Below are 60,948 nucleotides of genomic sequence, written 5' to 3'. Positions count from 1 at the left end.
ATTAGAATTGTAATCCTATTAGGTTAAGGATTTAACCTATCCTATTACTATAAATAACGGCACAATGGGGTGATACAATACACACCTCAGAATTATTTATCTCTCTTCTCTCTCTCTTGCCGCCGGCCCTCTCCCTCTCTAGTCCTAAATACAGTTCAGTGAATTAGGCCTACAACAAAATGATATATATATATTTTTTAATAAACGATGTTTTCTACACTAAGGGGGAGGGGGTGAGCTTAACCTCACAATGGGCTAGCAATAATGTAATTCAATTAGTTGTTTATTAAATATTATTTTCTCTATTCTTAATGTAATAAAATGTATATGGAAATTAAAAGACCGATTTTATTATGTGGATTTAGCTGCTTTGATTCATTTATGAGGAATTTCAAGTTTGAATATTATGCATTTGCTTCAAATATTTGACTTTCTTTTTGCCATAAAAAATTATTTAAGCAATTAAAGCATATAAATACATTTAAAGCGTGTAAGTCGAACATAACACACCATGATTCAAAAAAATATCTTATGCATGTGCGTGAGCATGTGCATGAAGACTAGTTTGAAATAATATGAAAGATTTTATACAAAGCAACTTTTTTTTTCCCCTAAGTGCTTTCTGTGGGAATTACTTTACCGACACTTGAAATAACTATTTCATGAATTACCTTTGCAATTTCTCCTCACAAAAACGCTAGAGGTTTTGTATAACTGAACTAACCATTTTAGAATTTTACGTTTAACATTCTAAAAAACTTGTGACTAAGTTGGTTTAGAATCTTCATTTCTGCAGTCAAGTTCCTAATTTCGATTCCCGCCTCTCAAAATTGCTTCTGAAGGAAAAAAAAATGTATAATTTTAAGATCCGACCTAAATGTTTTTTTAGTCTTTTTTTCAGTTTAATTAGAACAATATTTGAAAAGGACATTTAAAATGCGGGAAGAAAAGAATAAACAGATGGCTGGCAGATGGCGGTAGTTCCAATATCAGGTAAGCATGAGGAGTAGAATTGAGGACAGAACCGAAGCCACTCCTTCCTCTTTTATATTTCTTCCCTCTTTAAATTGGAATGAATAAATTAAAACTGTCTGACAAAAACAAAGTTTGCTCTCTCTTTCTCTCCCTGCCTTCCAATTCCACCTCAATTATTTGTAAGTTTTTTAATTCTCAATCTCATAGCTTTCTGTCTCAAAGAATTGAAGAGATACGTATAGATATATATTATGAAGATTGTTCAGTTGCTGAAATTGCTTGCATTTTGTTGAGAGTCTGAATCTCACGTTGGAAAAAGAACGGACCTTGCATGTATTTATAAGTAATTGTAGAAATTCTTGCATTTGTTTTAGTTGAAATTCTTGCATTTGATGAAGCTGGTTTAATTATATTCTAGTTTTTTCTTAAGAGTTTTTATTCAAATTTGAAGAATAAAGTTGTTTGGATTTTTGAAGAAATTTACAGAAATTGTGGTGCTTGATGATTTGAGTGGTAAGCAGGTTAATATGAGTAGAGGAGAGTCTGAAAACAGAAGAAGATTTAGAAAAGCCAACAGTCTATATGGAGAAGATAGGATTCTTGAAGCCACTCCTCCTAGTCCTTCACTCAACAAACCCCAGATAGATATCTCCGAGGTATATATAACCCCGAAAATTTTTAATTTTTTAATTTTTATACAAGCGATGTTGGGAAGAGAGAGAATCAAGCTCAAGACCTCAGCTGCAAGAGTTGAATGTTTTTAACCAACTCTTGGAACTATGGAAAATCCCAGTTCATAATTTTAGTTTTATTCACTAAGTAGCAAAAAACCATCTGCATTGCTTCTGATCTCTCTCTCTCTCTCTCTACAAATTTCATGTGAAGTCTTCTGCAATAGCGAGAGAACTCCATATGGCACGCAGGGAAATTGGTCGGTTCAAAGAAAACAGAGAGGATGCAGACGCCTTAAGAGCACAAGCGCAATCTGAGATGCTTGATGCCATGAAGAGAGCTAAAGATCTCTCTTCTGTAATTGAGGAATCAAACTCCAAGACAAAATCACATACACGAGAGATTGAAGTGCTAAAGAAACCGCGAAGGCCTGTAGGCAGGCGTGAAGATAAGGTATTGGCTACTGGGGATGTGGACAATAAAAAATATACAGAAGTGATGAGAGAATTGGAACTTGTGAGACGGGAACTAAGCATGCTCAAGCTTGATATGGCATCGGTTTTAGAAGAGAAATCGCGGGCAGAGAAGCAAACAGAGGCTGCAAATGCTAATATGTTGTTTTATACAAGCTCAGTGGAAGCAATCAGGAACGAGATTGAGGAAGCAAATGAAGAGCAAGTGCTAGTTGAGTTGGCCCGGATTGAAGCTGCAAGAGAATTTGGAGATATAGAAGCTGAGAGAGAAAAGGAAGCCATTCAATTCTCGTTTGCAGTAGACGAGACCAGGAAGAAGATGAAAGATATTGTTGAAGAGGCTGATTACTCGAAAGAGCTTGAAACCAAATTAGCTGTCACAAACTCTGATGTGGATGTGTTACGGAATGAACTAAAGCTAGTTAAAGAAATGGACAAAAGGATTCAAAGGATTGACAGCTTAACTCTTTCAGAACCCAGTTTTCGGAAAGAGGACTTGGAAGGCTCGGCGCTGTTACAGTCAGTTACCGAAGAACTTGAGAAGGCAAAGACAGAATTGGCTGCAGTAAAAGAAGAAGGTTTTCAGTACATGGCCTCCATGGATATTATAAGAAATGAGCTCAAGCATTTAACAGACAAGACAGCTCGGTTAAGGAAGACAGAAGAGAAATCGGATTTAAGCGTTCAAAATCTCAACTCAAAGCTTCTCAGAGCAAAAGCCAAGTTGGAAGCTGTATCTGCATCTGAAGAGAAAGCAAAATCAATTGTGTCCAATCTCTCTCTCACTCTTGACAAGCTCAAGACCGAAGCAGAAGCTGCAAAGAAAGAAAAGGAGCTTGTCTGCGAAGAGACTGCAAGCATCAAGTCCGAAATTCTGAAAATGGAATATGAGATAGAATCAGCTGAGGAAAAACTACAGGCTGCAATGCAAGAGCTCGAAACAGTCAAATCATCCGAAGCTGTAGCGCTTGATAACCTCAAAAGTCTCATTGAGAAAACCATAAGAGCTAGAGCTTTTGAGTCACAGAGTAGTTCTTCAATTACCATATCCAAGTTTGAACACGAGTACCTGACTGGACGTGCAGTCGCAGCCGAAGAAATTGCTGATAAAAAGGTAGCAGCAGCTCAGGCATGGGTTGAAGCTCTAAAGGCCAGTGAGAAGGAAATACTGATACGGATAGACTTAACTCTGAGGGATCTCAATGAGAAGAGAGTGGACGAAGAGCAAGAAGTACAGAATTGGGGACATAAACGGGAGAGAATTGCAGTATCTGGAAGCCGGCAACAAGCCACGCCTAGAAAGTCTATCAGAAGTAATGGATACCAGACTCCATACAGGCGGGTTAGGCATAGAAAACCTGCTTCTCCCGTAGCGCGGAACAATTTCCCCATTCAGAAGAAAAAGCATGTAATGCCTAACCTGACCAAGTTATTCAGTGGTAAGAAAACTGCCAAAGATGAGCGAGCTTTTTGAAGTTTACTGCATCTTAATTTGGCAAAGTGAATCCAGTCCACCACATAAATAAATCGCACTGCCGTATTTTTTTGCCATGGGAGCTTGTAGCTTTGCCTTTTCTCAAATAAGTGCTGCTCCTTAAGCTTTTGAAACCAAAAAACATGGAACTCTGGTCAAGTGTGTGATAGCTTTGGGCTGAGCGTGTGGAACATTCATGTCTGTGATTGTATTTTGGAATGTTTTTGTATCAATAAATAGAACAGAGAGCTGTTTGTATTGTATCTCAATTTGAAACATGTTTTTTGGTATACATTTTAGTTCCTTTTCATAAGAGCGAAAATTTTTCGAGTCCAGTGGTTGTCTAAAATGGTATCGCAGCTTTCGATTGCAGGGTGGTTCGAAACGTCCAATCCCCATTCCCTGACTTGTTCTTAGCTTTGCATGGTGCAAGATGTGATTGTAACTTCATGCTAAATTTGGGTTGTACAAGTCTTCATTGTGTTCTTCTCAGTTAGGAGGCAAAGATATATCGATTCAACGGATTAATTACACTAACACTCCCTGACTTTTATTTGTTTTTCCAAAACCCCTCAGATTTAAAACATTACACTAACATCCTTTATGTTTTAATTCACTTTCACATATACCCCTTTAGGCAAAAAAATGTCTATAAAAGGACAAACGTATCCTTGTAATTAATTACTTAACCAAATAGAAAACTTTTATAAATAACTAAAAAGGAAATCATGTTGTAAAATTCTGAGAATGAATGTCTACTATAGTGTATTTGTTATTATGTGAAGTTTTCAAAAAGACTACAGTAGTTTGTTATTATGTGAAGTTTTCAAAAAGAGCAATCACTTCACTTTTTGTTTTGTCACGGATGTGGCTCTATATAAAGAGCAATTTGTGTGTGATTACAACACACATCAAAGAAAAGAAGTGAAAACAATAATATTAGTATCCTCCCTTTCTCTTTTTCCTGCAATGTTTTTGTATTATAGCAATCTTTTTATGATATAGTTACGAAACTAAACAGTGTGATATCTTGCACCTGTTTCTCTCCTATTTCTAATAAAGATTATCTCCCTAACTTTTGTTTATTTATAACAAATCAAATAAAAAATTACACAAAACATTAAAAAAAAAAAACATGAACAGGAAACGAAATTAAAGTCGTCTTCTACGCCCGCATCCCTTCCTCTCCCCACCTCTGTTTTGAGGGTTTTTTTTCCCCTACTAAATTCACCACCAATTAATCAAAAATCCAAATCAAAGCCCAACAAAAATAATCAAATTCACAAGTTTTATCTGAGAAAGAAAAAAAAAAAAAACATGAACAAATGATGGAAAAGGGTGGAATGAATGCGGGTGGGGCATAATAGAATGAAAAAGAGAGGAATCTTTGTTCTTCATTTAATTAATTTAAATTATATTCTTAGAATAAATATTACTTATCATTATAAAAGATGATTTCAACCTAGGTGTCAGATGTTAATAGATGGAACTCCAGATCAGCAAGTGTACCCGTCACTTTCGACGCCCGCATCCCTTCCTCTCTCCACCTATCTTTTAAGTTTTTTTTTTTTGTTTTTTTTTTCTCAACTAACAAGAATCTTATGTAGAAGAGACCGTTACACGAGGTGGTATAGAAATTGTGAATTATGTGTGTTAAAAAGTTAATATCTTAAAAATTAAATAAAAACACGTGGTGTATCATTCGTATTCTCATCACAACTAAAATTTTCTCCAATTCAAAGGCTTCTATCCAATCTATTCCTATTTGGATTTGGATTGGATACCAAAACCCTAGAATCAACAAATCCAAAAGGAGACTACCTTCGGAAAGTTTGAAGGAGAAATCAAAATTATCCATAAATTACTTGAAATCCACCATGGAAGATGAAGCTCGACTGGAAGGGTAACCGTGGAACTGGAAGGATGCTTACAACGCGAACGCTTCCCTTTTCTTTTTATTACCCCTCTCGATCTTCATCTTGGGTGAACAATTCCAAAGCTTTGGAAAGAAGAGATGATGATGTCGACAAGAATATTTCCTAGTAAGTATGAAATTAAGATAAATAGAGCGAAAGAGATGATGATGACGGTGAGAAAATTTCTAAACGAAAGACATGACGATGTCGTTAATGGCGTTGCAAAATATGGATGGAGGTGGTAGCGGAGAAATGGCCATGCTCTCCGTTTTCGTGAAGAAAATCGTTTTTTTTTTTTTTTTTCCCCTACTCCGTTTAACCTCTCGATACAACTTAAAGCTATTAAACAATATCTTATTTATTCTCATATAAGAATTCTTATAATTGAAAATAGATTGAACAATTTGTTTGTCCACTTGAAGTCGAGAAAACGCATTCAGAAATAATGGAGGGATTCTATCAATTTTTTTCATTTTTTTCTTAATGGGTAATTTAAATTTACATTTATTTTATTTTTCTTATTTATTGATAAGATGTTTTTATTTTGTTAAGTAATTAATTATAAGGGTAAACTTGTCTTTTTGTAGACGAATTTTAGACCAAAGGGATATTTGTGAAAGTGAATTAAAATCTTAAGGGGTGTTTGTGTAATGTTCCAAACCTGAAAGGGTTTTGTGAAAACCCAAAAAAATCTCAGGGGGTGTTAGTGTCATTAACCCATAATACAACTTTAACTCACAAGGTAAGAACAAAAATAAAGTTTATCCTAATTACAAGGAAACAATCAGGAAACAAATCCCATTAATTACACCGAGAATGCCAACTCACTCCAACACTCCTTCTCAAGTTGGTGTATAAATGTCGCTAATGTCCCACTTGTCGAGTGAGTTGTAGAATGATTGACTATAAACTATCTTCTGATTCCACAAATTGAAATTGAATGATATTTGCATCTAAATTTTACTTAATGAATGCCTATCCACTTCAGCATGTTTGATTCAATCATGCTAAAACGAATTATGAGAAATATGAATGGCAGGCTTGTTTCACAAATAAGTTTGTTGCAGACATTGGTCGATACTGAAGTTTCATGAGTAACATGCGGAGCCACAATAACTCACACAACCCATTCACCATACCTTTGTACTCCGCTTCTGCACTTGACAAAGCCACCGCTTTCTGTTTCTTACTTTGCCAAGTTACTAAGTTGCCTCCCAAGAACATAAAGTACATAGAAGTACATCATCTATCAATAATAATTCTTACCCAATCCGTATCAGTATAACCATCTACCTTTAAGTGTCCATTCTTCGAAAACATGATACCTCTACCTGGTGCCAATTTCAAGTAGTGAAGAATCCAATTAGCCCTACCATGTCAGCTCACTCGAAGAGTGCATAAATTGGCAGATAACTCACCGCATATGTGATGTCTGGTCTATTATGAGATAAGTAGACTAGTCATCCAAACAGCCTCTGGTGACGATCTTTATTGGTTAGAACCTGATCAAAATACATAGGCAGGTGGTGATTTTGGATGATGAGGGTATCCACAAGTGCAACCAAGCATCCTTGTTTCTACTAACAAGTATGGAATATATTTCCTTTGAGATAGGAATATGTTGTGTGTTAACGCTCAAAATTTGTAGGTTAACAAATTAAAATATTAAACCCTTGGTGGGCTTGGGATATGGACTAAAATGAAATGGACTTAAAGATTTAAGTGATTCCCTCTTCAAAATTTGGTTACATCCATTGTGTTGCTCATATTATATTGATTTCAAGGCTAAAAATAACACTCGGCTAATACTTGAACTATCTCATTTCAATCATTTGACCTTGATATAGGAGGTTTTCACCCTTTTATATAGGCCCTCAATGAACTTAGAAGACTCATATTTACCCATCAGCTAGACATTTGGCGGGGCAAAGTGACATATGTTTAGTAGATATTGCTCGCTTTTCAAAGTGATGCGGGTTAGGAGTCTCAATCGGCCTTGGTTATCCAATCATATATCTTCGAGCGCCGTTTCGACCACCTTTACACTCTCATCCTAGGTCTTTGCTACTGATTGTGTGTTGCTACATGGTATGATTGATGTTTAGGTAAACATGTCCTTGGAAACTTATGTCATAAAGCTGTCAGCCTGCCCATGTGCCTTTGGCAGTTGGAAAACTCTTCATATACCCTGGTTGGCCTCAACTTATAAGCGGTCGGCTTTAATGCACGAGATCATCGTGTTTTAAGCCCTTGACCTTGGGCTTTTCGATTTCCCTTAGGCTTCGACTTTTCCTTGGGCTTTTCATGGTTTCTTTCTTGTCATGCACCATTATTTGGACCAAAAAGCGCCTAACATTAACAAGTCCCTCAACTCCTTGGTCAAGGGTTCATTCTTGAACATGGAGTTGCAATGATCGGTTGACACTTCAAGTGGTGCTCGGCAGGAGAAAGTGTCTCGAGTGTACTTGACTTATTGTTCTGTCAATCGCTCGGTTATGTTCTGTTTATGCCCATTCTGGAGTAGCGATCAGGTGTCAGGAGACGTTTGGGTGCTCGAGGTCTGTGGTTGGCTAGTGGAGTAATCGAGGTGCCTCCGTATTAATGCATTACAAGCAAGTGTAGCTTCACGCACCACAACGTCTCTTCATGTCCTTTCTGTTTCAAAATTAAATCAACAGAGATGCCACGTGTCATGGTTTTGGCGGTTCTGCACCTCTTTTCCAACGACTGTGATTAGTTTCTCGGGGCTCTATAAACCAATCTCTAGAAACCCATCTTCATTCTTCATTTTCCTTGAAGTGAAATTTTGCTGAATTTTCTATGCCTCATTCTTCATTTTCCTTGAAGTGAAATTCCACCCAAAGATCCTCAACATTCTTCATTGATTTCCCTCAGGTTGTCCCATATATTGGTACTTTCCTTGGTTACGATGTAATGTAACTTAATTGCAATTTAAAACAGTTTTCCTGAACTTTGTGTTGTTAGTCTCGCTAGCGTAGACTAGTGTTGGCAAGAATCACCATTCATCAAACCCACCAATGATCAAGCCTGGGTAGGTTGCCTTTGTAGACTAACTAGGTTCACGCCCTTCCCGAGCGTGCACCTCCCAACCCTAACATTTACAATGTTGAGAGGCCTAAGATTACGAACACTCAGTAAGGAATGAGAGCATTGCCTTTGACGTTATAGTAACAGCTGTCGACGTTGTAGATGACCTTCTAGTCGCGCTTATAAAGAGGTAAAGGTGTCAAATTGTTGATATTTATAGATCAAGATGATTACAAAGAGGCAAAGTTAAAAAATAATTACAACACTGAGTAGAAGACGATGGAGGAAATATATACTTGCAAGGGCCACACACTTTGTGTGAAAACAAATGTATATATAAATATTTTTTTTTTTAATGAGAGTAGTGACGTATTTCTACGGGATAGAAGTTTAGGAGAAAGAGAGAGCAAACAACAACAACAACAACAACATAGTCTTTTCCCACCAAATAGGGTTGACTATATGAATCCTAGAATGCTAGTGTGCTCGGTTTTGTGCCCAGTATTTTCCCACCAAATAGGGTTGACTTCATGTATTTTCTTAATGTCTCTCTTTCAAAGTCTTCCTAGGTCTTCTATTTCCCCTTTTGCCCTAAGTCTCCCGTCTCATAATTGCATTTACTAACTAAAGCATATATAGGTCTTTAGTTCACATGTCCAAACTACCTTAACAATTTTCTCTCGTCTTATCTTTAATTACAGCCACTCTTATTTTACCTAAGATATCCTCATTCCAATCTTATCATTTCTCGTATGCCCACACATCCAACAAATCATTCTCATCTTCGTACACTCATTTTTTGCATGTTTTGATTTTTGACTGACCAACATTATGTGTCATAAAGTATTGCTAGCCTTACTACCGTTGTATAAAAAATTTCCTAGAGCTTTAGTAACACATGACGGTGACACACCCCGACCGAGATCAGGGCGTGCTGGCCATCACGCGGAGGTGACGTAACCATGTGCACAGTGCGGAAGCTAACAAAATAATAGAAATAGTACGAATAAATAAAAACTAGCATACATAAGGTAATAGAAATAAGTGCTAGCGTAAGTGAGACACAAGTTCAGAGCATAACGCCTAAGCAGTCCATACGAAAACGACGCAATAACAGTACACCCGAAGGTGGCCCTACACTGGTGATCGTCTGTCAGAAATGCCAGGAAAGCCCTCTGGGAAATCACCAAACCTGCTAGACCACTAGAACCTGGAGGGGCGCAAAACAAAAGCGTGAGTGGGCAAAAACAAAGCTTTTCGAAAACCATTTAACAAAATAAGTTCTAACCCTTCGCCGTAAAACCTGTATACTTCCCAGAAGATAAACATATGTACACACACACATATATATATATATATATATATATATACCAGTCATGCTCAAGAATATGCCATGTCGGAACCTCAGAATGAAATGCAAGTGCTCAGGTATAAATCACATCAATAACATATAGTCTGGCAGCCGGAGTCACCTAACGTGACCTGTACGGCTGCATCTAGAGCTCAAATCTCAAACTCAATAACTAAACCTGCCCATGAGTCGGAACCACCTAAAGTGGTCCGTACGACAGGCCTGGGTGTAATACATGTAAACGCTCTAGTGCTACGATCACGTGAAGGCTGTGTGAATAATCGCGGGTCACCTACGAGTCGGAACCACCTAAAGTGGTCTGTACGACAGGACTGTGCACCTAACTTGGATCCAAGCTGAGCGTGTGGTGCGGGAGGTGAACAACACGTGAAGGACTGTGCCCTACTCTGGGCGGGAGCGCTAACACCGGGGGTGCAGGTTATGAGCTCTCTAAGCATCTTGAATCATTACTGAATGTAAACATAAATAACACTTACCTGTCACTTACCTGTGCATCCACAGCACCCAACATGCATAAGTATATATATACAACTAACAATGTAACTAACAATGCATAAATAACGATAATTTAATGCATGGCATATGGCAAATGACAATTCAAATCAATTTTTGGGAAAATATAAGTATATAGGTATATACGGAAAACCAAAAACCCACTCACTGGTAAGTGGAAGGGTCGTAACCCCCTGCCTCGAGTGACCACGCTCGTCCTCGGGATACGTCTCACCTATATGCGAAATAACTACAAAAACGTTAATTTTAAATCACATAACCAACCTTTAGAAATAACTTCTCATACATTGCTCAAATAGGGTGTATGAATACAGCAACGTGATCTACTCAACCTCAGGAACATCCCCATATTTTTAAAATAATTTTTCACCGCCGCACGCACCCCCACGCGTCGGCCAAGGCACGGCCACACGCGCCGGCCACGCTAACGGCGTCAACTGACGCCGTAGGGAATATTCGGTCAGATTTAACAAATTCTGTCAACGGTATCAGGAATATTCTGTCAGACTTGACGGAATATTCCGTCGTCTTCTCCGGCGAGCCTTCGGCGCCGGAAAATCGGGAAAAATTCAAACTTCAATATCTTCTTCGTTTTTCATCCAAATTTCACAAAATTGGTACCAAAATGAAGCTTAGAACTAGAGGAACACAATCATACTACTTTCAAGGGTTAAAAACCATGAAATCTCACCTGAAAATTCAACCCAACTCCGGCCAACTTCGAAACTAGTGTTCCCGACGTCCCAATCCTTCAAACGAACCACCCCGAGCCTCCTAGGGACCTCACCAAGCTACCTACAAGCTTGAAATTCCCTAAAACGTGAGAAATCACGTGTGCATGAACAGTACTCGAAATCGGACATTGTGGATTCGACGTGAAAACGATGGTGTTCTTACCTGAAAATGGTATAGTTAGACTCCTACAAGCCTCACGAACTTGAATATGGCCTTGGATTCCACGATCTGTGAAGGTTTGATAGGGTTATGGGTGTGTCTGTACGTGTTAAAGGAAATGGAAGGGGAATGGGGCTCGGGACAGGTGCAGGAAACAGGAGGAAAAGGCTGTGGTGTGTGGGAAGGTGTGTGTGGCTCCAAACATGCCAACCAAAACTCAAAAACAACCAATAAACGTAAAGGAATGAACTAGGGGCAAAACTGTCTTTTCACACGTACGCTTTAACATTCCTGGGACGGGCTGTCACAGACGGTCCCACAACACACCGGATGCACTCTTCCACTTCATTCATCCATCTTGTATTCTATGATTGAGATCCCCATCCAATTCTCTGTTCTTTTGCAAGATAACGAGAGCAATGGAAGAAAAATGTGGGAGAGAGAGGCAAATGAGAGAAAAAAATAAGGTTACCTAGTTATGGTGGTGAAAAAAAGTAGTAAAACTATTTTGCGCGTGATTTCCTACTTTCTCCATGATTTTATTTAGAAAAACTAATAAAAAGGACTTCAAAACTTTGAATTTTTACCAAAAGTCATCTAATAACTTTATTCAATGATAATGTCATATCTCATCTTTTAAAAATGACAATGTTATACCTCATCTTACGAATTTGTTCCAATGTCGGACATCTGTCAGTTTTTCTGTTAATTTCTTTGTTAAATGCTGATGTGGTTAGAGACGGGGCCCACTCACTAATCCAACTGGATTAAAAAAAATTAAATATATATTTTTTAATAATTAAATATTAAAAAAATTAAAATTAAAATTATTTTTTATATAAAATTGTGGGATCCACCTCTACAAACCCTTCCCAACTCGTCCCCCCAACCTTCCTCCACCACTCTTTCTCTCTCCTCTTTCTCTAGGCAACTTGCAATCTGCATCTCCAAAATTCCAAAATCCAAAATCCAAAATCCCATTACAAATCTCAAAACCCAAAATCCCATAAAACCTCCCGAAGCTCATAGAGCCCCAATTGGTATCCCTTTCCTCCTCCCTTTCTATCATCGTCACCGCTGCCTCACTGGCCTTGGCATCACTGTCCCTGGCGGAGGAGTTGGCCATATTCGACTTCGACCTCATCCTTCCCATCCAGATGGTGCAGGGATTAGAGAGAGAGAGAGAGAGAGAGAGAGAGAGAGAGAGAGAGAGAGAGAGAGAGAGAGAGAGAGAGAGAACGAGTGTCTCTGATTTGGGGCTAGGGACTAGAGAGAGAGGGAGTGTCTCTGATTTAGGGGTGGGCTCAGGTAAGCAGAAGGGGGTGGGGAGAAGGGGTGTGTCTGATTTAGGAATGGGCTCAGGTGGGGAGAAAGGGGTGGGGAAGACGAACTGAGGTTTTTTTATTTATTTTAACTTTTCTGCTCATGTTGAGGGCCGATTTTGGCTCTAGTGTCATCCTTGGCGCCTCCTTCGTCACCCACGATGGGTTGTGCGCCACCAACAACGCTGTCATGGTTGACGCCGCTGCACATGAACATGGACCAGCTTGGTTCTAAAGGATGCGAACGAGTAGGGTGTTGTACATGAACATGGACCAACTCGAGGAGTTACGGGTGAAGCCATCGTCGGCCTCCTTGGCATCGAAGAGGGTGATTGACAGGTGAGGGCAGCAATGGGGAAGTGGGTTCTGGTTTTGGTGGTGAAGGAAGGTTGGGGAGACGGGTAGGGAAGGGTTTGTAGAGGTGGATCCCACAATTATATATAAAAAAATAATTTTATTTTTAATTTTTTAATATTTAATTATTTTTTAATCCGGTTGGATTAATGAGTGGGCCCCGCCTATAGTCACGTCAGCATTTAACAGAAAATTTGACGGAGGTCTGACATTGAAACAAATTCGTAAGTTGAGATATGACATTGTCATTTTTAAAAGATGAAGTATGATAGTGTCGTTCGACTCATAATTGAGATAGTTTTGTGTAATTTACCAATAAAAAATATAACAAAAGCGTATGCAGTTTTGTAAACTCATAAATATACTGCACCAACCCACGCCATATGATTTTTGTTTTTATTGCATGATATTATAACCAATTCTATGCCTTTTCTAGGCTCCAAGTTACATAATAACACCACATTTCTGGCATCCCAAAGAGTTGGCTGGAATTTCTTAAAAGAAATTTCTATTGAAAAGATTTTTCTGAATTTCTCCACCTCTGTACTTTAACTGATATGCCCCCCATTCCCATTTCCTAGCACTTGGCGAATAACAAATGGACCTTCCAAGAACTCCATATCCCAAACCTCTTAATCTTATGTGTGAGCCGAGGGCCTTCCAGACTTGCTCACCCTCCCTAAAAGCTTTCTTTTTGACACTTCTGTTATAAGATCAGCCTACTTTTTGCTTTCTTGCTATATATATAATTCCGTTTAGAGCATAATTCTTCTAGGCATTGGTGCATATGTGTTATGTTTGAGGTCTAATCGATGTGGCACGTGTAATTTTTGCTATGATTGACGAGAAGGATGTTGTAACTTGGAATGTAATGATTTTTGGGTACTATCGAATCAAGAACATTCCTGCACATTTCACTGCTTCGACGGGGGACGTAACTAACCAAGCATAAAAAAGGTGGTTTTTTAATGGGGATTTAAGAAATAGTCAATGTTCAATTTAAGAAATAATAATAGTATGAGTGTATAGTTTAAGAGATGGTGATAATACCAGTGTTTAGTTATTGAAATAATTAATGTATAGTTTTAAAAAAAATAGTGACAATACTAATGTTCAGTTTAAGAAATATATGTGTTTAGTTTAAGAAATAATGATAGTACAATGTTTAATTTAAGAAATGGTGATAGTATCTGTATTTAGTTACAACAATAGTTAGTGTTCAGGTTTAAAAATAATCATTATTCAATTATAGAAATAATCAATGTTTACTTCTAAAAATAATTATATGACATGACACAAACTTAAAATTTTGTCCAAACTAAAATTAAATCACAATTTTGGATATTACAATAAGCAAACTTCATTTTTTATTTTGAAATATTATTACTTAATTTGTTCTAAAAAAATCGAAAGCATAAAACAAAAAATAGGAAGTACATTGTTTATTGAGTGATAGAAGAGTGACATGAGAGAATGAGGTGAGGTGAAAGGATAGGGAGGAGAGGGATGAGAGAAAGTTTATGTGAAAGGGTGAGGAGTGGAGAAAGAAAGTTGATGGGGATAGGTGAAAGAGAAGAAAGAGAGAGAAATAAAGTTTTTTTTTATTTTATTTTTTATTTTTAACAAACGATATTATCTATATAATGATGTGATTCAAATTAAAGAGAAATAGAGTTAAGAATAGGGAAGGTGAAAATTGGTGCAGTGAAGGAGAAAGAGTGTGATGGGGCTTTTTGTCATTTCCACTAAAATTTAAGTCATTTTTATTAAAGTTTAAGTTCTCTTCATTGGCTACTTAGTACTAAGGTTTAGTGATGTTCTTCTTCATTTGAAAGGTTTTAGGTTCGATTCTCGCCAAAAGCGAATTTGAACCACATATTGCTAACCCTTTCTAAGACTTGGCTTACTCCCTTAATTACTTAGTTTAGATAATATCGTTTGTTATTAAAAAAAAATTCTTTTCGTTAAAGTTTAAAGTATTTTTATTAAATAGAGTTAATAGATAATTTTTTTGTGTGAATAAAATGTTGGGAGATTAACTTTTGATTAAAACTCCTTTTGCTTATTTAGGTTATTTTGTTTTTTAATTTTGTTGAGATGAACCACTCTAGAGAGTAGACAAAATTAGGAAGTTTCCCACCCGGAATAAGTCAACAGTGCCACAGCCACTGTCGCTATCGCGGCCGCATTTCATTCCACGAATAAATTCTGAAACCAGAAACAGTCGGTATTGTATCGAAGCTCTTGGTTAAGTTTGGTACAATGCCTTGGTGGGATATTGGATTGCTTTCTCGTCTCAAAAACTTGAGTGGCGTCGTCTTTCAGGTCAGTGGGTTTCTCTTCTTTCTGCGTATTTTACTAGATTTAAGCTTGTAATATCCGATGCATATTTCGGAAGCAAGTGGGCAAATTCCAGGTGGTTTTTGGCCCTTTTTGTTGTAATTCACTGTCGTTTTGGATGATTTCTTGTTTTGCCTCAAGTTACTGTGTGATGCTTCAGTTTATGCAATTATATATGTACGTATGTATGTATGTATCTGCGGTGATGGGTTTGTGCCATCTTTGTACCATATAGCTGTTAATAGATGCAAAAGAAAAAAGGTTGATTTTGGAGACAAAAGTTGAAGAAATTTAGAATCTTGAGAGTTTTGGATATTAGAAACTTGATTTTTTCCTAAAATTGTAGAATCTTGAATTGTTCTTGTTCATGAGAATCATTACTGCTTGACATGAAATCGGGTTTAAGCCTAGATATGAGACAGTCATGGATACTTATTGTTGGCTGATAGAACGATTTAGTCTATTAGAGTTATCATCTAAACCCAACAGAAAAGGAGAAGAAAACAAGGAAATGATTGTATAGTCGGACTAGTTTTACTAGGATCTCTTCCTCACCTCTCCCGTTATCTTCTTCGAAGTCAAAAAGTCTAGATTCACTAACCAAAATCATTGAGGGGCTGTTTGGTATTCAGTTTGAAAGTGATTTATAATTTTCAAAAATGAAGAACGCAACTAAATACTTAGTAGTAGTACTCATTCGTTTCAAAAACAAAATAAAATTGAATCCAAGAAGCATACCAAACAGGCTCTTACTTTTTCACTCCTCCATCTCATTTGTGGGGCTAGATTTACTAAATGTTGTACGTTCGGTTTTTTTATGTAAGGTTGGTGTGTTGGATTTTTGAAGCCTGGGAAGCTGCTTCGTAAATGTTGTTGTGAACTGCATCCTCATTCCTTATGTTCTTTGTGTATGCTTGAGAAGATTGTTTTTGCCGTGTCTTCTGACTCCTTCAGCTGTTCAAAGGAACTTCTTATCAATCAATTTTTTGTTCTGTTTCCCTTCACCCTTTGGAGCAGTACTTTTTGTGCCTCTGATATTGCACACTAGATTCCAGCAAGATAACATGTTGGTATACTGTTTGGTGTGCCCTGTGTTGGCACCATCAGTTAGTGATTGGAATTTTAGTCGAAGATAAATTTTTTAGAAGCTTAGGATCTAAAGATACTGATATATGGACCATAGATTTATTACTTTGTATAGTTTTATTGTTTGGGTCAACATAGATTATTGGTTTTCCTAAAGTGCATCCACCAGTAGATAAAATGTTGGGTGATTCGGTTGAACCAAAGAGTGTGAGCTTGTACTATCATATCTCTCGTCACACACAAACGAAGTCACACATGACACATGATTCAAACATTTACGTTCTTAATAAATGAATCCATATTTAGGTTTCATAATGTTTGTCTAGGTGATAGAGGGATATTGTAGGAAGGTGTACAGTTAATATGTAGTTAGGGTTACTGGCAATTTTGCTCTGCTGATTCCATAAAAGCTTCAGGCCTAGAATCTACAAAGTTTAAATCCAGTTAATGGTATACATACAACTGGCGTGGAGTAATAAACCCAAAATTATGAATTTGTGATTAAGTCTAATGAATCTGGTGCCCTTCGTGAATTTAACCCCTGAAGATTGATTTTTTTTTTTTTTTTTTTTTTTTTTTGGGGTTATCTAGGGTGTGTCAAGCAAGAAGCCGGAGATTTCTGCGGTTAATACTGATTTGTTCACACCCATTCACTTACCATTGATGGAACACAGGGAGGATGAGGTATTTCTTTTCTTTTGTTGAATTCATGGAGAAATGAGCACGGTCTCTATCTTAGGCTAATATAATTAGAGTTTTGTCCATTAATATGTAAAGGCTAAATTATACTTTTGGTCCATGTAGTACAATCCTAGTTTCATTTTTATTCCTGTAGTTTCAATTTGAACAATAGTTAGTGATGTTTGTGACATATTCCGAAGTACCAAGTTCTGTCAACTTGGTTTTTGGTCATATGGAAGAGTAAAGGTGTAATTTAACAATATGTTTCAGCCATTCCTTCCCTTTTAAAATTTCAAAAAAAATCCTAAATTTCTAAATTTTCCTTTCAAAAATACCCAATTTCTAGATGAAATCCCCTTTGCTTGCTCTGAACATCATCAGCAATAGCAGAGAGCTAAAAATCAGAGAATTAGATTTTCACCCTTCTACCTATCTAGCATGTGCCATTTCGGCCAACCGATTTGACAGAAAAGTATTCTTGTTTGTATCAATGCTCCCTGAACCTATTCTTGAGTTACAGTTTGGTCTCTCAGCTCAAATAATAGGCCCCGTAGTCCTTCAACATCACTGTGTTCTAATTTGGTGTCACAAGTAATATTTATATGAACGTTGATGTACCAAATGATATGCTGGGACCTCATCACTTATGCAGACAGATGTAAATAGCATGCCCTGACACAGACATAGGGGGTCTCATACATCTAAATGTTCAAACACAAGGGCATGCTCATTTTTATCTGTACTTTTTGAATTAATGCAGATCTGTATGGCTGGTAAAAAGCCATAGCATAGTTGTTAGCCAAACTTCTTCTTTACTTACCTTTGTAACAGAAAGAAAATAACTAAATATTTCTCTGTGAACATCCAAATGGTTGACCAAAATGATTAGATACAAGTGTTGCGATCTAAGGTGTCCAATACAGAAATCTTTTTATGAAAAAAAAAATTCTTCAAATCATAAGGTAGTACTTTTCTTGTCACACATGAAAAGTTGAACCAAACAATAATCGGACATAAATTGTATCTAACGCTGAATATAACTTTTCCTTCATATGTCTGGTATTGGTTATTGATCTAATAATTTCTTAAGCATTTATAAGATGCAATATCAGCAAAAGCAGCCCATACTATTTAACGAGACAAGCATCTAGTGCATATATTTCTGTCTCTGGATTCTGACAGACCTTGCCGGATGGTCATGCTTACATAGAGATTGCTTGTCATGATTGCGGGTTACAATTGCATTTTGTTGAAGAATTTACCAACTTATGCAACACAGCTCACTCAATGGTTATTCATAATGTTTTGGCTATTTCCTATGGCTGTTATTCCAAATTACCATTCACCTTTATTGCACGCATACTCACCTTCTTGATTTGTCCTCTCTTCCGTATCAGTGTCCTTTTCTTTGTGTTTATTGTGGGTCCTATAATTATTTTCTTTTACTTGCCTTTTATTGTAGCTTATTACAATTTTTTCTTGCAATGCTGTTATTTTGTGAAAACATGTCTATACTGGACGTATCTAGTACTACTATTACTATTTGGTTAACTGATAAAGTATTTGGTAGTTCTTTTATATAAAATGTGATAAAAAGTATTTTCTTGGAATTGTCTTTCTTTTTTCATGGCCATCGATGTCTTTTTGTTATGCCGACACACTGTAAGGAGTACACATCTGATGTCTATTTTCATGAGCAGAACAAAATGCAGGAAGTTCAGCTTGGTTCACATACCATAAGGTCCCATGGAGTGACACTTGCACGGACACACATGCATGATTGGGTGATACTGATGCTTCTTGGGTTGATAGTTGTCATCCTTAATGTGATTCATCCATTTTATCGCTTCGTAGGAAAAGACATGATGGCTGATCTTAAATATCCCTTGATAAGTAACACAGTACCTGTTTGGGCTGTCCCTGTAAGTTGTTACCATTCTGTTCTAATCCAATGAGACCATGTTTACAAATACATTACTTGAATTCTGAATAGATGTGATTTGTAACGCCTCCCTCTCTCGGCTCCTCTCCTTGGATGCTTAGATGTATGCAGTTGCACTGCCCATAGCAATTTTTGTTGTTGTCTATTTCCGCAGGAGAGATGTCTATGACCTTCACCATGCCATACTAGGTGATCAGTTTTTCGACTATTGATTTTACAAAGAATATTTAAATAGATACCACATTTACTGAAGAAATATAATAAAATGACAGGACCTGACAGTTAAAAGTTGTTACTGCAGGTCTATTGTTCTCTGTCCTGATAACAGGGGTTCTTACAGATGCTATAAAAGATGCAGTTGGTCGACCCCGACCAGACTTCTTTTGGCGCTGTTTTCCAGATGGGAAGGATGTACGGCATTCTTGATTCACAGTTGTTTTGGATTGTAATTCGAGGGCAGTGTTCTTTTAGATTATTCATACATGATTCCATTGGAAGTCGAAGTTAATAACTAGTTTTTCCTCAGGTGTATGATAAATGGGGAAATGTTGTATGCGATGGTGTGAAGAGTGTTATAAAGGAGGGGCACAAGAGTTTTCCAAGTGGCCATACTTCATGTAAGCAGCACTGCAGTGTCTGGTATTCACTGAATATAATTTACATGCAAACAACTTCGTTGGTAATGTCATACAAGCACTATATTTACCTCAATCTCTTGCAGACTTTTTAACATCGAGGAAATTTGGATTCAATATGCAGGGTCCTTTGCTGGTCTTGGATTTCTCTCTCTGTATTTGTCAGGAAAAATACAAGTATTTGATCGCAAAGGCCATGTTGCAAAACTTTGCATTGTTATTTTTCCACTACTTGTTGCATCACTTGTCGGAATTTCTCGAGTTGATGACTACTGGCACCACTGGCAAGATGTATTTGCTGGAGGTCTTCTAGGTTTGTGTCATAATGAATGGTAACTAAGCGACTTGCTGAAGCTGACTTGTAAGTAACAATCAGGGAATCATTTTTGCAGGGCTTACGGTTGCTACATTTTGCTATTTGCAGTTCTTTCCACCCCCATATCATGCCCAAGGTATGGTACCAAGCAAATTCTATATAGGTGTTTTTGTCACGGGGAAATATTTTGTAGAGATGTTGCTTTTTTGGTGTTGTGACATTAAGTTACATTTTCGCAGAATCATATTTGTGGCGTTTCTTCTTTGTTGACTAACTTGGTTTATTGTAATTGCAATGGTCTGGTCCTACTTTTTCTTTGCTTATCAATGACGGTGCTCCTTTTGTGTCCTCTACGACTCGTGAAATATTTTGCACATAATCTCTCTCTGGCATTTGTTTTGATGCGCGCGCTCTTGTGCTAGTGGACGTTTGTTAAAGAATACAGTGGGTGACGTAATGTGTGTAATTTGGAATCAACAGTCCAATTTCTTCATGCTAAATTTCTAATTTGGCTTGATGTTTTAAGAGAATTTCCATCAGTATCTACCAAATTAACATAGATCTTGTTTCACTAAATTAGTGTTTTGCTCTTCGTTGGTCGGACATGCCTGTCTGCTTTGTCTTGAAGCAGTGCATGCCTGTCTGTTATGTATTGAAGCAGTGCTAATTAACATAGGCCTTCTTTCCAATTGTTTTAGTAATTTTTCAAGGTGTGTTTTTATAGCATCTGATTTTCTATACATCCATTTGTAGGTTGGGGCCCGTATGCTTACTTCCAGGTGTTGGAGGAGTCACGTTCAGGGACACAGGTTACCAGCACAGTAAATGCGAGCAATGTGCAGGTCATAGATTCTCGGGTTGGGAATCAGGTAGACGAAACAAGCATCCATGGATGTATGGGGTTAACATTAGCACGTGATTCTGGTTCGGCATTGGAAGATTTAGAATCTGGAAGGAGATAGTTTTGTGCATTTGTTGATTCTTCCTCCAAGCTCTTCAAAAGTGTGTTTTGAATGCAAAGGTTACTCGGACGTTTGGAGCTTATTCCTGCCGGTGTACATATTTGTAGAGAAATGCCACAATTCAAACTGACAGGAACACTGCCCTTGCTTCCAAGCTTGTTTTTACGAATCTTGACGGATTCTGTTTATATTCTATATCCCCAGTTAAAGCTCCACCTGCGCATGCATGATGAATGGATTAAAAGTTTTTTGTTCAACAGAAGTTATCTATCTGAAAATTGCATCTAATGATAAGGAAAAAGCATACAAGCTTCTTACCGGCTTGAGAGTTTCGAATCGTCCTTGTTTTCTGCTCGTTGAAGGAAAAAAGTTTTTGCTTCAATGAGAAAATTAACAAAGAATAATGTAATACAGTAAAACTTCTCTAAGCGAAACCAACCTTCATCTAGTCAAAAAATTTTTGCCTCAACTTGGGGCATTTATATATCAGAATAAACTTCATATTGTAATAAGTTATAAATTTTTTAGGTTCAATCTTGAGAAACTTGCCTTCACATAGCGATAATTGTTAGGGTTAAGGGGAAGCTACAAATCTTCTGTACCTGTTATTTGTTAAAAAAAAAAAAAAAAAAAAAAAAGAAGAAGAAGAAGAAGAAGAAAAGGAAAAACGCAGTTCTAATATTTTTACACATATCCAAACACTTAACCTTCTAATCTAATGCTGTCAACTTTAAAAGAAAGAAAGAGAAAGTGGTGTGATGAGGAGATGCAATAGCTCGGCGGTGAGGACGAAAGGGGGTGTCGGCAGGGGCGGATGGAAATAGGGGCCGAGATAGTCCCAGGATCATTTGAGTTCGGAAAATATGCATACGAAGGACTTTCAAGAATCCTCCGAATGTTTGATACGAACCCTTTTTGTGTTTACTAAATGTTTGATGCAATGCATGCTAGGTATGTCTGGACATGTTGCGTCGACAAATTTTCTCTATATCTCATCATATTGCTTGATATCTGTTAACATGTGCACAGCAAGCCCACTAAGTGAATAAACTGATTTTTTTTATTGCGCTCTTCGAGATTTATTTCTATCTAAAAAACTTGTATTTAACACTGGGATCCCTAAACATTTATATCCTGGGTCCGCCATTAGGTTCTAGCGACGAAGTCCTATGGCTGACGTGGTTGGGTTGGGTGGAGAGGTATCCTGGCTTTTTTGGTTTTTTTTTTTTTTAATTTTTTTTTTTAATTTTACTTAAGTAATAATAAACATGTTTTGTTTATAAAGTGATAATCCAATAAAAAATAAATACGTTCATCAACACTTAATTGATAATCTAATTTAGTTTAGAAATATAATTTCTCTAGCAATTATCCTCTCTTTATATATTGAAGGTAACCAGTAAAGAAAATTAAAAATTGTTCATAGACGGCTTGTTATCTTCAGTGTTTTCACATTCTATTTTCTATTAAAAGTTTGTGTATGCCCTCCATATTTTAAAGTGCAAGTAAAATATTCTAATTTGGGAGTCAATGTCACTAGCCAAACAAAAGCTGTTACTCATGAAATTATAGGACTCTTTGAATCTCAATTTCTATTTAAAACAAAAGTAATGCTATTCATATCATGTTTTTGTATCACATTTTTATACCATCTTAGGTAACATTTGAGGTGAACAACCATTTAATCAGATTTTTAAATTTAGTTAATTATTTAATGAACTAATAATAATAAAAAACTAGTTAATTAAATGATGATTGTGGTATACGAGGAGTCATTCTCGTTTCTTTCCTTGGGTTTTGTAAATTTTTCAAATGATGTGGTTGTTCACATTAGATGCCATCTAAGATGGTATAGAAATGTGGTATAAAAACATGATATAAATAACATTACTCTTAAAACAATCTAAGTTTTATTCTTCTTGAAGCACTAAAAGAATATGGGTCGGGGAAGGCTGGAGATGGAACTCATAGCCAATGAACGAGCTCGAAAAATAACATTTCAGAAGAGAAGGGAATTATGAAGAAGGCCTACGAGTTTTCAACTCTCTTCGAACTAGATGTGTGCATGACCATATGTGGCCCGAAACAGACTGCGGGTCAGCCCCCTGAACTCCACACATGGCCAGAAAACCGGAATGAGGTCAATCGCATAATGAATAAGTAAAAGGCAAGCACCATGAGCAAACCAGCCAAGAAAAAGTTTCGCTTATCTGACCTATTGATGGACCGAAAGACAAAGGTCTATGTTGATAGCTACCGAGCGCGTAAGGAGATGTACGAGGCCAAGTACCCAACATGGGATGAAGGCATCGAAAGTTTGTCAGAGAATCGACTAGAGGCACTTTTGAATTCACTAGATGCTAAGATCGAGTTTGACAAGAGAACATTACTTCATAAGAGGAATCAATCAGCTGAACATCATCAACATATATGTTTATCAAGCCAAAGTCGGCCTTGTAACTATTACAAGCAAGTTCATCGAGCCAAAATCGGCCTTGTAACTATTACAAGCAGGATCAAGTTAATCATCGCACTACAAAAAATACGAGCATTGCGCACAATAAATTATTTGTGCCCCTTGAGGCGAAAAAGCATCAACAATTGTACTCATAGACCAATAGTAACAGTGCATCAACTATGTTTGTATATGTGTCCTCTATGGACGTTACTATAGGCCTGGCAATTCCTGACACGACCTGATAACCCGACACGACATGACACAAAATTAATAAGTGTTCAGGTCAACACGATATGAATCGGGTCGTTATTGGGTAACTCGATAAACACCTGTTAAGATAACGGGTTGGTTCAGATATACACGTGGATAACACGATACACGATAAGCAAAATACTAATTTAATAATTTTATAACCCTAAAAAAAATACTAGAATAATTATTTATATTAATTTAACAATTTTATACCCCTAAAAACTATAATAATTATATATATATATATATATATATTATTAAATTTAAAAAATTGGTGACCATTGGATTGGTTGAGATTTAATCTCAGTCGTCTATTGTGCATTAGGTTGGAGGCTATCCTTCTCTTCTCTCTCATTCACTCTAACATGCAAACTTTGAGTTCTATTGACAAGGTTTAAACGTTTGAGAAAAGCTTAACAACCTTGAAAACAAAAACTCTTTCATTTTGCATATCCTTGCACATATAATATTTTGTAATAGACTAGTAGTGTATGAATGCTTTTTTATTAGTCTCTTATTTTCGAGTGTAGATGTAGTACTTAAATGACAAATGTGTTTTAATGTTTTGAAGTAATATTTATGTGGCAATATGTAATATGTGCAAATTTAAGAAAAAAAAATATTTTTCATAACGGGTCATAATGGGTTGGGTCACTTTACCCTTGATCTGTTAAGGACCCATTAAGATAACAGATGTGACACGACACGACCCGTTAAGATAACATATGTTATACGAAAACAACACAAACACGACATACATGACCCGTTTGCCAGCCCTAGGCATTACCATTGCTAAAAGAGCACAATAGTGTATTTGTGTCGGAGAGGCAAGCACAAACAGTGGTCCATTTGTGCCTCGTTCTGACAACTTTTTCAGATAAATTTTTCCATCTAGACGTAACCACTCCTTTGGTTGGGGGCTGTGCCACCCTACCTACCTAAACGCCCTTATGCGTTCTTGATTAGTATTAAGGGGGCCGATAACACTCCCCCTCAATGCACTTTCTTTACAACTCCATGAGCTTTCTGTCATTGATAGATTTATCTTTACAACTGGATCCCTACGTAAGGAGCTTAATAATTTTTGCCTTGTTCTTCATGTATGGTCATTGTAAAGTAGATCATGGCACGAGCAAAAATACACATACATGTGGCTTATCGTGCTAGTTCTCAACTGTAATCAATTTGGATTTTGGAAATTTGGATCTCTTTTATAGAAACTGCAAAATTAGATTGTATTCAACATTATTTTCTTTCTTATAGAAACTAAGAAACAAAATACCGACAAATGACATCCAAATTCTTACTGCAAATTCATAGATGAGGATAGCGAACTAAACAACCACAAATCCAAAATTTAAAATCAAACTCAAACAATTTACAATATCAATATTTATGGTACATTTGAATCGCTTTGCCAGAATCTGAACTCTCCAGCAGGGATTCCAGACTAAATCCATACCCAATTCCTTGCCCAAACCCAAATCCTAATCCAACCCCACAACCCACACCAACCCCAAACACCAGCTTCACTTGGTTCCATGGGCACCCACCACCATATCCCATCCCTCCCACCAATCCAAACCCAACTCCAGCGCCGCACCCGATTCCAGCACCACCTCCAGGCCCCAACACCAGCTTTCTCTCCGCTTTTGGGCTGCTGTGGAAAACTTCAGTGAACGAGAATCTATTGTCGTCCTGCTTGTTCCTGTGCAGTGGCTTTGATTTCCAATTCCAGAAGGAATCAGTGTCAGTGTTGATGCTTTTGGATTGGGTTTTCATGGTGAAAGGAAAAATAGGAAGGGTTTTAACTTCTGGTTCAATTGATTGCATTGGTTTTCTTTGTCTTTTGTTCCTTTTTGCTGAAATTTCTTATCTTGAATGGGAGAGATCTGTCCGTGTAGCATTAACATGGATGATACATTATGTGTTATTATACGAATAGTTAGATATGTATCATAAAAAATTAGTAACTTAAAAAATAAAATTTACCACTACTTATATGAAAACACGTGGTGTATCACCTGTGTTCCGGTCACAATGAAAAATTTCTCCTTGAAGGGGATAATATCTGACGAATTTTTATTACAAATGATCCCTAAATTGACTCAACTCATATGGATGGTCCCTAAGATTAAAAATTGATCAATGTAGTCTTTGAAAATTAGTGCCACAAATTAATGTACATCTTTTCATCAGAATCTTGTTAAAAATTATGCTATGCGATGATGTGACACATAATCATGTCCCACAAGTCTAATTAAATATTGTCATTTGGATTAAAAATATTTAAATATCGTAACATCGTGGATCGTAATACCGTTGATCATCGACAAGGGAAGAATGACAGGGTCCATCGTAATATCGTGGCCAACGAAGGAGCGATTCCTCCCCTTGTCGCTTAGTTTCTAGCGATGCCATGTGGTTCGCTAAACCCAAGGCCGTCGAGGAGTTCGCTGATCCAAGAGAGAGAAATGACAGTGATTCCAAGATTTTGTTGCAATGGTTTTTTCAGTAAGTAGAAGAGTGCATCGGGTGTGTTGTGCGATCCTCGTATGCTATTAAAGTTTAAGGAAAAAAAAATTATAGGATGGAAATAAGGCCAGCAATGCTTTAAGGCACAAAATGTTGGGCGGTATAAAAACAATACGTGCAAAAAATGAGTTTAATAGAGATGAGAATGCTTCGCTGAATATGTGCGCACATGAAAAATAATAAGATTAAGAACGAGGATATCTGAAGTAAAGTAGGAGTGGCTGTAATTGAAAATAAGATGAGAGAAAATCAGTTAAGGTGGTTTAGACACATGAACCGAAGACATACTGTTTGGGCCTAAATTGATAGATTTGGGCCTAGTAAGCCATATGCTCGGCCCATGGTTGGATATCCTAGCCCAGTCCAGAATATTTAGGGTAGATTTGGCTAAGGTTTAATCCGGCTAAAACAAGGAAAGGAATTGGATATCAATAAGCAGGACGGTGAGTCTGGTAAAAACAAGGAAAGGGATTGGATATTAGAAGATGGACATGTGGTTCAGAGTCCCAGGACTAGTAGGAGTAGTCGAGATCAATCTGTATGAAGGGATACATGCTAAGAAAATCTAGTCCTAGTAGGATTCTACCTCGGCACTAGGAAAGTTGCTATTATACATAAGAGAGGATGTGCAATGCTCAAAACTTCTTTAAACACACAAACAAATCTGCCTTATGCAAACTCTTGCTTTACGCAAAACCATCTCATTTTTGAGAAACCACTGATCTTTCTAACTTCGTCGAGCACATCTTCAGTTAGTCTTAACATCACTATTGTTGACAATCGGCAATAAATTCAGTTAGTCTTAACGGCACAAGAGCCATAGAAATAACAACCAAGGAGCACATTTAGTTAGTCTTAACAACATTGCTTCAAGATCGATTGGTTATTTATCTAAGTCTCGGCCAATAAGGAGTCCTTGAGTCTTTATTGGAAGAGGTCACTTCATTAGCCTTCTTGGCGAAGTGAGGTGTTACTAGGTTACATCGTTCAACACATCGAAAACCAATTTATTTTATGACTGGATATTTTCAAGTACATTTTAAAGTTCCGCATTCAGACATCCGAATCACATTTACAATCAAGACACTTATCTCTTTTGAGTATTTGTGTCCGTACAATTTGGTACTGATTTGGCGCACTTATATTTGCACAAATATAATTACACTTGCCGAGCCTTTTGCCAATAATTCGTGAACTTCGAAGAAAACTAGTAACCTTGTCTTCAAGCTTTAGAAATTAGAGTCTGAGACGAGTTCCTTCCTTGATTGCAATCGGAAGACAGAAGTCAGTAGGATCTTCGACACCACCACCACCACCACCACCACCATATTTATTCACTCGTCAACCGAGCTCGATCTCGAGTTGGCACGCCCTTATTCAATCAAAGAACGTAGTTATCTAATTACCTATTCGGCCTGCATGCCACGTAGGTTTGGTATGTAGTTTTTAGGGTTAACACATACAGATGCGACTATGAGACGGAGAGTAAGGCAAAAGGGGTAGAGGAAAGCTAGGAAGACATAGAAAGAGAATTAAAGAAAATATATGGTGTACTTAGAGCTAATTGAAGACTTCGTGCAAAAACGAGCACTATGCTGTTCTAAGATTCATATAGTCGACCCCACTTGGTAAGATATTCATCCCTTTGAATCTCCACCACTTCACTGGAATAATAAAGTGCTTTTTTTTTTTTTTTCAATTTGCTGAATTTTTGGATGAATATCTAAAATTTAGGGGTAATTTTTTTAATTGTGGTTGATGACTTTGACTTTGGAGTTGGAAATGAACTTTGATATTCCAAATTGGAGTAAATTGGGAATCTGGGCAAGTGCTCGAGGAATTGACTTCCTTTTCTCTTTCGGTTCGAGCCCTAAACGAATCTTCAAACCTGACCCCTTCAAGCCCGACTTCGATGGATTTATGCTATATGAGCTTGTGTTGAGAGGAATAACACCAATTTGATCGGAATTGTTTGTCAGACCTGAAAGATCTATTAATCCGCTGCAAGCCCAGTAGAAAAAGAAGAAGATGACCAAGGAAGAAGAATAATTAGAGTGAAAAAATTAAAGATGTTATAAACTTTCCTAGTTTAAGTGTGATTGTTTAAATCCTAGATTATTTGATTCTAGTTATTCTTTCCTATACGGACTTGTATTCCTTGGGGATGAAACATTTCTTCTCCTTCTTATTACTATAAATAAATGCACTACGTAGGGAGGAATAACACACACATTCCCTTACATTCTTACAAATACGTCTCTCTCTATACAATCTTTCATTGCCACCAGGCCCTCTTCCCTTAGTCAGATAAAATAGGCTACAACATGTTATCAGCACGCTCCTACAGTTGCTCTTAGGAATCTGATGAAGATATTTTCTGCATCAAACCAGTTCACCTATATCATCACGCAATCAAGTTCTTCTAAAACAATAGTTTTTATCTCGATATTTTTGCAGCCCTGATAGCATGAACATTCACCATAATGCATGACCCAACTTTACGTTTTTTGAATTTTGGATTCTACATAAATTGTGTATGCATTATATTCATAATTGTTGAATTATATGAATTTGATATTGCCATGAATTGCATCAAATAACCACTCATGCATTAAAATATTTGATTGATTATGCCTGCAATTGAATTAAAATTTTATAATTTGGAATTAAGAAAAAAAAATTAAAATTAGGGATTTTCTCAAAACCCATCCAATCCATCGTGAGCCACTGGCTTCCAAGCCACGCCGCGTTGAGCTGTCATCACCTGGCCTGCAACATGTGTGACTGAGCTGAGCCACAAGCCGAGAGCTAGCAACTCTCTTTCTTTCTCACCATGAAAACCAAAAACAACGTCGTCCATGGCATCGTCCCCAAACCTACACTCGCCCGCAGATGAGTCATAGCACCAACGCCGATTTCCATTAAGAACCATGACTTGAAGTTGTGATTTTTGGGACAAATTCATCGTCTCCAACGATGATCATTGAAATTCTCATCGAATTTCATTAAGTTTTCGAGGATTTCAATTCGAAATCCCCATTTCACACCCAACGCCGAGAAATCAAACTTTCTCCGTCCAAAATAGGGTTATAGGTCGAATTCGTGCTTCCCCTGACCAAAATTCACCAAGAACACGACCACTAGTAGTGGCGACACTGGCCTCAACTCCGGCGACATTACCCAACAATGCTGGGATGTTTTTGGTCCTTACCTGAGCCCACTTGGGCTTGGCTACCCTTGGTCCAAACACCAACCCTTTGGGCTTTGGTGTTCTTTTTCAGCCCATTGGGGAGATTTACTAATCTGGGCTTATAGATTGCATCCCACAATCCAAAGCTCGGCCTAAGTGCGACACCAGCCCGTAGGGCTATGGTGTCTCATACACCTGCTGCGACACCAGCCCGTAGGGCTATGGTGTCCCATACACCTGCGACACACCGGATACTAGCCCTTACTGGTACATTCGTGTCCTACTCGCACATGATCCAACTTTGTTGGAGCATTGATGCACTGCGTAGTACCAGATTAGAGTCTATATGGGCTTCCTTTTAGGTTTGTTTTTCGTAGCCCATTCCCTATCCTTGGGCCTGCAACCCTAGGCCTACTACTCGAGGCTATCCCAACCCATTTTGGGCTTGGACCTCACGGCTAATAATTTGCCCAGTCCATCCGTGGGCTTTGGTCCATTTTTTTGGGCCCTGAGCTTAACAATTTGGGTTTTATAATTTTTCACCCGCACTTTAAATTTGGCCCGAATTCCAAATAATTAATTCAAAGAAAAGTTAGTATCCTGTCCCTAATTTCTAATATTCATTGACTAAGACCTTATCAATTTTTAGATTTTGATCAAAATCCCTAACATTAATATATTAATGAATTACACACGTAAGTTACATAATTTTTGTAATAAAAATTAGTAATTGATTTAGAGTTTTAATACTCACACCCTTATCAATTCAAACATTTCCAAAATATAAAAAATAAAATTAGAATAAGTTTGTACCGTTAAAGTTTTATTGAAAATTTTCAAATTTTTAATCTTATTTGTACCCATTCTTAAATATTCCAATTTGTTATATTAAAAATGTACCTATTAATTTTATATATAAAATTAATTCAATCTTTTCTCTAATCCATTTTTTTATACTTATATGAGTATATTCTATTTCGTTGATTTTGTATCCATGTCAAGTTTTTAATATATTTTTTTTTTTTTTTTTGAAAAATGTACCAATGTTTTGGTACAACAATTTTTTGGTTAGTTTTGGTGAACGTACCCATGTACACACACACACACACAATATATTGGAGAGTATAATTCATCTTTAATATTTTTAATCTCATAAATTATTTAAAATCTCATTAATATAAATAACTCCAATTTTTATTTTTAATTTAAAAATATAATAACCTACATAGAAATACATTATTACATTAATGTCAAGGACTTCAATAAAAAACTAGAAGCCACGAAGGTTTCAGTAAAAAAACATTGGTAGTTAGGGACCGCATCTAAAGTGTCCCTTAATTCAATTATAATCATAGACCTAAAGTTCTATTTGCATATTTTCTTGTTGAATATTTTTGTATATATATTTGCGTTTGTCTGCAGGAATATATGAACCTAAAGTTCATAATTATTTCGAAACCTGAAGTTTCTAAAAACATGCCTTGTTTGAAAACTTGAAGTTTTCTTTAAAAACATCACTCATAAAAACCTGAAGCTTTTTCATGCGAATTTTAACCAATACAAGTCTATTAGAACCTGAATGTTCTAATCATATGTCAATGGATTGATATTTTTCTCCATTGCACTAACCACATCTTGTCCATCTATTTTGTGATAGGAACATATCGAATTTGAACAAACTCGACTTCACCGCTTTGGAGGTATCTGGAAGGAATTACCTTAAGTTGGTCCAAAATGTGAAGCTCCACCTTACTGCAAAGAATTCACGTCCCGCCATTGAAGATGAGCCAAACAACCTGGTTGGAGAAGCTGAGAAAGCCACTGCTATGATCTTCATCTGAAGACATTTTCATGACACCTTGCAAACTGAGTACCTTGTTGAGGAAGATCCACGAGCACTATGGGTCACTTTGGATGATCTCTTTGATCACTAAAAGAACATCTTCTTGCCTGAAGCAAGACATGACTGGCAGCACTTGTGCTTTAAGTCTGTGAATGAATATAATTCTGAAGTTTGTCGAATTCGATCACTTCTCAAGTTTTGTATTGAGACTTTGACTGAAGAGGGTTTCTTGGAGAAGACCTATTCGACTTTCTCTGTTACTAATATTGTTTTGCAGCAACAATATAGAGCTAAAAAGTTCACTAAGTTTTCAGATTTGATCTTTGTTTTACTTCTCGCTGAAATGCAGAATCAGGTGCTAATGAAAAATCATCAAGCTCGACTTACTAGGGCGACTGCTGTGCCTAAAGCATACTATAGCATGAACCAACGCCAAAAAGGGCGTGGTAGACGCTGCCAGAAGCCACCCCGTCAAGGCCAATAGAGCCAAAGCCCATCTGAGGGAGGAATTAAAGCCCAGAAACTCCCTAACCTCGTTCACAAAGCCCCAAACTTCAAGAATAAGGGCAAAACACTTGAAACCATGGATGCAGATATGTGCTATTGTTGTGGTTCAAATGACCATTGATTCCGTGTTTGCCGAGCTCCCTAGAAGGATGTAGCTGAATATCATTATTGTCATAAGAAGTTTGAATCAAATTTTGTGCAAGTGGACGAACCAAAGAGTACAAAGATGGAGGTTTCTGACTTTCAAGAGGATACCACACCTATGGAAGATTATAATCTTAGACATAAACTATTTTTTTTAGTTGAATACATTGGGACCAAATTCCACAGTAGTGGTCAAACCCTTCCTTGTTTTTATGGTTAATTTTGAACAATTTTCCTTTATGTTTGGATTATTTGTTGGTGATTTGTTTTTTGGATGTTAAGTTTTTAATTAATTTCCATCCTCGAATACTTAAAATTATTTTGAATGGATATTTGTTTTTTTAGAACTTTTACACTTGTGACTTATTCAAATTAATTTTTCATTTTAGGTATGACTAGTAGGGAAGTTAGTTGTCTGGCAGACAGTGCAACCACGCACACCGTTTTGTGTGAATGCATCTATTTCACTAACTTCATACCTAAGAATGCATATTTGACAACCCTATTAGGCCTATCCAACTTGATCAAAGGATATAGTAAGGCACGCATAATGTTGTTCAATGGTACAATTCTGACCATTGATGAGGCACTTTATTCTCCACGTTCCAGAAGAATGTTGTTGAGTTTTAAGGAAATTAGATATAACAATTACCACGCTGAAACCCACGTAGAAAACAAAGTTAAATTTATGTGCATAACTTCCTAGAATATGGTCAGAAACGTATTCTAGAGAAGATTGAGCGTATATTGAGTAGTCTGTATACTATAACCATACACCCCATAGAGAGCCACTATGTGGCTGGCCCTACTTCTGGGACCGCACACGAAATTACACTTTAGCATGATCATTTAGGACACCCTGGACGAATAGAAATACGCCGTATCCTCAAATCATCATACGGGCATCCACTAACCTGAAGTTTAGGTTGGATTCAAGGAATCGCATATCAAACATGTTCAATGGGAAAACTTATTACTAGGCCTTCTTATAACAAGATTCTTTTGAATCCTCCCATTTTTCTACAAAGGATTCAGTGGGACATTTGTAGACCGATTCACCCTCTATGCGAACTATTTAGATATTTTATGGTTTTGGATGATGCTTCCATACGTTGGTCACACGTATTCTTGTTGTCCACAAGGAACGCTACATTCTCCAAACTATTGGCTCAGGTTATCAAGCTCAAGGCTCACCATCCTGATTATCCGATCAAATCTATTTAGTTGGATAATGCTAGAGAATTCACATCTAAAACTTTTGTTGACTATTGCATGTCAGTTATGATTGAAGTTGAACATCCAGTACTCCATGTTCACACCCAAAAACGGCCTGGCAGACGTATTCATTAAGCGCTTACAAATGATTGCTCGATTGTTGGTCATACATACCAAGCTCCCAATCGCTGCTTAGGGCCATACAATATTGCAAGCAACCATGTTGGTCCACTTAGGCTTGTTGCGACCCAACCATATAGCGTCATTCAGTTGGTAATCGGATACAAACCCGCCATATTGCATCTACGTGTTTTTGGTTGTGCGGTCTATGTGTCGATTTCACTGTCCTTACGTAGAAAAATAGGGCCTCAACGAAGGATAATAATCTATGTCAAATATGATTCTCCTTTTATTATTCATTACTTAGAACCTTTGACAAATGATCTATTTACCACTCGTTTCACGGATTGTCACTTCTATGAGACAGTCTTCTCGTTGTTACGGGGAGATAAGAACGTTAACGTTCCTGAAGAATGATGCAAATTATCGTGGACGACTCCCACTTTGTATCATTTAGATCCTCGCACCACTTAGTCTAAAACTAAAGTGCAATGCATATTAGTTATCCAGAGCATGCCAGATGCTTTCACCGATCTAGCGCGAGTGACAAGATCATATATTCTAGTTGTAAATACGCCTACAAAGATGGATGTACCAAATGTACGACGGACTTTCCTCCTGGAGGCTTGGGACGCCAATTTTGATGATCCACGTACATTAGTTGCCAGCTAATCATCTACCCCTACACATAGGCGTGGCAGACTTCTTTGTTCAAAGGATTCATACCCTCGGAAGAGGAAACCCACGACACAGGCACATGAAGAGCCTACCATGAATCTAACTGTCGCTTACTCATTCTATCTAACACATGAGGAAAGTCTAGATTACGGAAGCATCCTTGAAGAGACAAATCCACCTCCTAAAAATCGTGAGATTTCGGTCTATTATGCTAGCTTAGATGATGTGTGGAGTAGAAATGAGGTGATCGTCGATGATGCATTAGTATATGCAATAGCTATTGAGATCATGTTGAGCAATGACATTGAACCCCGTTTCGTTGATGAATGTCGACGTAGAACCGATTGGTCAAACTGGAAACAAGCAATCCAAGTTGAACTCGATTCATTTGCGAAACGTAAGGTGTTTAGACCTGTAACTCTTACTCCTTCACATGTGAAGCCCGTTGGCTACAAGTGGGTTTTCGTTTGGAAGAGTAATGAGAAGAACAGAATTGTGCATTACAAAGCTCGTCATGTTGCGCAAGGCTTCTTACAATGCCTTGGGATTGACTATGACGAAACGTATTTACTTATTATGGATGTGATTACTTTTCGCCACCTTTTCAGTTTGGTAGTTTCTGAAAAACTGAGCATGTAGCTGATGGACGGAAATCTATATGAAAGTTCTAGAAGGACTTACATTGATTGGATCAAATATTTTCAAACCTTGGAACACACTCTTAATTCGACTTAGGCGTTTACTCTACGGTTTGAAGTAATATGGAAGAATGTGATATAACCGTCTGAGTGAGTATTTGACTAATCAGGGACATGTGAAAAATGAATTATGCCCCTGTGTGTTCATTAAGAAGTCACATTTTGGTTTTGCGATAATTGCAGTATATGTCGATGACATGAACCTTATTGGAACTCTTGAAGAGCTCGTAAGAACTGTCGAACACCTGAAGTTAGAATTTGAGATGAAAGATCTAGGAAGGACTCGATACTATCTCAGTCTCGAGATAAAGCACCGTTCAAATGAAATCTTAGTACATCAAGCGAACTACACCCAGAATGTGTTATGCCACTTTAACGAGGATAAAGCAAAGCCTTCGAGTACTCTTATGGTCGTTCGATCGCTAGATGCAAAATGAGATCCCTTCTTTCCGAAGGAGGATGATGAAGAGATTTTGAAGCCTGAAGTTCCTTATCTAAGTGTGACATGTGCTTTATTGTACTTAGTTTAATGCATTAGACCTGACATCTCCTTCACTATTAATCTTTTGGAAAGATATAGTAATGCATTAACACGCAAACATTGGACTGGTGTTTAAAACATATTTCGTTACCTTAAGGCTACTATGGATTTGGGCTTGTTCTATCCCTATGGATCCTCGAGTGATGATGCACCTCCTTATCTGGAGTCGAGTCTCTCCTTATTGGTTATGCCAACGCATGATACTTATCTGATCCGCACAAGGAGCGTTCTTAAAAGGGTTATGTCTTTACTGCTGGAGGCACCATAATTTCTTAGAGGTTAACTAAACAGACCTTAGTTGCCACTTCATCTAACCATGCTGAAATTCTCGCTTTACACGAAGCAACTCGGGAATGCTTTTGGTTGAGATCAATTGTGGGCTATATTTGAAGCTCCTATGATATTTACCCCGTCGTGGATGTCTTTACGACAATCTATGAAGACAACGTAACATACATCGAACAACTCAAGAAGGGATGCATCAAATGAGAAAACACTAAGCACATTGCACCGAAGTTCTTCTTCTCACATCAACAATAAGAACATTAGAAGATTGAAGTCATGCAAATCCGTTCACAAAACAATTTGGCCGACTTCTTCACCAAATCACTACTGAAGGCGATATTTCAGAAGCTTGTTCAAGGAATTGGTATGCATAAACTTTCTGAGTTGTAACCTTGCTAGTTCTCTTTGGAATTATGTCAAACTCATGGGGAGTATCCTGAAGAATACTTACTTGATCTTAATATACTCTTTTTTCCTACGATTAGAAGTATTTTGTCCACTGGGTTTTTGCTACCTAACTAGGTTTTAACGAGGCACCCACCTTGGGTTGATCATATCCATGATGAGATCCCATAGATGTTTCATTTGACTTTGCATTACTCATGCATTTTTTCTTAGACTATGGATTTTGTCCCTACTCGGGTTTTTGCGATAGCCTTAGGTATTTTTAGTGAAACTTACTTCCTTATGCAAGGTCCTATCTTATTGAGAATATTGTTGTTCCTAGAATTAGTGTTGACGAGTTGACTTCCTCAACTTCTAAATGATGTTGAATCTACCTTGAGTGTTTACACACTTAAGGGGTAGTGTTATAAAATTTCCTAGTTTAAGTGTGATTGTGTAAATCCTTTATTAGATTTGATTCTAGTTATTCTTTCCTATATGGACTTGTATTCCTTGGGGATGAAGCATTTCTTCTCCCTCTTATTACTATAAATAAAGGCACTATGTAGGGAGGAATAACACACACATTCCCCTACATTCCTATAAACACATCTCTCTCTACAATCTCTCATTGCCCCCGGCCCCCTTTCCCTTAGTAAGATAAAATAGGCTACAACAAAAGCTAGCACCCTTGAAGGAAGAAGGAAAAAAAATTAAACTTTCTTTTTATTCAGTAGTGCTACACTTACAATTTATTTGTACAATTATTTGTATAATCTCTTTCATAGAGGTAGAGCCTACCAATATATGTGAGTTCTAACTCTATTAGAGAGATAATATAAATAGATGTTGAGAATAACATTTTTTTTCTTTTTTCTTTTTTGGCTTTCTTAAATAATTAAACTTTTTTTTTTGTCATGTTGCACAAATTTGACGATCATGTCAACAAACATGTAAGACTTACACTTGCCATATCATCAATTAGCGATCAAATTGACAAAATTTTTAATAGAGTGTAATATTGCAATTAATTTGTAAATTGATGTATGATATTGCAATATTTAAAAGATAAGATTTGAGTTTATTATGTGACCTAATATTTGAAGTGGTAAAATGTAATTTATCCATTAAATTATGGCTAATCCTTGTATTACTTAAGCAATCCACTAATCTTGATTGCTTTTAGGGCATACATCCAACATGAAAAACCCGGTATAGTGTTCTAATTAGACAAAAACGCGGCACTTATGCAACGTTTCCTATAAAAATGCTGTCAATATAAACATTCATAATGCTTTTTGCTCTTTATTATTTTCCCCTCTCTCTCGTCTCCCTTCTTCATCTCTCAATTCTCTCATATAGTTTCCTCGTACTTCAAACATAAAAATTAAAACTTAAAACAAAAAAGTAAGATGGCTCCAAAAATAGCCAAAATAATAAAATGAAATAAGAATACCTTTTGTGAGAGGGAGACGAGGTTGGTTGTTGGTTACACAAGAAGCTAAATGGTCACATTGTATATTTGATTGAGAAGGTGCCAGTTACCAAAGGAGGGGCCATATAAGAGAGTTTGTTAAAGTTGTGATATACAAGCAAACCATCAACATACAAATACAATTATTATTAAACCTTACTTACAATATAGAACTTCTTTCTTCTAACAACGCCAGTCTTCATCCAACCAACCTCTCTCTCTCCTCTCTCTCTCTCTCTCTCTCTCTCTCTCTCTCTCTCTCTCTAGTTAAGCTATTAGCTTCCATCTTCACCTCACACACACTAAACTTCAACACCAAGCCAAACATTCCCTTGCATTGCACCATCTCCACCAACAACAACAAACAACAAACAACAGCAACAGCAACAGCAACCCTCCCTCCCTCCCTCTCTCTCTAACTACACAACTAATAAATAACATATAAATTCAGTTGTGGACTCTAACTGTTTTGATGCTCCCCTTCCACTCTCAGCTCTTCTCAATTTCTTTCCCTTAATTCATATTCAATATAATATATTACATGGAGAGCAACACCAACACTGCCAACCCAAACTCGCCCGATTCCTCCCGAGAATTCGGGGACGATTTCGACCCCATGTACCGCTCACTTTTCCCGCCAAAATACACACTTCCAAGCTCCCTCTCTCTCACTCCCTCCACTCGCTCCACATCCTTCTCGGATTCAGACTCCGACGACCATCACCGCCACAGTACGACGTCGCACAACCTCAACCAGGCTCAGCTGGTCCTCGAGTACCAGGAGCTCCGCGACCACTACGACCTCTGCAACTCTCACCTCCGCAACCTCACTAACGAGCTCGACTCACTCCGCCGCGAGAACGCTCAACTCCGATCGGCGAATACTGACCTCGTCAAGCTCCTCTCTTCGCAGGCAGCCTTCCAGAGCTGCCTCCTCTCGTCATCGTCATCGTCCGCATTTCAGAGTCCGATGGCGGCATCGTTTCTCGACGACTTTCAGCGACTCGGATTTGGATATCTCAGTCCTCACGACGGTGTCATTTCGGAAGAGTCCTCTGATATCAGTCCGACAAGCGTCATCGAGCGTAACCGACTCGTCGACACAGACCGGATCTCCCTCCCCAAGAGCATTTCGGTTCGCTCCTCGACTCGGCCACGAGTCCCTAATCAACTCGTTTCTAGACCGTTGACTGTGAGTTTAAACTAAAACTTCAAACTTAACCAATTAAAAAGAATTAAATTCACATAAATAAATAATTATAATTATGATTATATATAAAGTGGATGATGCTAGCGTTTGCGCAAGTGCAGCAAAGCGAGATGAAAGTGTTCAATCAGGGCATGCTGAAGACGGAGTTGTGCAACAAGTGGGAGGAGACCGGGACGTGTCCGTACGGGGAGAATTGCCAGTTCGCTCACGGCGTTAGGGAGCTCCGTCCCGTGCTGAGGCACCCGCGCTACAAGACTCAGCTCTGCCGGATGGTGTTAGCTGGCGGCGCGTGTCCTTACGGTCACCGGTGCCACTTCCGTCACTCGCTTACTGAGCAGGAGAAGCTGCAGCTGGCCATCTCAGAATCGTTTTGAAACATAAAAAAGAATGAGATCGACCAAATACATTTTGCTTTAATGTAAATATATTATTTGTACGGGGGAAAAAAAAAAAAAAAAAACCAGCCATCATAAAATTTGAGGCAGTAATAATGGAGGAATTAAGTAAATTACTTTAGTGCATGCATGGCCCCATGCATTGCTGGGAGGGAAATGTGAATTTTGATATATTACTTTAGGATCCAGCTTAAATGTAGAGAATCGGGATCCAGTACTTTATTTGTGTTTAATTAATAAATATTTGAAATGTGCGGCTCATTAATTCAGGTAATATCCATGGTTGTACGCAACGTTCAATTCAAGTAAAGCGGTATTCACTATTCACTCATCCAACTTTATACACACGGCTCTCACAGGTCACCAAATATGCAGATGTGCATTGCATTGAAGATGAAGTAAAAACACTGAAGAGAAAACTAGCAAGCAATGGAATAAAAAGAAAAGAAAGAAAGATCATTACTACAATTAAGGAATATAAAGACCAACAATTTCCTCAAATCTGAAATTGAAATCCCAAATATCCGAAATTCAAAACAAGTTTGCGACAGACACGATCAAGAAGTTGATCATTCGGAATAGCCTGGATATATGTCACAATGCTGAAGTGTACGTCTCTTGCTTTCTTCGATATGCAACCATGAACGAAGTGTGAGCTCCATGATGAAAGCTCACATGCTACTGAGAACATGATAGGAGTCTCCGAAGGAATGGGTAAAATTCCCACGGGTATGAGTAACTGCGGTTACCCGTCCATTTAAAATTCACGATTACAGTTATGGGTAACCGTTTAAGCAAATAAACGGTTATGAGTATAACTATTTACACGTGAAATTTAAATGGATGTTTATGAGTATTACCCGTAGCTATAAATAGGTACCCATTTAACAATTTATCTAATATATGTAAAATTAAAAAATAAAATACATAACTAAAAATCCTAAAATTATTTAATCTCTCCAGACTCCGCCACTCATCTTTCTCTCCTTGGTGCGCTCTTTCTCATCTCTAACTCTCTCTCTCATCTTCGGCAAAACAGTCGAAGTTTGATTGATTTCAACAGTGCAACTATGACAACAAAATATAAATATAAATATATTTACATAGGGTAGTTCTAAAAGACATCAAAGATTTGCACGTACAGTGCAACTATATATAAGGATGTTGAAATTAAAGAAATCTACTGCCAATACGGATGGGAATTCTACTGCCAAACTTTCTTAGAGATACAAATTTCTTTTTTAAATTTTAAGTTGTTAAAAAAAATGTGCAGACGAATAAAACCAGGGTAAATGGGTAAAAAAAGGTTAAACGGGTTAAAAAATGGATAAACGGATACACCGGTATATGTGGTTATGGTTAAACGGGTACATGGTTATGGGTATGTAAACTATTTGTAAACATTTATGGGTATGGATATAACCGTTTATGCAATTACCCACTGGGTAAACGGTTATGCGGGTGAGAGCGTAAACGGTTATGGGTAAATAACCGCGGTTACCCGCCGGCCATAACCATTGCCCATCCCTATTCCGAAATGATCAACTAAAATTAAGATTGTAAACACGAAAATGTAAGAAGGAAATTCATAATAAACTAAAGACATTGATCTGGATTAGAACCCCTGTTGAGCAATCTTATAAGTGTGTCTCTCCTTGTATTGTGACAACTCCATAGCAAAACAAATGATCTTCTACTCTCTTTCACTCACCTTATCACAGCTCTATTCAATGGGGCTAGAAGGGTTATTTCTGTGTATCAAGTGTGAGAGCAGGGGTTGTGGATGCAAATTTTCACCGTCTTCTCCTTTGACGAAAAGCACCTACAAAATAATAACACCTAAGATTAAGGCCAAAAGCCTCACGCACCCACGATTAATTTGGGGGGGGGGGGCTTTGGCCGAAGAATCTCCAATGCCAAAGTTAGAATTCTAAAAAGAATGTGTTTAGGAGTTTGTGGGTAGCAAATGGTTTAGCTTTTTAGTGGGATAATAGGGCTATTTATAAGGGAGTGGCCGACCGTATTTAGAGAATAGTGGCCAGCCATAAATGGTGTAATTGGGTGAATAATTGCAAGATATTATGTGAAAATCTTGCATTTAACATGGCAATTAATCATAATATAAACAGGAAATTTGAGAATTACCTTTTGAATAAGAATTTGATGAGGAGTGATGAGAATGATTTGAATAAATACCATTTTGATCACCTTTGACTCTTCCTTGATTGAGTCATTATTATCCGTTGTATGCGCGTGGGAATCTCGGTGTGCCTTAAGGGTAATTTTGTCATTTTGACCCAAAAGTTCACATGTCACCTCCATAATTTTCTTGATTATTTTTTACTCCACAAATGCCCCTACAGATGTTGGGCGACTCGCAGGAAAGGGTACTAGTGTAGAGATCTTCCCTTGATTTAGTAAACAAGGGATTGTTTCTTATTTTGATGTAGATTCCCACTTTAATTGGAAATTAGATCCTTTTAGGAAAAGGAAATAAATCACTTCCAAAATCTGTTTAAGCCTACCTTAAGTAGATGATTAAATCAACTTCAAAGAGAAATTTATTCTACCCTACAAGAGAGAGAAAGCTAGATGATATTTGTTCCTCCTCTCCTATCAATCTTCTTCACTAGCCCGTGCAAAGGACTGTTTTTCGTTGCTTTCTTCATCTGCAAGTAGCACCAAGGGCGTGTCAAAAAATAGTTGAGGAGCCACGACATGGCTACTACCGTAGGGCTATTTCATCGGCTCAGCTTGGGCTGAGGGCTAGTGGCATGAGCCTAGGGCTCAGCGGAAGGCTGGCATGGGCTAAGACGCTAGGGTGCTTTGGTCTGGGTCGCTGTACTTGGGCCCGTGTTGTAGAGAAGAAGGGAGGCTCGTGCCTCATTCCTTGGCTTAGTCTATGTGATGGTGGGTTCCTCAATCTGAGCCAATTCTTTGTCTCGAGCCTCATTCCCTGGCTTAATTGTCAACGAATTATGGTATTTCTTTGACATAGGCCATACTGATGGAGTTGGGCAGCTGCGATCCGGCCATAGGCTCTTCGATCATTCGAGCAAAGGAGATCATGACTGGGCCACATAAACTTTAGAGATAAGTGGAGAGTGGGAGTCTAATTCTTCTTTTGAGTTGTGTGTTCCGACGAGTTTCATCACATGCAAGTAGATTGTATAGTCTTTAGGCTGTTTTATGATTTTGCTAGGCTGCTTTCTGATTTGTTGACTAACCTCCTCTATCAATGTAGATTCAAAATTTGGCTCAACTCTCAAGACTTTTCCGGATATGAAGAAGGTGTATGTTGTTTTAGGTATCCCTACTGAGTACAGTTAATGGTGTTGACTGCTTAGTCCTCTTCGTCGGGAGAAAGGTGGGCTACCCCTGAGAGAGGAGATAAAGTGAACCAAGGCAGATGCATTGACTCATTTTTCACTGTCATGGATCCTGCTATGAATAAGGTGGAAAGAAAAGATTTTCCCCACCTGCTCAAAAGATGTCGGTTGAGAAAAAATTGAAGGCTTCCTCTGCTGCTCATGAGAGTTTGCCAGCTGTCGAGAGGTTTGTGATTAACTTGACTTCTTCCAAGAGGAAGAAAGATGATGCTACTAGATATGAGCCTGTAACGTCTGTCATGCCGAATATAGCTAGTACGATTGCTAACAGGATTGCTCAGCATAGAGGTTCTGTCATGTCCCTAGTGTTGAAGTCTGTACCAAGAAGTCTGTTGGGAGCTAAGTCTGGTTTATCTTTAGATAGGCTTGCTACTATGAAGAACAATAAGGTGGACTCTGTTGCTAAAGTGGCGCCAAAGCCTATTCCTCTTGCTGACAAGACTGGCTCGCTTGTTGAGAAAGATGAGACTACTTACGTGGGTAGTTGTGAAAATTTCACCTTGCCTATTTCTAGAAAGTATGTTGAGATAAGTGCACTTTTGAAGCGATATCTGCTTGAAGGCATGGACGCGTGTGCCAAGCTTGTTGATGACGTTAGAGGGGTTATTTGCCTTAGTTCATTTGCGAAGCATACAACCTAGTATAGGAAGACTACTCTGCTTGTCCTGATGCAGAAAACAACAATTCTGGCTACCGACTCTATGCTCCTTGACTAAGGGGATACCAAAGCTGCCAATGAGGTGGAGTCTGAACTCGTCACTTTGAAGGGGTCCAATATCTCTGCCCCCACTTCTCTGTAGCTTGAGATCACTTGCCTGGAGAAGGTTGACGACTAAGCTTGACGCTTGATCGAGAAAAGCAAGCAAAGAAGTAGCAGGATGCGAAATATGAAGGGGCTGGGGATAGAGCCAATAACCAATTGAAGAGTTACAGACTACAGTATAAAGTCCTCAATCATACTCTTTCCAGTGACATAGATTGTATATACTCTCGCCGATTAAGGCAAATTTTGCGATCCAAGTTAAGTATGAAAGTGCAGAGAATGAGATAGGCTGTTACATACCTCAGATTCAAGATCTTTAGCGAGCCATTTCTGAGCTTCGTTCTATTGCTTACTCAAAGGATGAAGAGTTGATTGCTACTTATAATCAAATGATCCACTTCAAGAAAATTATCGATAGGCTTGAACCCCAAATGTTGGAACTCTAAGGTGTGCTAAAGATCAATGAAAGTTTGAAGTAGGAATTGGATGAGAAGGTGAGAAGGTTGGACTCGAGGCTTCGCTTGTTCAGAGTCAGGCCAATATTTACAAGCTGGATTATGTAGATCATCAATTTGGTAGGCTGTCTGACTTTAAGTTTGCTAGGAAAGATTTCAAGACCTTCTCTATTTCTTTGGAAGACTTACTTGCCTTTACTTTTAAGGTTGCCATTGGTGAAGCAGTCGGAGAAGTTGGTGCCCAAGCTGGGGCAGCTAAGGGTGAAGTGCTGGATGATGTTGTTGCTGAGAGTGCAGCGGTTGCTAAAAATGTGGCGACCGAGTAGTCGTGTGATGCCCAAGCTGCTAAAGAGTAGTCTTCTAGGTAGACCTTAGGATTTTCTTTATTTTCCTTGTTGCTTTTTTGCTTTGCTTGAACTTCATCACCTTTGCTATTTGTTTATTAATTTTGCTAGAAAATTTAATAAACTTGTTTCCTTCGTTTTTCTTTATTTTAGCTTATTTTGTTTACACCCAACTGTTAACCTTTAGGCCAGCGGTAGGCGTGCTACTTTTCTATAAGTAGATAGACCCATGTAGCTTGTGCAGCCGTAGGTTTTGGTGTATAACTTTTGCAAAGTTGTTAGCCATAGGATCGGCAACCGGACACCTTACTTACAAAAGCAGACGAGCCCGCGTGACCACTTGGCTGTTAACTTTGGCTTTCTTCATTGCTTTGAGCTGTGTGGCATGCGTCACAACATACTAAAGATTTTAAGGACATGAAATTCGCTAACCTTTCGTATCAAAACTACACGGTTGTAGGCAAAGGTCCAAGAGAACTCTTTACTCTTTATGTAACCAATTTCGTGGGTTACATAACAAGTATCACAACACTTAAGGAATTAGTGTAAATTTGAATGACTATTCTGTGCTTGGCAGAGATGAAGCTTATCAACTGCGTAGCATGTCAGTAGTGGATAAAGCTTCGTATATACATGCTAACTGTTTAACCTTTCACAAAATTGTGTGATTGTATAAGTTTAGCAGGGCTTACTACTGGAAGGGTAAGCCGTAGATAATCTTCTGGAAACCATAGGCTACCTTAGTGCACTCAGTAGCAACTTTAAGGTTCCAGGGCAGCCGTCCATAGGGCGTACTGCGTAATGTGCCTCCTCCATCTCTGAGGCCTAGTTCCTTAATAATTAGGCCAAGAGACCAAAAATCCTTCAGTTAGCTAAGCCTTGAAAAAGACCATTGTGGCTACTTCTAGGAATCCTGGTGCAAGCCATCATGCACCTAGTTACACCAAGACAACTCGACTCATCCATGTTTGGATATTCGGAGTGTGTAGTTTATTCTCCTGTATCGGAGAGCAAACCTATATGGGTGTTGGGGAATTAGTTTACACTTTCGCACTGGAGAGCATGGTTGGTCCCTAGGGAAGGTGCAATTCATGTCATATCCCTAAGAAGGGCGCGATCTTCTTTTGAAATGCATGAGTGATCAGTTGTTGTAAGCATGCAACCGAGCTAAGTTGTAAATTACTTCTGAATTCCTCATTAAAAAACAAGTGAAATAAACAAAAACTTAGCTGTAAGGTAGGAATTGCATAACAATTAGATAGTCCTAGGCTTGCAAGGTGGTGCTCGTCGATCTGCTTGAGTTTTTGAGCTTTGATGTAGCGATAGGTCACGTATGGTACTTCCTCAGATTGTAGGTATTCCACTGTTTTTCGATCTCTTTTTTGTTTATGGTGGTAAGGTTATAGCTACCCTTGCCGCCTACTTTACTATACAGACCTTCCAGATATGATCCATCTTTTTGGAACCTTCTCTGCAGGCAATGATTAAGACTTTTCTTAATACTAGATCTCTAGGCTAGAACTACCAGATCTTAGCCCTTTTCTTGTAACTGAATAGGAGCTTCTACTGGTAGGCTGTGATGCAGGTGACGACCTTCTCGCGCTCCTCCTCAACTAGATCTAAATTTGTGGCCATGTTCTTTCTGTTATGCTCGAGCTTGGCAGTAGAGTGTTGATACTTGACGCAATGACATTGGGATGAATGATTGCTTATGAACCAAATGCCAAGGAGAAATGAATCTGACCGGTTGTTCGTCGTTTGGTTGTGCGATATGCCTACAAACATCAGGGCGACATTGACCCTACCAAGTCAATTGCCCACTGCATAAACGGCCAAAGACTTATCTACAGGTATACTTTGCTGGCAAGCAATGCTAGTACTGGCTTGTAGTGTTTGCAGCGGTCGCACTTTTGTACTAACTCCTCAACATCTTGATGCATAGTATGTCAGTAGTAGCCTACGTTAAAAACCCTTTGTGCTAAAAATCAGCCTCCGAAGTGATTTCCACAAACCCTTCATGGATTGAACTTAGAACCTTTAGGTCATTGGGATGCGCTAGGTAGCGGTGATATGGTTCAGTGTAAAATCTTCAGATAAGAATGTTGTTCCATATGTAGTAGCATGCTGCCTTTGTTTGGTGCTTTTTAGACTCCAATCTTTATATGAAGAGTGTACCATTGACCAAGTAGTCTATAATGAAATCTTGTCAGTTTAGAGTTATATTAACCTGTGACACCTCTGCTACTGGCTCCGCCTCTATGCTTGGTTTGTCCAGATACTCTATCGAAATAGAATGCTTGAGTTGATGGTCGAGGACGAAACCTAGGTCGACTAGCACATCTGTGTGGGCGTTGTCTGCTCCCGGAACTTGAGTGAGGGTGTAAGTCTGAAATGTCAGCTGCTTTTGTACCTTATCTAGGTATTGCGTCATCTTCGGATGCTTTGCCATATACTCCTCGGTAGTCTGGTTGATGATTAGCTGGGATTTGAAATGAATTACAAGCTTTTTCACTGCCAATTCTTTTGCCATTCAAAGGCCCGTTGGTAAAGCCTCGTATGATACTCCATCATTGAATGCTTTGAAGTCTAAAAAGCTTGGACATAATTGGTATGGCGAGAAGCTACGAAGCTTGAGCTAGCGTGGCGAGGAGAAGTATGACTTTTCATGGTCGGGAGTCGTGAAGCAAGATAGGCATGGCAGGGAACAGCGGAGCTAGGGCTATATTACACGCAGTAGGAGGTAATGCTCAACTTCTGGTATTGGGTCACTCTATAGCTAAATTGCTCCGGTTGCAATAGGAGGTGGTGCTCAATTGTCGGTATATGTTGTTCCTATGTAGAATCTTCTAGGACAACGAGGGCAAAACTTGCTTCCAAGTGTGTCCTTTTAGTGTTCGTCTACCTTTGGCATGCCTTTTGGGCTGAGTTGTTGCGTTTGTCGGAAAACGTTGTGTCCGCCAGTGTCTGTACCTTTATGGTCGCACGTCTAGGTTGGATGAAATAATGCATCATGAGAATGAATGCGTGCGTTTAAAGGTATAACTTAAGTTTTCGGGTTGCAACAATAGTTGCCAAAGTTAGCTTTTGAATTTTTGGTAGTTGTTTTCGCATCAAGGAAAGCTTTTGAACTGTGGCATACAGGTAGTCAGGCCCCTAACTCTTCTTGTATAAGGGTAAACCTTATTGCTGCTTCAGATATCGTCAAGCATGTAAATAAGTTCTTCGCTACTTCCGGTTTGGATAGGTAAGAGATGATATCAAGTACTTCTTCAAGTTCTTGAATTCTTTCTCGCACCCGTCGTTCTATTCGTCTTATTGCTCATTTTCGATTAAGTCCAAAAAAGGGCTTACGTTGATTGATGGATCGCAAAGATAAACGGTTGAGTGCGACTGCTTGTTTGTTCAAACCTTGAATCTCCTTCAGAGTAGTGGGGACTTCATATTCAAGATTGCTAGGATTTGCCTTGAATGTGCTTCGACGGGGTTGGGCTTCGTTGCGTTCGCTAAGTTGTTGATGTGGTTTGATCATTGCTTTGGGTCAAGAAATATGTGCTTCATGTCTCTTAACCTGTCTTCTGTTAAGGAAGAGTTGTCTTTCTACACTTCAGTAGCCCTACGGGAGTAAAGAACTTTTTCCTTGACTCATTGAGTACTTGCATAGTGTATCGTCAAGATGTGGCCTGGTTTGACTTGATCTCTCCACTCTTCCTCTAGGGATGCAGAATCGAATTTTTTGATACTCGATAGAGGTTACTGCGCTCAGTCTCATTAGCCAGTGCTGACCTAGAATCCCATTATAGGGAGACGGGTCGCTAGTTATTATGAACGTCTGCTTTGAGACCACTAAGGGTGTTTTCACTTTGAGTGTTATTTTGTTAATGGCAGTCGAGGTGTGATTATTTTATCCGATGTACCTTCGTTCAGTGTATGATCATGTTTTCCAGGCTTATCTGTTGAATGATTGTGAGTTAGAATAAGTTAATTGTCTTGCCGTTATCTATCATCATTCTGTCGACTATGACATGGTCTAGTTAGACATATATCATTAGTGTGTCGTGGTGTGGAAAGTCGACACCTTTGGCATCCTGTTCAGTGAAGCCAACGATGGGTCCAAGTTGGGTGTCGACTGCCTAGACCTGAGAGGCTAAAAGAATTTGTTGGATTTTCCTCTTCTTGGAGTTGTTGGTTACCCCTAAGTGTACGGATTAAGTGAAGATGTCATTGATTCGTGGTTAGCAACTCTTCGATTGTGTCTACGTTCCTTCTAGGCTACGCAGCTGACTTGTCCAAGTATCTATCGACCTTGCCTTCTTTCACCAGCTTCTCTAGGTAATTCTTCCAAGTGTAGTAGTCGTCGGTTGTATGACCGGGATCTCGACGAAATACGCAGTATTTGGTGTGGTCTACTGGGAGTCCTTTTTGCTAAAGTTAGATCTTCTTTCATGATCAATTCTCTGAATAATGTGTGGTCTACTGGGAATCCTTTTTGGAAGGTTGTACTAGCTATCCAGTCGTTGCAACCGACTATCTTCGCCTTCTCTACTTTGAACCTCTTCACATAGTAGCAAAGCGACTCCTTTGGGTTCTTCTTGATGTTGAACTAGTGGTCGGACTTCTTCTTGATCTAGCAATAAGATGAATACTCTTTGGTGAAAATCAAAGAAAGTTCGTCGAAACTCCAAACAAATTGTGGCGGCAAGGTGTAAAACTAATGTTGCACTTCGCCTTGTTGAGTGGTGTCAAATATCTTGCACATGAGTTCATCATTATTCCGATAGAAGATCATTGCGCTTCGGTAGTACTTTGAATGATGTGAAATGTGGCATGCTGAGCTTGTGTTGAAGCTCCGCTTGCTCGATCTCGTCCATGAAGGGTGACCTGATTATGTTGGTCATGTCCCCAACATAATGCCTCGTCAGTGACTTCGTTGCTCTAAAAATGGTGTGCTCATTCAGTTAGGAGTCTTTCTACTTCTTCCTGAATTTGCCTTTGCTAGGGTAGTAAAGCTCTCGGCTGCCCTTGGTTGTGACTTGTTGTTCTAGGTTGCTTTTCCATATATTCAGCTCGTTTATATTACGACTACGGTGCATGTAGTATGTTTCTAACAGGCAAGCGAATTACTTGCAGGCTGTCAGTTGAACTAGAGCCAGATTGAGTGATTGTTTCTATTCGTTCGTCGTGCTACCTACTCCAATATGAGTTGGATGATGCTCCTTGTGGGCTTAACCGCGAATGAACATTTTGCCTGAAAGGTTACTTATGTTGATTATCAAAGTATGGTCCTAACCATGAATGTATGCTCGTTCGCGGGCCTATCAAGAGTGCACGCTCTTTCTCGTGCTAAGATGAGAGCACATGTTATCTCAAAGGCCCAGTCGGGAGTGTACACTGCCAGAATGCTTGATTTGTGACTGGTCGAGTGGAGCACGCTGTATCTCGATGAGCTGCAAGAACTGATTCACCAAGGTCGTCTACTGCACGATGGCGAGACAAGTGTTATTTGCCATTTGGGTTAGAAGAGCTTAGACGGTATGCATCTCCTTGCATAGTGAATGTGTAATGGACTCTAAGCATGAGATTTGAGTTGGGAAATGTCAAATCTGTGTAGAAATGGGGTGAAACCGATTTAATAGTTGGTCTAGAAATTTGAAGTCAGGATGGTTGAATCGGTCTTAGACAGGTTGGGATTGCTTGTTGGACCACGGGAGTGGGTTGGATCGCGGAAGTGGGCAGAGTCACATGTGTGGTGCATGGGAGTGGTGTATTACCGAAAGTGGGCTAGATCTAGGACAAAAGGATTGTCGACGCAACTCGAGCATATAATACGCCTTGGGCCTGTGCTGTTAGGGCAGCGACTTGGGCTAACTTGTGACAGACCTAGCTCAACTGCTTGGGCTGCCTCTTGGGTTACTAGCGTAGCTGCTCCCTGCTCACAGTGCACTTGTTGCCATGGAGCTGGTCCATTCCCCACTGCCACGGTGGTCTCCGTGGCTACTATGGTGGTCGTGCTCCATGGTTGCGAAGTTGCTCCTCTTGCCATCGCGTTAAGCCTTGTGGATCGTTGTGGTGGGCTACGTCTCGTCCTCCATCATTTGATCCGAATCTTTGAAATAGGAAGTTCTGTTCGTCGTGGTTTCCAAATTTCCCACCATTATATTTTTCTCTTACCTTTATTCAAAGAATTAAAAAATTCTAGGAACAAGAAAATATGAAAAATTTACGAACGAATGAGAAATGTGAAACTTTGAATGCAAGAGCATTCTTCAAGCGTGTGAATCAAACTCTCAATGAACCAATTTGTGGATGCAAATTTCCGGTGTTTTCTCCTTTGACGAAAATGGACCTGCAAAATAATAACATCTAAAATTAAGACCAAAAGCCACACGCCCATGATGAATAGGGGGCTTTGGCCGAAAAATCTTCAATGCCAAAGTTAGAATTCTGAAAAGAATGTGTTTAGGAGTTTGTGAGTAGCAAATGACTTAGCTATTTAGTGGGATAATAAGGCTATTTATAGGGAAGTGGCCGGCCATATATGGTGTAATTGGGTGAATAATTGCAAGATATTATGTGAAATAATATCTTGCAATTAACATGGCAATTAATCCTAATTTATATAGGAAATTTGGGAGTTACCTTTTGAATAAGGATTTGATGAGGAGTGATGAGAGGGATTTGAATAAATACCATTTTGATCACGTTTGACTCTTCCTTGATTGAGTTGTTATTGTCCGTTTCACGTGTGTGGGAATCTCGGTGTGCCTCGAGGGTAATTTTGTCCTTTTCGCCCAAAAGTCCACGTGTCACCTCCATAATTTTCTTGATTAGTTTTTGCTCCACAATAGTAAAAGAGGTGGAATCCAAGTAGGGAACTTCCCATCATGTAATTCTACTCGAACAAGATTTTATCACCTAAACTTTAGTATTCATATCTGATTAGGTATAGTATTCGTATTAGGATTGCTTTAGCTATAAAATCCTAATAATACACTCTCATTATTAGCGTACAAGTATTATTGAAATCAATCTCTACAATCCTTCAACACTTGCATACAACATACTTAAAACCAAATATTAAAAATTGGTCTTAATAGCCATGAGATCCATGATAAACAAACTTCTATCATGAGCTAATATCCATGAAGAACCACATGGAATCACATTTTACAAATTAAACATTATCTCCAAGATTACTGTCATGAAATTAACAAACACATGAAACTCCAACAAGATATGAATGAATCATTGCACAGTGTTAGTCTTATACGTGCAATATGTATAACACTAAGCATTTGTTCCCCTTAATGACTGAAACCACAATCAAGCTGTAATACTTCTAAAGAAGCCTTTATAGTTGCATATCTGCTACAATACTCAAAAGAGTTGTTGCAATTATAAACTGACATAACTAAAAGCTGAGAAACTAGGAAAATTTCCGTAGTAACTTAACACAGCATCAATCTTTAATAGTTAAGATAGGCTGTAAAATCCTTATTACATTAAAAACTGAAAAAACAAATCAAAAGCCCAATGGCTCCCACTGGTATCGTGGATTCAAAATCAATTTAAAACTCAATTATAACACATGCTTCCTGAAAACTCATATAGCCCTAAATTTATGCAAACAAACAAGGACTTCACATGGGCTTAATTAGAAATACTTTGGCTGGTCAACTACAACCACCATCCTTTTTTTTTTTCTTCTTTTTGTGCATATACTTTAAGCAAACTAAATTTATTCCTACAGATTTTGAAAAGACAGTAAGACATAATGTCCGATTTTGGTAAACTGAATTCAAATGAATGCTCCCACTAATTTACTAGATCAATAATGAATAGGAGAACTTGCAACATGTTTCCTGAAGGATTCATTTTTAAGAGCAACATGAATATGTATCAACTTAATCTCAATTCATGCATTTTTATCCATTCCAACACTCCCCCGCACGTGAGACCCCACTTATGGGTCACACGTGAATTTCCACACATCGGCAACCACGTGGAGCCATGTCGGGACTCACCCAATCACGCGGGGCCCATGGGGACCCACCCAAACACGTGGCATCTTTGGCCTACGTGGACAATCACGCGGGGCCAATGGGGACCCACCCAATCACGTGGCAGTACGGGCCCGTCCCCTGGCTCTGATACCATGTGGAAATTTTCAGGTCGACGGGCCGAGGGCCCACTCCAACAACACCGATACTGTCCCCACTTAACCACCTGCACAATCCTCAGGTGGGGGGTTTATCACAAAAGGCCTCGGTGTTAATTAGAGAGGGGTATTTCTATTTAAAGCACTCTTCTCTTCTCCCTCTGTCCGATGTGGGACTGGGGGTTCCAACAATCTGTAAACTTTATATGATGAACTTAATCTGAATGAAACAATGAAGTTTGATAAAATCATTGTAGTCATTTAAACTAAAATAATATGCACCGATAGACATTAATCACTGTTATCCTTATTGTCATGGCATAATTTTTTTCGTACCACCCAAGTATGAGACCGAATCTTATCACAAGAGATTAGGCAATACACCAACATTACTTCATCCAAAACTTAAAATTTAAGAAAAGAAACCGAAATGCATTGGTAAGAGAGCTTCTACAATATCTATTTTTACAATTGAATCACCAGATGAAGATAAGCCTTGTCAGTTGCCCTAAGCTCATTCATAATGTTTATACAAGAAAACAAAGTACTTTAGAATATCAAACTTTCTTTGCACTTAATAAGTCTCCTTATTATTAATCAAGTTCCACATGTCTATTTTTACAATTGAATCACCAGATGAAGATAAGCCTTGTCAGTTACCTTAAGCTCATTCATAATGTTTATACAAGAAAACAAAGTACTTTAGAATATCAAACTTTTTTTGCACTTAATAAGTCTCCTTATTATTAATCAAGTTCCACATGTCTGTTTTTTAGACAAGTAAAACAAAGTTAACTCAAAGTTTGTAAACTATTTACTTTGATCAAAACTTTTAAGATGAAAACTCACTATAAAACTTGAGGAAAGACTTCAATGTAACAAAACATGATATAAGTCTAATCCTCACAACTTTATAAGCTTGGTTTTACTAGATTGGGCAAATTAGTGAATGTGAAGCCCACATTCTTTTTTAATTCTCCCACTTTGATGAACACAAACTAGTCACTATTTTTTTTTACTTCAAAAGAACTAATACAAAACTATCAAACAAAGTTTTATTCAAAGTACTTTTTGTTTACTCTTTCAAGTTCAATTAATCTCAAACATGCATTTAACAAACTACAGACTTGTCTTTATATACAAAATATAGAACCACTATTTCCATTTATAACCAAAATACACCCTAATTGAGGCAGCTAAAACTGCGAACATATAAACTTCTTAGTTAATTAACACACGCAGTCAATAAGATGATGTACTTAATTTTAGGTTATTAATTTGGTTATCTTTAGACTTTTGCCAAACCTTAGGCAATATGCATAAAAGAAAACTATGTGCATCTATATTGCAAGTACCTTTACTGAAACTTCTCTATTATAGAGTTTATGAACCTTTATTCTAGAATCCAAAAAGTCTAATAGTCATACATGAATAGGTATAAATCGACCATAGATTCCAACCATATGTATACCTCAGCCAATTTCGATTATCCTTATGCTCAAAACTTTATGTATCAAAAGTTATACTTAATATGAAATTATAACACGGGAATTTAGTGAAGAAAACAAAAAATGAGATATATAGAACTTTACATGAGGTAAGATTAATCATGGTGGGATTCTAAATACTAGTCAGCTAGTAAAAAGCAAACAAGTTGTAGCATATTAGCTAACGATTGAAAAATGTAGTCCATCCTGACAAATTAATCTTTAAATTAAAAGTAAGACAACTATAAGATTCCACCCTACATCAAATCATGATGTATAACTTTAGTGATATAACTCATGGCAACATAAGTGTGACATGTACCATGTTTGACAATCCATATAGTCATACAAAGTGCAAACCCTGCTTAAAAATACTTCTACATGTTAGTCAATGCATGATATAGATATTGTCTTGGTTAAGAATACCATGCATTCTCTTCTTAAATCGGTCCCAGTCCAAAATCGTATGAATGTAAATGAGTTCTTGATGGAACTGGAGAACAAAATACTCATAAAAATTGTTAACATCCTTTAACCCCATAACTATATAGTTTATAGTTTCGACACCGTTGGATGAAGAAATACGGATAACAATTTCTTTTGTTCATAATACTACCATAGCTATGTCTGAATTTCCTGTAGCCTTGCTTTCATATCTTTGTGATATGGGAAAACAAGCACTCTCTATCTCAGCCACTTCAATTTCTTCCATCTCTTCCCTGTCAACCCTGCAGCAGCGTAGATACGGCAGAGTTGCCATTTTCTCCGGCAACTTAACCTGGAATTCAACGAAACCGAGGTGAGTTTGACGTGAATATGATGTATCTCAGTTTCTAGTGAGATTTTCTAGTTATCTGGGTGGTTTTGAGTTGAAAATTGAGGGTTTTAACCCTATTCGTATATGTTCTTCCTCTCCACAGTTTTTTTGGTGAAAACTCGATGGTTTTCGAGCCATTTTTCAGCCAACGTCAACCACGGCTAATCCGGGGAAAGGTATAATCCTAATCTACACTTGTTTATCTTCATTTTGGTAGGTAGAATGTGGGAAATGATTGAGTTTTGAGCTCAATTTGGAGCTTTGATTCGCTGCCCAGATTCCGGCCGAATTCGGCGACCTTCAACCAGGTTGACCCGACCACATTTAAAAAAAAAAAAAAAAAAAAAAGGCCCAAAACCGGAACCGGCCCAAGCCTAAATTCGTGGTTCAGGTTCGACCCCGATCCACTAGACCGACCAGGATCCATTCAGAAATTGAAGGGAATATTATTTCAGAATATTCTGTTAACTTTAACAGAATATTCTTTCTGAGCAGGGAATATTATGTTAAAGTTGATTGTTGACTATTAGTTAACTTTTGTTGACTTTTTCGAAATTTTCTCGGAAACCTTCCTAAGCTAATTTTGACGCCCCAAATCCATTTTTGACATCCATTTTGGGAAATTCCAAAGTTTAACGTAGTTGACCGCCGGGGACGTCTTGGGTAACCTTTTAGGGTTGATTGTTGACTTTTCGTTGACTTTTTGTGAAAATTGGTCGGGACCCTTTTTAGCATATTTCGACGCTCTAATTCCAAATCCACACTCCGTTTTCCCAGGTTTGATCGTTTAAATTGAGTTTTACTAATGGGTCCCAATATTATGCTTAGGTGTGATTACAGAGACTCCAGCTTTCCAAGTTCGAGTGCCTATGATCTCGCAAGTATCTGTGAGTGGGTCTTTTCTTACACACACACACACACATTTAATAATGAATTTTCTATGTGATGTCATAATTAAATTAACGATTATAAGAAATGTCGTAACGATGAGAATTAGGAAATTGTTATAAATCCTATGGGATACCTTAATTAGATTTACAGCTATGAATAGTATTATGTTGACTACAATCATCGAATCACTATGGCATGACTATATTTACTTTATCTGCTCATCGTGTGCTAAACTGGTGTCAGTACTCGCCCAAGCTAGGGCTAGGCTTCATGTGTTTGTTCACAACTCACTATACGCTCACTTTAGATCCATTGTAGGTGCCATTCCTGTCCTAGATTGTTATAGGCAATTAAGACTCTTATATGACGCGCATAGTGCCACTCTTCACATGATTATAGTACTATAGCATAAATCATTATTACACCCAATCATGTTCATGTCAGAATATCTCTGCATGAACTCGTGTGTCAGCATATGTCGATGAGCACTCCATATGATAGGTTTATTTCTGTGAGATATTGTGATTACCAGAAGTTATATGCTTATTTATGAATTGTTATGAAGTATTGCATTTTTAAGGTATTGCTGGTTAAGGTAAGTAATTTTCATACTATACGTGGTATGTTATGTTTGGAAACTATACTTGTTTTACGGCAAGGGGTTATTACATTTTCGAAAGGGTTTTTACAAAATTTTATTTTTAGGCCCACTCACCCTTTTTTTTTGCCCATCCATGTTCTTGTAGCTGTGCTTTCGCATCTACGAGAATTCTTGGAAAATTTTGGTACTGGAGATTACCTTCGATGGTATAATTCTCAATCCATCACGTGTGGAATGTGTTCATTTCCCGCTCACTAACACACTCTTATATTTAGGCACTTTTAGGTTTAAATTTACTCACATTTCCACATCACTACACTTTATGGCTTCGTTACCCTTCAAGTGTCGGCCAACACAACTCGATTCAGATTCCAGGTGGACATTCCAGGTCGGGGTGTGTCATTTATTATATAAATTAATTTTCTTTTTAATTACCTCTTTAATTTTTTTCATTTTTTTGGTTATTTTTTGTTCTTCTGCTCCAAACCCCATTATAATTGTTTTTTGTAATCTACCTATATCACATGTTAATTGTATTTATCTACCTGTATAAAATATTCATATTTATAATTAACATATATCACTGCTTAATGTATCTTACATGTAGGTATTATATTTTGTATTTTGTAGTTAGGTTTCATATCTCGCTTATAGGTAGAATACACTTTTTTAATTGTCTATCTATTTATGTCGTAGGTTTTGTTCATAGTGTACCTATGACACGGATTAATTGTATTACATTTTTTTTTCTTTTTATAATATATCTTTATCAGAGAAGTTAATGAATTTAAATTTTTTATTTAAAAAGACAAAATTGAATAATTGATATAAAAATATGTAATTAGATAGCTGGACCCAGTCCTAAAAACATCTTATGCTTTTGGACCTAGATCTAAAAGCCCCTTAAATTAATTAGGGATTTTTACTTCATTATCTCAAGATATTATTTCCTATTTAATATCTTGAAAATATTCTTTCCATACACCTTAGCCAATAGGATGACGCCATGTGTAGGGTAAAACCCTAACACTATGGCCAGCTCTCTCCCCTACATATATCTCCAATTTTACCAAATTTCGGTAAGCTTTTGCTACCACTACAAGCCCTAAATACTTACTCTTTTCAAAGCAACTAACTTAGGCATCGGATATCCATTGGTCTAACCCTCCTCCCCACCCCCCCCCCCCCCCAACAACAAAAAAAACCCCCAACACCTCGTGGGTGCGTAAGGCTTAGGTTTTTTTATCAAAGGTTTTGATTATTTTGCAAGTGCATTTTTATCAAAGCTAAAGACGGTAGAAATTTGCATTGACATAAAAGTTGATGATTGAATTACTACTTAGGCGTTAATAAACGTGCTCATTTCCTATTGGTGACACATCATTTAATTTCTAAATTTTGTCTACAAATTTAGTCTCCCTAGCATTACTCTTGGGGAATTTTGTATGTACTCACTAAAATTTAGTTGGTTCTCTAATTTTACATTAAAAGGATGAAGCAACTGTTAGAATATATAGGTGTCATTAGGCCATCTCCAACCTAATGGGCTATGTTTAGGCCCATCCAGAGTTATAGCCCTGCAAGAAATCATTTTTAAATAAACAGTGTTAAGTCATATTTATATACCATCTCCAACCGAAGGGCCTATTTTTTGGCCCCTTCAATAATTTATTATTTTTAAATTTGTTCTTTAACACTATTGGTCAATTGAATTAAACTACCGTATTAAAATAAATTTATCCAGACATATTTTGAGAGTCATTTGTCGCTAAATGAATAAGGTTATCTGGACATATTTTGAGTGTCATTTGAAAAAATATTGAAAAGTAAATAAATTTAGATTATTGAAAGAGGTAAGAGAGGGGTGTGTATGAAAAGAGTGTTTGACGTTCAACACGAGATTTACCTCAAGAAAGAGAGAATATGTATGTCACTTTTGGAGGGGGCTAATAGACAATGTTTGTGTAATGTTATGAGGGATTTGCGCTTCGATATGACTTCTTAACAAAAATAATCATGCACTGAATGAGGTGCTGGTTTGTTTAGGTTCTTTTCTTACACCTCGAGTGAACGAGACTTGAAATCCAATGTGAAAATGTGCATGCCTAAATTCGTAAATGGAAATGAGATAATAATATTGAAAGCAAACAACTGAATGTAATCGTTTCATGATTGAGTCAAAATTACAAACGTTCATACCAAAGATTCATGCGTAGATGAGCCAACTTACATGACTAAAAGTACATAGATTTCAAAATGTAAAGAACGCAGTAAAACTCTTGCAAGACTTAAAGCATCGTGGCAGGATGATACTAGAGGAGTCCGCCCATTCGTTTCTGGACCGGTGACTGTGAGTTTAAATTAAATTTTCATACTTAATTAATTAAAAAGAACTGAATGAATTTTTGTAAGCAATTAATTATAACTATGACTATAAAGTGGGTGACAGTAGTGTGTGTGCAAGTGCAGCAAAGCGATGAAGATGTTCAATCAGGGCATGCTGAAGACTAAGCTATGCAACAAGTGGGAGAAGATGGGGATGTGTCCATACGGCAAGATTCAACTCACCGGGAGCTCCGTCCCGTGGCAAGGCACCTACGCTACAAGACTCAGCCCCGTCGGATGGTGTTAGCTAGCGGCGTGTGCCCTTACGATCATCAGTGCCACTTCCCTCACTCTCTAATGAGCGGGAGAAGTTGCAGCTGGCAGTCTTATTTGAAGGAATTAAGTATATTACTTTAGTGGCATGCATGCTTCATGCATTGCTGGGAGGGAAATGTGGATTTTGATATACTTATTTTCTTAATTAATTACTATATACTTGAAATGAGTGGCTCGTTAATTCAAGTTATATCCACGGTTGTACACACTACACAACGTTCAATTCAAGTAAAGTTGCGGGTGCCAGTTCGTACTGGTGTGTTTGTTCTTATGCGGTTATTTTGGTTGTGCTTGGCTGTCTATGGATTCATTCTCGATTTGATTCCTACATGGCAATCTCCGGTGAGTGCTGGTGAGAGACATTTGGCGGTGGGCTACTTCTCCTTGATGGGAATTAGGATTTTCTCGGCTATTGTTTGTTTATTGTTTGAGCCTCTCTTGGAATGGGCTAGGCTGTTGCTTTTTTGGGAGTGGGCTAGGCTGTGACCTATGTTTATTTTTATTTTAGTACATCAATATTTAAACTAAAGGGAATGAGAGTTCAGTTAAGCCACACAATGAATAATCCAAGACATCTTATTTTCAAGTGAAGAGCAATATCACCAGAAGTAGTACTGAGCGGTTGTGGCCTATGTTTATTAAGTATTGGGTTTGTAATATTTAGATGGACTAATATTTAAGATTTGGGGATTTTAGGTATATACTTTAAATTTTATTTGAAAGTATATAATCAGTATCCCTCAAACCCTATTTGCTATATACTTCGCCTATTGCCCGGAATAGTGTGATGGTGGCATCGCTGCTCTGTCTGGTCCAGCTTTTATCTATTAAGGGTACAAGTGTAATACAGTTAGAAATACAATTAGTAATATAGTTAGTAAGGTTGTTAGGATTTCTCTTCTAAAAACTGTGTGTGTAATCTTCATTTTAGTGAGTTAATACAAATCCTATTTCTCTCTCTACATTCTCTATCTCTCTATTATCTATGTGTTCATCATTCTCTTCATCCGTTGTTCTTGATTTCTCTTCAATTTCCAAACACTGCAATGTAGTTAACATGATATCAGAGCCACCAAGCTCACGCCTTGGATTCTGGTGGTTCCATTTCCCATTATTTTTCATCTGTTTCTAGCTTAGTTTCTTTCCAAAGTTTCATTAGATGTTTGATTAAGTTTCTGGGTGTTTCTGTGATCGTTCTTTTACTTCTGGGTTATTTTTCTCTACTGTGATCAGAGATTTCTCCATTGATCTCGATGAATCATCTTTCTTTCCGAAGTCGGATTGCGAATCACAGACAAAGAGGCCATTCACGCTGCTGGCTTTTGGTGTTTGCTGACCACCATCACGATGCAAACCAAATTAGGCTGTTGATCAAATTGCTATAAGATACACATATCAACATAAACTAATTGAAATATGATGGTGGGATATTCACCCTTAATATGGTGTTGGCTTTGGTATTCGTATGTCAGAATTAATTTCTTGATGTGTTCATCTTTCTGGTGCGGAATTCAAGCAATATAGTTCATTCTTTTTGTGAGGCATCTTTGATATAGTTCTGGTTTGCTTCCTTGGCGTTTTTTTTTTTTGGGTCAAGATTGGAGTTCTTATCAGGTTCATGATTTCTGATTTTCACAGTGCACATAATTTGTTTGATTAAATGTTTCAGTAAGAAAATATTCACTATGTTGTTCATCTTTCTTATGAATCTCTTATGGAATATTAGTGTAATATTTGGGATATTTGGATTCAAGAATATTGATCGTTGTGGTCAGTTTGAGTTTTCTTTAGGTATTCAACAAGGTGAATTGTAGTGAAAAGTGAATGAAAGGTGCAATCGTAAAGATGGGTTTTGATTTTTGTCTTTCTGCTTCATTGAAATTCTGCTCTGTTTATCTTTATTGGGTTTGATTTTTCTGCGAATCTTGGTATGTTTGGAGAAATGAGTGTGAATTCTTGAGTTCTGGCATATACTAGTTTATGGTTATTCAGATTATGGTTTATGACAAACTGAGAAGTGTGATGTCTAAGAAGATTGTTCAGAAGCTTATTGAGGAGTTTGTACAATATGTTCCCTTATCACAGCCTATAATTTCAGAGTCTAACCAACTCAGTTGTTAGCATGTATCTACTGTAAGTCCGGTTATATGTGTCTCAAAAGATGAAGTTTGAAGAAGTTGTTAATGGTAAATCCCACGAAGGGTAATTCCATGTTATGAATAGGTAGTGTTGTGAATTGGTAAAATCCACAAAGGGCGATCCCGTGGACATTAGTGTAGTGTGGTATAGTATTGGCAGAAAGCCATTAGAAATGGGCAAGAAGACATTAGTACTTGAAGATTGTTGGCACGAAGCCATTAAAAGTTGAAATTTGTTGGCATAAAGCCGTTAGTAATTAGTTTTGATTGTGGGCATGAAGCCAATATTAAATGAAGTTGTTGATAGTAAATCCCATGAAGGGTAATCCCGTAAGAAATTGTT

The 60,948-nt window shown here is 37.9% G+C and overlaps 4 protein-coding genes across 8 annotated transcripts; 3 read left to right on the top strand and 1 right to left on the bottom strand.

Moving 5' to 3' along the window:
- The first annotated feature begins 976 nt into the window (after positions 1–976).
- LOC103948475 (protein PLASTID MOVEMENT IMPAIRED 15) lies at positions 977–3,886 on the top strand. Of its 2 annotated transcripts, none has more exons than XM_009359506.3 (3): positions 977–1,154; positions 1,497–1,631; positions 1,861–3,886. In XM_009359506.3, exons 2-3 carry the CDS (start codon positions 1,503–1,505, stop codon positions 3,592–3,594), a joined length of 1,863 nt encoding a protein of 620 aa, XP_009357781.2. In that variant the 5' UTR covers positions 977–1,154; positions 1,497–1,502; the 3' UTR covers positions 3,595–3,886. The 2 variants fall into 2 exon arrangements, with proteins under 2 accessions (XP_009357781.2, XP_048422470.1); XM_048566513.1 differs by having other exon boundaries at positions 1,487–1,631.
- An 11,223-nt stretch (positions 3,887–15,109) lies between these two features.
- On the top strand, positions 15,110–21,190 carry LOC103948472 (lipid phosphate phosphatase 2). 4 transcript variants are annotated; one of them, XM_048566521.1, is made up of 9 exons: positions 15,110–15,338; positions 17,031–17,123; positions 18,824–19,042; positions 19,164–19,251; positions 19,364–19,473; positions 19,589–19,679; positions 19,822–20,010; positions 20,090–20,149; positions 20,767–21,190. In XM_048566521.1, the coding sequence occupies exons 1-9, from the start codon at positions 15,276–15,278 to the stop codon at positions 20,973–20,975; spliced, it is 1,122 nt and encodes a 373-aa protein (XP_048422478.1). In that variant the 5' UTR covers positions 15,110–15,275; the 3' UTR covers positions 20,976–21,190. The 4 variants fall into 4 exon arrangements, with proteins under 4 accessions (XP_048422478.1, XP_009357778.2, XP_048422480.1 ...); XM_009359503.3 differs by having other exon boundaries at positions 18,821–19,042; XM_048566523.1 differs by lacking the exon at positions 17,031–17,123.
- Positions 21,191–25,071: 3,881 nt separating this feature from the next.
- Positions 25,072–25,467, bottom strand: LOC125469251 (keratin, type II cytoskeletal 3). Its single transcript, XM_048566345.1, has one exon. It carries the CDS (start codon positions 25,465–25,467, stop codon positions 25,072–25,074), a length of 396 nt encoding a protein of 131 aa, XP_048422302.1.
- A 12,313-nt stretch (positions 25,468–37,780) lies between these two features.
- LOC103948471 (zinc finger CCCH domain-containing protein 14) lies at positions 37,781–39,154 on the top strand. The gene is made up of 2 exons (XM_009359501.3): positions 37,781–38,491; positions 38,611–39,154. The coding sequence occupies exons 1-2, from the start codon at positions 37,841–37,843 to the stop codon at positions 38,881–38,883; spliced, it is 924 nt and encodes a 307-aa protein (XP_009357776.2). The 5' UTR covers positions 37,781–37,840; the 3' UTR covers positions 38,884–39,154.
- Positions 39,155–60,948: the final 21,794 nt, after the last annotated feature.

Source organism: the organism of the source record quoted next, unplaced genomic scaffold (assembly GCF_019419815.1).
Source record: "Pyrus x bretschneideri cultivar Hongxiangsu unplaced genomic scaffold, Pyrus_bretschneideri_v1 Contig41, whole genome shotgun sequence".
Lineage (NCBI taxonomy): Eukaryota > Viridiplantae > Streptophyta > Magnoliopsida > Rosales > Rosaceae > Pyrus > Pyrus x bretschneideri.
Note: the sequence above shows the minus strand (reverse complement) of the source record. Positions and strands in the feature narration are given on the sequence as shown.

What these genes read in the sequence shown, in the direction of transcription:
- LOC103948475 (XM_009359506.3), top strand. Translation starts at nt 1,503, where the DNA reads ATGAGTAGAGGAGAGTCTGAAAACAGAAGAAGATTTAGAAAAGCCAAC. An exon ending in CCCAGATAGATATCTCCGAG is followed by an intron (nt 1,632 to 1,860) that starts GTATATATAACC and finishes TTTCATGTGAAG; the next exon opens with TCTTCTGCAATAGCGAGAGA.
- LOC103948472 (XM_009359503.3), top strand. Translation starts at nt 15,276, where the DNA reads ATGCCTTGGTGGGATATTGGATTGCTTTCTCGTCTCAAAAACTTGAGT. An exon ending in GTTTTCCAGATGGGAAGGAT is followed by an intron (nt 19,474 to 19,588) that starts GTACGGCATTCT and finishes GTTTTTCCTCAG; the next exon opens with GTGTATGATAAATGGGGAAA. An exon ending in ACCCCCATATCATGCCCAAG is followed by an intron (nt 20,150 to 20,766) that starts GTATGGTACCAA and finishes ATCCATTTGTAG; the next exon opens with GTTGGGGCCCGTATGCTTAC.
- LOC103948471 (XM_009359501.3), top strand. Translation starts at nt 37,841, where the DNA reads ATGGAGAGCAACACCAACACTGCCAACCCAAACTCGCCCGATTCCTCC. An exon ending in TCGTTTCTAGACCGTTGACT is followed by an intron (nt 38,492 to 38,610) that starts GTGAGTTTAAAC and finishes GCGCAAGTGCAG; the next exon opens with CAAAGCGAGATGAAAGTGTT.
- LOC125469251 (XM_048566345.1), bottom strand. Translation starts at nt 25,467, where the DNA reads ATGAAAACCCAATCCAAAAGCATCAACACTGACACTGATTCCTTCTGG.